General features: G+C 43.1%; 1 protein-coding gene and 1 pseudogene across 7 annotated transcripts; both read right to left on the reverse strand.

Moving 5' to 3' along the window:
- Positions 1-5,688: 5,688 nt before the first annotated feature.
- LOC105047958 (uncharacterized) lies at positions 5,689-29,568 on the reverse strand. 7 transcript variants are annotated; one of them, XM_073260548.1, is made up of 16 exons: positions 29,327-29,568; positions 29,179-29,222; positions 28,904-28,999; positions 22,371-22,631; positions 19,775-19,816; positions 19,515-19,659; positions 16,461-16,690; positions 16,220-16,277; positions 11,228-11,305; positions 10,979-11,067; positions 9,253-9,334; positions 8,910-9,089; positions 8,596-8,836; positions 8,294-8,480; positions 7,376-7,555; positions 7,263-7,279 (listed from the first exon to the last, which is right to left on the reverse strand). In XM_073260548.1, the coding sequence occupies exons 4-13, from the start codon at positions 22,553-22,555 to the stop codon at positions 8,699-8,701; spliced, it is 1,227 nt and encodes a 408-aa protein (XP_073116649.1). In that variant the 5' UTR covers positions 22,556-22,631; positions 28,904-28,999; positions 29,179-29,222; positions 29,327-29,568; the 3' UTR covers positions 7,263-7,279; positions 7,376-7,555; positions 8,294-8,480; positions 8,596-8,698. The 7 variants fall into 7 exon arrangements, with proteins under 7 accessions (XP_073116650.1, XP_073116649.1, XP_073116648.1 ...); XM_073260549.1 differs by lacking the exons at positions 7,263-7,279; positions 7,376-7,555 and adding an exon at positions 5,689-5,937; XM_073260547.1 differs by lacking the exon at positions 7,263-7,279 and having other exon boundaries at positions 7,285-7,555.
- Positions 29,569-54,786: 25,218 nt separating this feature from the next.
- LOC140859097 (beta-galactosidase-like) lies at positions 54,787-62,583 on the reverse strand (annotated as a pseudogene).
- Between the last annotated feature and the right edge of the window lie 9,506 nt (positions 62,584-72,089).

The following is a 72,089-nucleotide window of genomic DNA, read 5'->3' on the forward strand; positions in this document are numbered from 1 at the left end:
TATATGTTGCCAACCACAATAATTCAGTAATTTATCGGGATTCAACCACGTCACTTCCATCACCAATGCAGGATTATTTTTTTCTTATACTCCGACTCCTTTATAGCAAAATTACGATTTAGCTGCCCTAAATTGTGGCAGGTAGTTCAGAACATCCTAATCACATATGGACCTATCTAAAATTCACTTCTAGATTGCTATTTTTTATACTCCCAATCATGACACTTTGATGACATCAATCAGGCCCATGCAGATCCGGCCGTGCTAAGTTTGCACCTCAAGCTATTATAAGCGACTGGTATTGGACGGAAGGATTTGTTAGGTAGAGCAGCAATAGGAACAAAGAGGAGCCTGCTTTTCTAAATAAGAGTGGGGACTGATGCTCTCCCTCCACCCAACTCTAATTCCTCCATGGGTTCCTGGGTCCAAATGTTTCTCACCGGCCGACGCCCAATCCTTTTTGTTTCATTGAGAAGGGAACTCAATTGATGCTTTGAAGATGGAAGGGTGAGCTCGGCAGGCTGGTGGTCATACTCATAACTAATTTTTACTAGCTTTGAGAAATCACATGACATTTTATATGATGCATGTTGTCTGACAAAGCATTGCAGTTTTAAGTGATGCATTTTTTGTCGTTGTCTCCTTCAAGGAGAAAGAATTGAACCCAAGAGTAAAAATTAGGAACATTTACTGGGATGTGGTGGGAACTTCCTCAAAAGTTCATTTGCTGAAGATTTGGCAATGCATTCTTGCCAATTATGCACACATGAAAAGTTCATCAGACCATTAACTATTGATTTGGCAATTTCATATTCCACCAACTTCTCATGTGTGACAACAACACTACTGGTTGCACATTAATTTGAGCCTTACGAGCTACCGAACTGTCGTACTCTGCATTGAAGTAGTGGAAACGAATGAATTAAGAAAAAATTGAGACACCCCTCTACCATATCTATGTAAATAGAAAAGTTCATTCACCCATAATGGTAGAAAAGGTCTTCTATGATCATAGATCGTAAAGATCTATACAAATGTGTGCCCTCGTAGCCCAAAATCTTGATCGTCAGCTCTCTCATGTTACATAGTAAGAGAATTGTTAGTTTGCATATTATGGGAGCCTTGTAATGTTGGTATTTTATTTCCGATCCATAAACCCCATCAAATCCACCTTGCAGCATTCGGGTTTTCTTCTACCCTTTTTTTTTTTTTTTCATAAAAAAATTCCCCTATCCGTAGCCTCCATCAAATCCACCCTATATCAATTCCTCGATCTTAATGTGCATGCTGCTTTTTTTTTTTCAGAAAAGTTTCTATTGCTGCTTTTCACGTTAATAGATAAGTAGCGCACATTTCATCTACTTTAATCCATCATAACATATCAAAATCATTCAACGCCCAGCATCCACTAATCCATACAGAATAGGTAGATGACCCACCAACAGTCCAAGGAGAATCCAGAGCATGTACCTACGCCGTTGATTCCCTCATCATTCAATATCTGATGCCAAAAGGTGAGAGTACCCATAAAGAGCATCCATAAAGGCTATATTTTGTATGCATTCCATTTCATTTCACCCCCCTTAAATAGCATTGCTCCACCTCAAAGAGTAACTGACCTTGTTCCGCTTTCATTTTCTGGAGCTGGCGCCTGTATTTCTTTAGAGACGAGATGCGTGGAGCCTGCACGAACTGCCAAAAAGAGTGGGCTACCAGGACTTGCTCTGCTCTTTTTTTTTTTTTTTTTTTTTTTTTTTTTTTTTTTTTTTTTTTTTTTTTTTTTTTTTTTTTTTTTTTTTTTTTTTTTTTTTTTTTTTTTTTTTTTTTTTTTTAATATAAAATTCATATAAATTTTGAATGAACACAATCGAAAAAAAATCAGAAAGCAACGGATCAAGAAGAGGCCCCGATAAGATCCCTACCTAAGTCTAACGTATCTCTTCAGAGTGCTCTGCTACAAAGGAGGCAATCCAATTAGCAACACTGTTCGTTTTCCAATAGACATACCTGATAATCAACGAAATAGTCTCCTCAATAGATTGGAGATGTCTCGAAAGAGTGGTTGTATAGCATCTGCCTACACATGCCCCTAGATCTAACTGACCACAATTGCAGTATCACCCTCGATAACAAGATGGTTAGCTTCTAATGCCAATCTTGCAAAAACAATGCCTGTCGAGGCATCCCTGCAGCTCTGCCCCTCGTATCATGGTCTCAATTAGATGACTCCTACCAGCGGCCATCAACCTCAAGCTTTGCCCACGAATTCCAAAAAAAAAAAAAAAAAAGTAGGCTATCAGACCCTACTCTTCCATGCCTTCAATTCATCTCTCTCTTCTAGCTCTATCCCATGACATGGGGAAACAAAACAAAAGAAAGAAAACGAATAAATGGTTCCTTTCTTTCCTGTTATAAAATGAGACACTTGCCTAATCCATGTCTCATACGCAAAGAGATTCTTGCACCCTTCTACATTTCTTCGGAATCCACGTCACCTCATCATTCATGGTTATCTAAATCTCGGATATGAATGGACGGAAGAAGAACTGCTACATAGAGTAAGGCCACCATACAGACTTCTTGCAACTGATTTTGTTCTCTACCCACTTATGGTTGCTCATGTCCAACCGATAAGGCTTCCATTGCTCTCATTTTCAAGTATTGCATAGGTCAGCTGACGCTTACCTTTCCATGGGTTTATGAGTTTCAAATCAAGCAATGACCCAAATAATCCTCATTGTCCAATAAACAGGAGACTATCCAATCATATGTTAAATAAGATTAATCGAGAAACCAGAGCAACAGCCGAGCCAATTAAAGACGGCTCTCCAATAGATTAAGAGGTAGGAGTATCTGCCACTTTTCAAACGTCTCCTGCGTTCAAAGCCATGGGTCAACAAAGTTAGGTCATCTCGGTGCACTTCAACTTTACGCCAACACCATAGCAGAGTAGGTAGCTGGGAGAAGCCGGTGAGACGTGTCCTTCAGCCTTTAAATCCAGATGGTGGCATCCAACCATCAACAGTCCCACTGCTGCAGTTGGCTGCAATTAAACCCGAACTCTTTTTTGGCAAATGAAATGGATTAGCTTAGTTTGCTTCCATACCACGGACTAAATCAACCGTGGCCCCAAACTCATGCGGGTCTACTAAGAAAAATCACATGATTTGTATCTGCTTTTTCTCGTATGGACCTTAGGATTTGTAAGGATAAAGATGCATGGTTCATCATAATGATATGGTTGTATGTGGTCCCCAAAACATGGGCCCTCTATTCAACAATTTGGACTACGGCGATAAGTACCGGTAGTCGCCGCCCACATGCAGTGACAAGAACCGAATGACATGGACTTGATGTGGCTTTTAATACGAGGACGGGCATAGCGATCCTTTGCATGCAAAGAACAAGAGCCATATAGGCTAATTGGAAGCTGCCATTCTTATAAGTTTATTATTTCTCTGCTTTGGTAAAGATTTCCTCGAGGATTTCCAAGATGGAAAAACATTAGATTCCTCAGAAATCTTAATGGTTCTTGGACGTCCAGCAAGAGTAACTTAAAACGAGAAAGCACAAGGAGATATATGTTGGATGGACAAAAAAAATGCAGCGTGCATGGGACCTAATGGAAGAAAAAGGCGGTAGCTAGCTTCATGCCCTTATTAGTTACAAGTTAACCCCGCCTACTAAAATCATAAAAAATTAGGTCCAATGGCTTGTGGATTGCCGAACACTCCCATTGGTTTTTCCTTCCTCTTCTTTTTTATATTTTCATGCCATAATCATGCCTCTCAAGGATAAGCCAGTGTGGATGAGCATGACGATTAAGCTGAACCTACAACACCGATTGATATCACGGTCCCATCTCATGCATTTTGACAGGAAAATGGCAGAAGCCTCCACATATGGAGGGCCCATACTGATATTCGCCCAATGTCATACCGAATCCATATCACAGAGTATGAGGCACCGAGAAGATAGGGATTCTATGAGGGAGAGTGGATCTTTTCTTTCTTCTTTTGTTTTTTTTTTTCTTTTTTGATTTTTTGTTCTATCAGAAGAAATAGATACCATTATCTTAGTCACGCAAGAAAGAGGCCTCGCTCCTTATCTTTTTGCTGCAGAACAGCAAGCCACACACGCAGCTTAGTTGAGTGGACCTCATCTTATCTGAGAGAAAAGGATCTTTATGCACCCATCACGTAACTTGAATGTGAGTCGTATTCAAGACGTCAGTCAGCTAATTCAATCCCATAAATATTTTTTTGAAATTGATGGGAATTGATTCTAAAGCTACATTTTGATCGTTTTTTTTTTTTTTCTCCTTACTGTTGACAGGGGTTGTACAACATTTATAGACCAAATCGTGAGACAAGCCGAACATAAACATCAGCAATCGCATAAGCGATAAGAACGACGGATGTTCCAGACAGATGAAGATGTGTATTCCCGCAAGACCAAAAAAGCAAATATGTCTTTCTGAATAATTTATGTTAGTAGATAAAAAAAGATGATGTTATCATAGAGTAGAAAGGCGTCCTTTCTAGGCATAAAAACTTGAGCAGCCAACCGGAAATAAGAAAGGTCGAGTTCACATACTCGTCAACAGATGCACAAATTAGCAGATGACCCACTTGATATGGACAGTACGATTGTTTTCTCTTTTACCTAACTGTTCTTAAAATGCAATACAGCAACGTAACAAACTATAATAAATAGAAAGATTTAATAATCAAATTTTTGTTCCATATTAGATAAATAAAAACTTCCATCATTAACACTGAAGTCATTGATTCTAGCTTCCATATCATAAAACACTAGCTAAGCCTCCATATAAAAACTCCAATCATTAATACCTGCCCGATGCATAAAGAATATTTTAAAATACAATACAATAATATAAAAAATTATAATGAATAAAAGACTTCAATAGCTAAATTTCTATTGTACGTGAAGCAATGAATTTTGATAATGATTGTATCCAGTCAAATCCTAATGAATATAACTGACATAGAGAATTTCTCAGGAAGCTTCCATGTAATTCAATTTGTAGGTCTTATATCAATTGCTGCTGGCCTGCATCCGCACGAAACAGTTAAGGATATTGCCATGTCATAATAAATTTTCCTTGGGCAGCAATCACTAGTTCTTCATTTTTCACTAGGCATTGGTGCTAACAACCTAACCAATGAATAGGTTTTGACTGGATAAAGTTTTATTTTTTAACATTAGTTTGTCCATACAAAATCTGAAGTCCACATCAAAGTGACAGAAAGATGTGCAGCTTCAATACCTGTTTGAGGTCCATCTTGCCTGCCCGGTTATCCACAACTCATGAAGGACCGGTTATTGCAGGGTTTCACTTTCGACGATAAAGGATTTTCCCCCACATATTTGCAGATAAAAGTGAGACACACGGGTGATAGTTAGAAACTCAGCAATCAGCATCAAGTGCACATATATCTTGCGCAATCTAGGTTCCGCCTTTCACACAAATTCCTACAATCTCAAGGACTAAATAAAAATTCTAGCCGTTCGACAAGTCATTAATTATAAAAACATAAAAATTAACAAAAATTGCAAAGATATCCAATCAGCCGCATTTGAAGAACATCTTCCTAATAGATCCATAAGAATCCGAGGAAGAAATCTAACTAGTGATCCAAAAATGTTTGAAACGTAGCAATACAAATTCGCTGATAGGATCTCACACCATGAATAAGAATAAAGATAGTTTTCCAATGTCTATTATGAACAAAAAATAGCAAATTATTTTTCTAAATTATTCTCCTGAGATGTTTCCTCTAAGTTTCCTCCAGCCCTGACCTTCAAGTTAACTTTACCGGTCATTCATAACTTGAAAAATTTATAATTATCCTGAACTGAACATGCACGGTGTTGTACTTCAAGGTATTCAATTCACAAAAAGCTTGCTAGGACCTGCCATCGAAGAACCAAATTGGCATTGAAAAAGGGAACTAAGAATTGTCGATCTAAATCTAAACAAATTAACCAGCAAATAAGGTATTAATGTTAAACTCTTAAGATAATCAGATAAAGGCAACTATAAATAGTAAATACAACTATCCTTTTTAAGGTAAACAAGCATAAAATATCAAAAAAAAAAAAAAAAAACCTACAAAACTAACGTACCTGAGTATTAAGCTATGATAAATAAAAAAAATTCCATCCAGAAATCTTCCCCTAAAAATTTTCCTGAGGCCTTCCGGTTCACTATGCCTAAAATTCCTGCAATTAATGAAAGAGCCACAGCTGGAAGGACTCAAAAGCAGGAAGTCCTATAATAAATGTGACCATTTGATGTGGCACTTCTCTGCAAACCCTCAATAATACGTGAGTCTCACATAGGATAGACTAAGACAATACAAGCAGTTGATGACTTGGAAATGATTAAAGTGCAGAAGCTGAAAGCATCCCCATTGACAATCCAAATCCTTTCCTTTTTTTGGAATTAAGATCTTTTAAACCAATTTTATTGCCAGACAAACTTTAACCTTGTAAAATAGGAGTTCTAGAGTAAAAATTTTACATCTAGATCTCATGAAATTAACAAGAATACCAGGATACCCGGCAACAATGTAAAACAAAATCCTGTGATTGATCTCTATTGTCCAAGTTTATCATCTTGAAGTCTGGAATTTTTTTGCAATTTGACACATTCATACTCCCGATATGAAATATCCGCACATCAATTTTGATCTTTACACGTTAATATTTTCATGATGCTAGCTCTTTCCATTTGGCAACATACTTCCCATATTTAACCTTCCTCTCCTGATTATAATGCCCCAGAAGTGTTACACCAGCTTTCTTCCTATTGTTGCTTTAACTTCATAGTTAAACCCTTATAGTGAAAAAAAATGGCTTGATTTCATATATGCAGAAGCCAGCCATGACCATGCAAGTGGCCACAGGTTACGAAGTTAGCCACAGTAACAAAATGACTATCTTCAGGATTCAAACCACCGGATGGCTATGGAGAATCAAGCTAGGCAGGATTCAAAGGTTTTCTTTCGGAGAACATCATCCCAAATGAGCTTGGAAAAACATTCACAGTTGGACGGAACACTAATGGCATCAAGAAAGAAAAATAGCAAATGTAATCATCAGTCATGTAATAAACAAATATTGATATGAATATTTGGGATGAGAGAGTTTGCCGAGAAAGATATATGTGATGGTTCTGAAGCACTCATCATCAGTAACAGCAATGCCACTGCTTGCATCTGGTATCGCAACATAACTATACTTGTTTGTAAACCTGTGGAGGTAAAATAATTCATTATGAAACTCTTTTATGTTTTATACAATAATGGAATTGTTTGATATTTAGATGTTATTTTTGCTCCATATTTACATCTTATAAAAGCTTCTGTCAACTGTCACCAACTGCATAATCACAATTTTCCCATAGACACAATTGATTTACTTGGTCAAGGAAAATGGCATTGCTGTGCCCCTTATCTTCTCAATATGTGAGTTGTTCAACCAATGAAACAGAGTTTTATGCTTCTTTTCTCATCTTTCTCGACGTTACCTGACAAAAAGATTCATAGAAGAAGAATAAAATTTATAATTTTTGATTATTTCCCTACACAAATTTACTTCAGCTAGGTAACCAATTTTTAGAACTTTCTTATAGTACAATACATTATTAATAGACATAGATAGGTGGCACAGGTTTAGAAAATTTTAACATTTTAATCCATATGGAAGTGATTTGTGTAGTGTAAGCTCAAGAACAACCATTTATGCCTCTTCTATTAATTTTCTATCTAAAGGCGTCATGTAAAACGAGAAAAGCAAAAAAAATTGTTCCACTACTAAAACTATCATTATCAGAAACTTAAAGGGCAAAACAGTAACAATCTCTTTAACCAAGTTAATTAATGACTTGTCTTTCTAATAAGCTTCAAATGTGGACATATTCAAGATGCTTATAAAAGATATTAACATGAAGAAAGTAATAAAATCTATATTATCAAAAAAAAATTTAACATAAGACAAAGGAGTTCCTATGATGAGTTATTTAACCATTTTGGCTTACAAACGAAGACAAGTATTATCTTGCATCTGACGCAAGAATGGCATTATCATTGCTACAAATTAGCGTGTCAAAACTGTCACATATACAAGGGTTGCAAAAAAGCCAAGCCAGGCCAAGTACTAGGCGCTCTGGCTTGGCTTATGATATAATGGGCGCGACCAACCTTGACTTGTATGAGCTATGGGCTGAGATTCTGTTAAATTTTGGAAACATTCTATGTCCACGTACCACTCAAGAACTTGGAGCTTGAGCTTGGCTCATTTCCTAGTTGAGCTGAGAGCAATTAAGCCTATCACCAAGCCGGTCACAAGCTGTTCATGAACATCTTGGACCATTTGCTGCCATATACATGACTTCCCTGACAAACCTCATACCCAAATTTGAATATCCCTCAAAGAACAAGGGAGTAACCATTCTGGAAAGATCAGGAAGAATTATCTCAAAAGATGAACACACATCACTTGTTTACAAAATCAAAAAATGAATTTAAATAAATATCAACAAGTATTAGGCATATTCTAGAAGTGTACCTCTGAAATATCATGGAATGGAAAGGATGTCAAACCCTTAATATCGTGAAGATGTATAGCTATGACACAAAAGATGATGAAAAATGCATGTCATTTGGAATGCCTATAATGATAACCAAGTAGAAGCCGCCAGCAATAGAATCATGGTTCCAAAGCCATATTTTACTAAAGTGTCAGCATTCTCATCTTCCAGTCTTTCTTGAAAATGTCTCAACCATGCATGGAAACTACAGCTCCCCACCTAAACATAAATGTCAAAGTCAACCATTAGCTTCTTTGAAATTCTCCCATCAATAAAACATTTTGAAACTCACCTTCTTGTCCTGACTATATATTTTGTCCTCCTCAGCTTCTCTTTCTAACATCATACGGTCTGCCTCATTATCTTCCAAGACATATGGTACTTTAATTTTAGGTTCAGCTGAGAAGCCAGTGTATGCAGAGTCTGTGTGGATTGTTTTCATGACTGACCCAAAAAAATTTGTTACAGGCACCTGTTCACAGTCATAACATCCAATAGATTAACCTGATGAACTAAAATATAGGTAGTGAAATCCCAAATTATGCCCTCATTCAGCCAGCCCATTACATGTTTATTGTTCTAACTTACAAAAAAACTAAAATAGGATGCATGTATCTTGTCATGTCAACGAATACCTCACTCAGGGGTCGCTGATAGAGATCCATTCGGTAATACGCAGTAGACATCAGCAGACTTGGATTGTATGAATTAAAAAGACTGCAAATATTAAGATGTTCTTTAATGAGCACGGAAATGCGAAATTTAATAACAGATGATGTTGAGCTCAAATAAATAATATATTGTTAAGTGGGGCTGATTGGTAAGATCAAAACATAAAAATAAGCATATCAAAGTCAAACACTTAGATCTATATGGTCGATTAGGTGCCACATCTCTTGATTACGAAATTTTAAGGAAGAAACAGTGGAAGGAAGCAAGTTCAGGTTTGATAAAATTTAACAGGGATATGCATGAGACAGATTTCAACACGTTCATTGAGAAATGTTGGAATCTCTATAAAGAAAAGGTTTTCCATGTCTAGTAAATTCAGGAACAAAAAATGGGCAAAATTTAAGGTTCTACATTGTTATCCTTCCAATTATACTCTTATTAAAATGTTGTTGAACAATTACTCCCAACTTATATGTCAGTGAAATTCATTGATGAAATCAAAAGTAATAGGACTCTAGTTATGATTACAGGCCAAATTTTTAGCCAATTATTGTGGTAAGCGGCACTAGCAGCTGGTGCCTTAAGTAAAAGTGTATTGGTTCATATGGGCATCCATTTGCACTTGTTTGAATACCTACATATCATGTCCATGGGATCCTCACATTAGCCAAAGGTCGCCGTAGAGGGCCAGAGGCAGGTAATGTTTTTAGATCATGAATGCCAGAACCACACAATCCTGCAAGGAATAGGGCCATCAGATTCCTTCTAAAAGGATATTCCAACATCCCTAGTTTTTGGGCTTGATTGCACAATCCCCATCTCCCACGCACACCATTTTCCTCTATCTGTTTCCACAAGTTGGGCCCCTTTGCATGATGCCACACAAACATGGCATGGGCTCTTAGAGGTTTTCCCAATTTCATGATAAAGAATAGGGGATGTACGGCAAACAGAACATTATGTTTGCTCCTTCTTGCTACTTCTCTTTACAGTCTTCTCTTCCTATTCTACATCCTCTACTTCTATTGTTTACTCTCTAGTCTCTTCAGTTATGTTTTTCCTTGTAACTATTACCACATAGTCCTAAAAGGGGTTTATTACTGCTTAATTTCTCATTCACATTCTAACTGCAAGGCATATTTATCTATTCAAAGCATCAAGGGTCTAACTTACGAGCTAAAACAAAGAATTAACATTATAACTACATACAGATTTCTGCACACCATTAAGTGTGAACAACCAACACAAATAATACGCATGGGTTTTCTCACTATTTCACATAAACATCACTCATAAGGTAGTGAATGATAAAGCCAATTCCCAATTGGTCGTATCAAGAACTCAAGGTTAACTATTAATGCTAAAACAAGCTCATGTAGAGCTTTCAGATATTAAACCAAACCATAATGGACTAAGGGAGTAAGGGTGAAGAAAAATGACAGGCATCCTGTAATGTTATGGGATTATGTAATCTGACCTAACATCACTGATCTAGTCTCCAGTGGTAGCATTCTCTCTTTGAAGATTACAAAAGAAATTGTAGACACCTTGACATCTTTCCAGTCCACACTAGAGGCAGCAAATTATAAATATCTCAAGAAGTGACTGGATAGATCATTCTGCCACATGTATAATAAAATCAGAATTCTATATTTTGAAAATCTTAAAAAATAAACAATTCTATTTTACCTGTTCAATGAGGCATTGCTGTACATGTTCAGCTTCTCAAAAAAGGCAAGGGTATAGAATGTGAACCTATCCACAACAGAAACACCAACCTACATGTATAAAGGAAATGTTCATAATATAAGTTAATCAAACTCAAGTGGCAAGGCTATAACTAGTATACACTAACTGCTAGAGCAAACTAAGGTCTGTAATAAGACTAGCATAGCATCCTCATGCAAAGATAAATGGCATTAGAAGATCTATTCTTACATCTGAGTCAAGATGGTGAGAATAGGAATTTTCCCCTTTCATGCTACTTCCAATTGCCAAAACACCAGGAGACTGAAGCTGCAGATTGCAAGGGTGGTGTCAGAAAATCTTAAACTACCTGATGCCAATCCAACCGACAAGATTATATGGTCCAAAATGCAATCTGAGATGTTGATGCAATCTTAATTCGCATTTAACAGATTAACAAAACAAACCTAAGTTTTATAGAAGATAGAAATGTTGATGCATTTGATTGTCAAAGGAAAAACCAATGATGCTCAACTAAATCCCTAGCCTTTTTTAATCACAAATATCAATCAAACCAGCAACTCAACAATTGTAAGGAAAATTCAGCCACAAATTTTAGCATGGAACTCCATAATTTTCGCAGGGAAAAATGAGTACACATTTCTAAATGATTGCGCTCATAATATAACCATAATAGGCATGTAAAATCTCCACAGTGAGCTAGATATGCATGTCTTGGCTCCACTTTTCCATGATGTATTACATATTTTCGTCTTATAAATGCAGGCTTTTTTTAGTGTAATTTTACTGTGCTTGCCAGCAGGTGCGATTCCTTACATGGGATGGATTCACCCCAACTAACTTAGTTGAGACAGATTAAATTATGTAATAAATAGTTTGAAATTTCTTCTGACATCCACTCAACATTTGAGGATTAATATACCCATTTTCATGTGCCTTAGTTCTAGAAAAAATTCGTACAAGATTTCCCAATCAAGGGTCAATTATAAGGTATTATCCACCAACAAACCAGTCAAGCTCCCAGCATTAAAATTTTGTATACAACGCCATCCAACCCTTGTCTTTATCAATCGTATCGACACCCACATATTTCAAGAATCTTGTAGGGGCATTTTGTAGAAATGACCATTCCATTTTCATTTTTTACAGGAATGCCCCTTTTTCTGATTTTGCAACAAGCTGTTCTGGACTCGTCTTGACAAAAATTGCCCCTCGCAATATCATCTTAGAATATGGGTAGGAAGGAACAGGAGTAGGAACAAAACATACAGCATATATGAAAAAAGAAATGACAAACAGTAGATAAAGACAAGAAATGGAGAGAAAAAGAGAATCACTCATGATTATTTTTCTCACCACCCACCACCCATCATCCCACTGCTGCCCACCACCTCCAATGATTCCCACCACCATAACCAATGATCACTGTCTCCATCCACTATTATCATCGATCTCCACCAGAATAAATCCCCCTTATCCTATGTTATCCTAACAATTTTGCTCCAAAGTAAAGGAAATTGGATGGGCAAAAGGGATTTCAAAAATACAGTAATAAATAATATTTCAATACACCCATATAAAAACTATTCTGGTAAATGATAGAATAAAACTATTCAAGTATAGCCCTCCATTCTTGCACCAAATTATTTTATTTACCCACTTAGATAAAACAGGACCTAAATGTAGAGATATCCTAAATTAAAATATAATCAAGCTAAAGACATTACAAAGAAATGGTAATTAAAGACTATTTTCAGATTCTAAGGTTTTCCTTTTTCAGCACACTTTTGAGGTGAGTATAGTATTCAAGCCATGCCAAATTGGGTTACTCATTGAATCAAGCAAAAATGGTGATAGGGCATCATAAATAGAGGTGAGATAGCAAAGTGACATGCGCATCAGTTCTAGTGATGGAGCTAATATTGAGTGGAGATGGATGTTAATGGTGATAATGGAAGACTAGTAGATAACATAGTTGTGTTATGGGTATTGTGGACATTTTGGCATGTCATTGATGGAGGACCAATAGGGGATACGGAAATGGCTGGATGAAATCTCATATAGATCGGATGGCAATATGCAAGCTATTGAAGATGCCTTGTTGAGGGGATGGAGGACCTGCAGAGATTTAATACAGTGACGATGGTGGAGGAACAACGAGGCCAGGGTGAGAGAAATAGTTGTATGCATGCTAATTAGGCCGGTACTAGTTATCATTGTATAACTTAATAGATTTGCCTATTAAATGGAACAGAAAATGTTAGCATGAATATCGTAATTAGTATACTGCTCCAAAATGTTAAATATCACGGTGAGTGGCTGTTCCATGATAAGCTAAAAGGTAAAATCTGAGTTTTAGACAGCGCATATCGAAGTATTTCTTTGTTTAAGGTAAAGATAGGATGATTCTGAGTAAGAATTGTCGCAAGGGTGAAAGGTACGAGGGGCAGGTCAGCTTCAAAATTCAGACAACTTTACTAGGAGTGTTAACAAGCTTTAAAAGGAAACTTTCAGAAAATATAGCCTAAATATGTTTTGGGCCTTTTGGCTGTGAATTGTATCTATTTTACAAATTACAGATGGAATGACAATGGCTATAAATTTCATTTAAATTCTCTCTTCACAGAAAATAGTGCAACTCTCTTAGTGAAATAAAAAATCCAATTTATAACTTCATAACTTGTTTACCTCCATATTTTCATCATTTGTTTTCTTTAGTTCTCATAAATTCTTATAAATTATTACTTCAGGTCCAAGTGACCATACTGGCTTTATCTTTCTCAAAACTTTTGTTGCATGGTTCCTAGAAGCAACAAACAAGAGCAAAAGCATGAGTAAACTGATAATCAATCGTACATATGATGTTGCTTTAGTTTTGAAGGGCATAGGAAATGGACATGAAATAAGCAGAAATAGGATTGAAACCATAATTAAGAACCTCCTATTTACAACACACTGTTATTGGGTCAATATTTGCTAAGGCACTTTCCTGGCACACCTCCAATTCTCAATTCAACATTTGGTAAGGCACCTTCCTGTTGCACCTCCAGTTCTCTGTATGAAAGATGACTGTTATATCATCTTATTTTAGTTGCAGACAATAGCTTTCAGGAGCTTTTTGGTCTTTGAACTAGAGATATACACCTATACTTGCCCAAGCCTGTAAATATATTTGTGTGTCGAGATTTCCCAAATACTTCATTAAAAATAAATAAATAAGAATGATCACTTTTGGGGAAAATCTTCCTCATCATGAGAAGGTTCAACTAACAGTCTGTATGAAGAAACAAAAGATGAGTACAAAGCTACTCACTTTATTAAATAAACTGAGGTTCTTTATAATGGAGACCATCTCTTATTTAAGCCCTCATGAGTTTCTTCGCACATTATGCCAAAAAGGCACACACAAAAAAAGGAAAGAACACGGATCTTCTAAGTACACAACTAAGGGGTCCTAGTGGAGTCGGGAAAGTTTACTAAGAATTTTCCTAAACAGACTATCATTAAAGCCTTCTTTCATTATGTCATTAAAATGTGCTCTGCTTTCAAGCAAAGCTTATAGATCAAGTAGGCTTCATGGAACGAATGAGATGAACTTTACAACTATCAATCTAATGTCAACCTTCAACAAATTAATACAAACTCCTAGCAACATAAGAAATAAGGATAACAGTGACATGAAACCTAGAAGACGAGTTTGTGGATATGAACCTACCGTATTTGTCGCAATTTAAGATCATGCAACCAGGGATCACCGCTCCAAAATTTCTGTAAGACTTTTGGAACAAGTCTAAATAAAGAGAGCAGATAACAGAGTTTGCCAATAAGTAATTACTATCATCTCCAAGATTCAGAAAGTAACAATGAGAACAGTCCAAGAGATCAAAAGACAACAAAGATAGGACTGACAAAATTTCGATCCTGATGAAACGCCATGCATGAGACAGCTAGCACTCTCAGAACATAATTCAAGTGACAGGTAACTTCCATAAATGTACCTAAAATAAAACCATTAGATGCTAATTTCCTGATCTTATTCCAAATAGGACTCCTAAAAATGAAGAAATTCTTTTTGATTATTAAACTGACATAGATCCATGTCCTCCCCATAGACAAATGGCCATCACGGCAGGTGAACAATTCCCTTAGACGGGGGATAGTTTCACAATCTGACCATGTAGCAGTTGAGATCAACTAGTTGGTTCTCTTGGCCTTCCTCATTACTCATTCAAAATGATTTTAGATCCAATCTTGTGCACCTTTAGTCTGATAAGTTGATATGTGACAGAAGCATGGGTTCTTCAAATTCTGCAAAAATTTCACCAAACTAGCAACTTGGGAGGCATTCCGATGCACATGCCATATTGGCATTAGCACAAGGTCAGCATGGCATGTATTAAATCCCTTTTCTGGCTTTTTAACCGAAAAGGTTTATTTAAATTGTAATTCTAATTTTAATATTCTCCATTTCATCATAAGACAGCACAGCACAGGGCATACCAGCTCATATCCATGCCACTTAAACTACTTAGTTACCAGTAAAATCCTTTTGAGTCTGTAAAATTATACAGTAATATCAGTTGCCTTTGTGTAAATTTACTTCTCATATATTCCTTATAACTCCAAACCTTTCTATCTAACTACAAATGTTATATGCAAATTCATGTTGATGCACACTTTGGATTATACACGGACCTTAGATGGCAGAGGGAATCTCATGCCAAAAATATCACCCCTATGTCATCTTCTATATTTTACAGTAACTTTGTTGGCCACATCTACCAATGGTGATATTAAATAATTAAATGAAGTTTAGGAGTAAACATGCGAAAATTATAGTTTTTTTCTAAAAAAGATTGAATAGAAAAAGGCTGACTTTTATTTTTGTTATTTCACAAGCAACGTCTCTCCCATATCAATGTCTTGCATATATAGTGTTCACACTTCACAAGTGTTTATAATCTTTTTGTTATCACATTTCTTCATTCACTATCAAAGAATGGATCATTAAGTCCCTAAACTGCAACACTTCTTGGCCTTTCACAGGAAAATATCTATTCTTTGAGAATCGCTGAATTACATCAGCCTCTCCTTTATGTTACATAAGGTCAAAAAATGGAGTTGTTGCAATTTGTCGAAGATGGAGTTCTCTTTAGTATTTATTTTAAGAAATCACGAAAATGCAATAATAAATGACCACATTATTTGAAATGTAGCACAAACCTGGGAAAAGAGAGTGGCAGCTTGGCAAGTGTCAACCATTATCAGCAGCTCCTTGAATCTGCAAATAAATTTTAAAAAATAAATTAATGACAATGAACACTATACCATCTTTAAATATTTAAGATAGGCCTCTGATTTTTCAAAAGAAACTGAAGTTATCGAAGCTACAAGTACCTCAACTAGAGTTCAAAGAACAAATGAATACCAACAAAAAGGTAAAAACACATGTCAAATGTCCCACCTATGCTTCTCTTTCATTTGCTTCACTGCATCAGCTAAATCATGGCTCTGAAGTTCTTCTGAATCTTGAAATTTCAAAAATTCATCTCCTCCATGCCCAGTCATGTACAAAAGAATGTGGCTTCCTTCATCGCTTAAAAGACGCTTTGACCTTGGGACAGCACTCTCATGTCTCCCAGTCAAAACTCGCAAAAAATTTTCAACAGTTACTTCATAACCTCGATAATCAACCTGAAGGTTCAGGGCAAAGAATGAACAGTCTTAACTAATTTGTAAAAAAGGAAAAAAAAGTTTCTTATGTTTTTTTCCTTTTTAGTTTCCTACTTATCATATTATAATTCCTGCATTATTATTCAGTCTTCTCTTTAATATCAACACTCATCTAGAATAATGTTGTCCTACGTTATTTCAAAGCATGAATGTTTTTTACGTGAGCTTAAACAATGATGAAAAAGATAGTCCTCCTTTCTTGTTAATTAGGCTACCATGTTCCAATGGTAGGCACCTTCTGTTCAAAGTTACAAATCAGAAACCAACTCAATGATGGATTTCAGATGGAGATCCACTTGCAAAATGTCACCATATGTTTTGCTAGATCATATAGGACCAACAAAACAAAACTCAAAATAAATGAGATAAGGTTTGGTATCATAGCATGAAAGGAAAGTAAAAACTTGCATAACATGTCCCAGAAGCAGACAAACCAGGGCTGCAAAACAAATAGATCATGCTAGTGCCAAGTGCAATGTTATGTTATGCCAGGATTTCAGAGCCAGCTGCATAAGATTGGCTGGCACAGTACATGCCATGTGCATTGCCAATAGAAGTGCCATTCTATGCCAAATAAATAAATAAATAAATAAACTTTAAAATCCCTTTCCATTGAAAATATTAAAAAAATATAGGGAAGCAAGAAGGCCATGCCTAGGCTTTCCATGCCTGATTCCCACAATCAAGGATTGGTTGCTAAGTCCTTGAAAATCAGGTTTATCCAATGAGTCAAGTAAAAAGATATACTATTCCGAACTGCCCTTTTAAACCAACATTCTATTCTTTCCTTCTCATTTTTCCTCTTCTAACCCAAACACCCCACCCCTCAACTACCCTCCCGGCAACCGGCACCAGTCAAAGCACAATCCCTCCTCTTCCCTTTCTCTTGTCATCTTCTTCCTCCTTTCTTGTCTCTTTCACTAGGCTAATAGATGCATATCAATAGCAAAAGACTACCACTATCATCAGTAGCTTTTCTATTATTCAGAAAAAAGAAAAGGCAAAACAGAGGTGCTGCAACCGCTATCATAAGTCCATCAAACAGAGTAGAAGAAGTTTAGAGGGAAAAAGGAAAAGGTGATCACTTGCTTCTTGGCCTTCTTTCAAGATCCTAGAAACACAAAATTAACTACCGAAACATCGCCATTGTGATGCCCCCAGATGATGACAACTTTTATCATTTTCATTACCTTATTAAGCAATGCCCGATGCCTGGATGGTCCTTTCATCATTTTCTAAAATAAAATTGACTGAAGGAAAAGACAATTTGAACAAACATGAAGCCAAAAAGAATAGCATCAAAATTAAATCAAGGAAAGAGGAGTGGTTTTTCCATGCCTATCTGGGTAAAGGAGAAGAGATAGGTGGGTATAAGTGATTCGGGTACTAGGAGGTGTGGGACATAGGTACTTCAAGTGACAGGATTGGGTTATTCCCATGCCCAGCTGGAGGGACAGGGAGTCTGATAAGAAAAAGAGGAACAGGGGCAAATGGAGCATGGGACTGCATTAAAGTATTCTTGGAAGTCTAGAGTTTAAACAAATAAAACTGGATGCACTGGCTTCAAGCAGCAGGTAAGTGCAGCATGGGAAACTATCTGTGGCTGCCTAGCTTTTCTGTTAAAAGGATTTAAAAATGTCATGCCGACCAATGCTGGGTATTGGCTAGCACACGGCAACACTAGAAACCATGATTGTAAGACAATACATGTGCAAAAAATACAAGTTAAAGGAAATTAAAGCATTGGTTGTACAAGTAGGCAAGAACAGTTTGTGATTCAATTCCTTTCTTACAAAGCAAGAGAACTTGTCAACTACATGCAACTTGCAAGACTGTATAACGCTCTGAGCAAGCTTCTTTATACAACAATCTTGATGTCTTGCTGCCTCCAGAGAAGGATGATGAGGAATTCCATGTATAAATAACAAAGTTTAAGTATGTGATATCTTTAGGGAGTATTTTGTGGCAGCTGCACTATACATGGAATATTTCATATTTGGACAAGGAAAAATACTTGAAAATTGGGCTAAATATATTGAGTATAGTAGTTTCAGTATTATACCTGTCTCAAAGAACAGAGGGATTTAGTTAACATTTGCAGACAGCCTATGGATTAGTATGGAATACACCAACTTGTGTCAGAAGCATCCAGTGGAAGTTTTCTTGGTTACATCAGTCAGTTACCTCTTTACCTAGTCTGCAGACATACTTGTCAGAGTAATTCTACTGATTTTGGATTCCATTGCTTTCAATTGTTGTGCATCTCCCAATATTAAAAAGTGACCATTTTTTGGTCTAAATATTTCCATGAGAAAGATTAAAGATTGATTATGTAACTTAGCTGATGACCTGATACCAATATCATCATGCATGAGTTCTATACAATATCTATCATCTAATTCTAAATATTCGCAACTGAAGCCTCATAAATTCACCCTGAACAATATCTTGACTATTCCCCACCTGCATTCTAGAGCATCCCACTCTCACTTAGAACTTGATTGTCATAGAAAATCATGTACTAAAAAATGCAAGCAAGGGGAACGTGCTTACTTTTATTAGTCTTGACAGAAATGAGTTCTTTATATCAATTTACAGAGCATAGAAGAATTTAAATCTTGTTTATGGTTTCATTATTAGCTAGTGCTTTTGAAATTTATTCTTAATTAGTGTTAATACAAGTAGATTTTGTGTTGACAGGTTTTGCCAAAAGCATTATTCACATATATTGCCCTCAGTATAAAGCTAAGACCTTCTACATCACCCATATGGTTAAGAAACTTACTTCAACATTATCACCATATAAATTAAGTTGGTGGTTCTCATTGTTGAAAACTTGGGCAGGGTAGTTGTTCCTCGCATTGCAGGCCATATCATCTGCCAACATAAGTATTATCCGCTCATCAGGGATTCCAAGTCGTTTCACTGTCCTGAATGAAGGGAGAAAATATTTCTTCAATTGTAGAAGCTGTAAAACATCAAGAAATAGAGAAGTCAAAAAGAAAAGATAAGAGGAGTTCAAGAGAAGATATCCTCCCCCTTTACCTATACAAGGATAGAGTATTGGCCATGTGTCTGTAATTAAACCTGGTTAAGAATGCAACAACTAATCAACAAACTCGTGCGAAAGGTATTATTTTGAAAAAACAACAAAATCTGTTGACCGAACTATAGAGAAGAAATTCAATCAAAAAAAAAATCTGAAAGGTGGAAATTGCACAATATTTTTAATTAACAGGTAAGGTGACGTATGTGAGAAATTGAGATGTTGATGGCAAAAATAATCTTATGTCTTAACAAGTAGCCGCTGCTTATTCTGCATACATATTCTGATTAGATTGAAAACATATAATGTTCAAATATATTGATCGAGCCAACAATACAATGTTGATGAGGAATATAAAAATAAAATGAGCTTTTTATACACACCTCCAATTGAAAATTTGAGGGCTGATGCCCATGCATGCCCACCTTAAAGATACCCAAGTTTGTATTTCGGATGGCATGGTTGTGGCAGCAAAGGTGTTATAGGGCATCCCTTGAGGCAGGAGTGTTTAAGAATGGGTGCATCTCTTCAATCTTTTGAAGCTAAACATATTTTTCGAGAAGCTAATAGTTCTACAGATTAGATGGCTTCATATGTTGCTGCACATATGGCTTCTACATTGTGGATGTCAATGTCTGATTTCCTTCACAACCGTTAGATATTTTGTTTCTGATCTCCACGGTTGTATTTACACTAGAATGGTTTAATGAATTCCAGTTTACTAAAAAAAAAGGTGTGATAGGGCAGTAATAACTGCACATCTCCTCATGAGAAAAATCTATACAGAAAACTGATAGAGCAAAAGCAAAAAGAGTGTGCCATAAACATGACATGGTAAGCTGTGGAGGATGAGCAACACATATCCATTGTGAAAATGCAGTCCAACTATCTGAAACACTGACTCAAGCAACTTAGTGTTGTTATATTGTCTGCACACCTTTTAAACTTACATGATAGGAGCAGGACGTTCAAGCAAAATTTACAAGGCAATACATGAAAGCCAGTTGTAACCATCAAAATTGAAGACAACATATACCAAATAAGAAAGCAATAAGGACATAATGGAAAACACAAACACTGGCACCAAACCCAAAGTAAGATGATTCAAAGTAGGTAATGTTTATATATGACTTTAGTCTCTGGTAGAGAGTCGTAATGATAGTAGGGTTTTTATTTTTATTTTTTTATTTTATTTATAATGTTACAGCATGACATGATGTAAAGTTATGAATCTGCAAACCAATAGGCAGGGGCTGATGGATGTCAATTATAGACAAACCGCTTGCAGGAACCGATAGAGTAGGAGCATCATATACAAAATTACCTAAAAGAGAATAAATTAAAGATTGAAATGTTTGAAGACTAGCAGAAAAATATAGTAAACACATGGTGATATATAGACAAAAACTGAGAAAACAAATAGAACAGTAACAAACATCAACTCCCTGAGTGAGGCTTGAGCGCTGAAATCATATTACTCCCACCCTAAATCATTCATATTATACTTGTCCTTTGCATTCGAATAAATTTCTGAGAACTGAGTGATCCCTTATTGATTCTGGCCCCACAAGCCTACCTCGCCTCCTTATTACTCTTGTTTGCAGAAAAAAGATTAATAAAAAAATTAACACCCTAGGAATATCCTTTCTTGATATGCAGAAACCAGCAATTTCCTAAATAAGTTATATCTCCCTCAGAAAAACAGTGGTCCCAGGTTTATCTTTTGCCACCATCTCCTGTACTGTCTCACATCTCTTTCCACAAATTCCTCTTGTTCTTAGTTGTCACCAATGAAGAGTAAATGACACTGGCAAAAATATATATCCTGTCAGTTAAGTGAAGACCGCTAATATGCTTTGATCCCCAAAAATCATTGTTACTACAGTTTTTCCAGATTCTTTCATTTAAAATGGGTTGATTATGGGGCGTAACTATAAATCAAAGAGGTTCCATGGATAGATTAAGCATATTTTAACAACTAGCTGTCTAACCAACGTCGACCCTCTAAGAATTTGCAATGCATTTACCGCCAAGGAAATTTTGAGCAAGAACAAACCCACCAAAAATCTAGTATGATGGCTGGCAAACTGGGAACTTATTTTTCACAGTGAACCCGTCGAAAGAAGGAGTAATCTGCCTGAACCTCCCTACATTTGAAAGTTGTCTAGATGAAGGATGGAGATGACAAGATCGCCTCCACTGGAATCGATACCTAATGATATTGCCCATGACTGAGATCAAGATTCCGCCTTCTCTGAACCGCCAAATATCGAGCAGCGCCAAAGACGGCACTGAATAAAAAGACCTAACAAGACTACCCGTTGAAATCAAGATTCAACCCGTGCCCTCCCTTGTAATTCACTAGTATAGAGCTTTCTTCAAAGGAAATCAAAATCTAAGAAGACTGTCTATTGAAATCAAGACTCACGCCTTCGTTGGTAGCCTGCCCCATGCCAAATAATTCGACATTAGTATATAAAGGAAGCATTCAAAATACGAGGAATCTAAAACTACACAACAATCAAGAAAAAAAAAGGGAAAATAAACGAAAAAAAAAAATAATCAAGAAACACCAGATAGATAGAGGTGGGTTACCAGAATCGGGAGGTGCAAACCAAGACGGCCCAGTTGTTGTTGTGCATGGTGGAAGAAGAAGAGCAGCGGACGGAAACCGGAACCGAAAGTAAGAGGGAGAAGAATAGCAGCAGAAGGAGGATCCGACGGAATGCCGCGGGGTTCCGCCGCTCGAGCTGGGGCCTGCGGACCTCGAAAACCATCATGGTTTCACCCTTCTGCTCCAGAAGGGATTCTTGGATGGGTAAGAAGAGACGAGCCACTGTGGAGTTCTTTACCGATCTAATGCAGTTAAAAAAAAAATTATCAAAATGACGCTTCTTTAAATTTATTTATCAAAGCGACGCAAAAGATAAAAATATTATTTAAAATAATAATTTTTTCAATCAAAAAATATCATCCTAAATAATACTTTCTGCACTGTCAATTTATTTTCTTCGTATATATAGCGAGATGATGTGGTCCATAAAAACACCATTCAGAATGATACTTTTAGAAACGTCATTTCGAATGGCGCGGCGCTTTTAAGTGAGCTCCTACAAAATCCCACGCCGTTAGCATCTTCTTCTTCTTCCCACCGTGCTCTCCATCGTCCTCTTTTTCTTTTGATCCGAGACCCACCCCTCCACACCCTTCGGGCCTTTCTCCTTCCCATCCGACGCCCACCCCCCCGGCTTCTTCCGTCTCCATCCCAACCGACGCCCACCCCCCACTCCTCCCAAATTCGATGCCCGCCCACCCCCTCCGCCCCTCCAGACTTCTTTCTTCTTCCTGCCCCCCACCGTCCCCCTTCTTCCCATCCAATCCCCCCCGGTGCCCTCTTCCCATCCAACGCCCCCTGCCCCTCTTTCTTCTCTCTCATCCCCACCCCCTCTCTAACTTTTTTCTCCTTCTCCTCCCCCCATCCCAAAGGCCCTTTTCCATTTTCAGACGACCGATGCAGCTATCCAACGTCACAGCGACATGCCTTGCTATGGTGATCTTATAATTATCTAATTTATCTATAAATATACCATTCGATTGTGTATACTCTATTAATGTAGATGTTTTAACGGGAAAATAGATTTACAGAATACCTAATTAATATATTTATTAAGTTAATGTATCCATTAATATTGTTTGCTATATTCTTGAATAATTAAATTATTAAAATTAGTTATTGAATAATTATTTGCTATATTGCTGTGACATTTAGACGATGGAATTCATAAATGAATATATTAAATGCTGATGATTTTCTCAACATTAATTTATGACAATCTAGATTTATTATTTTTTTATTAAAATAATTATTAATACTAAATATTTTAATTTTGATACTGTCACAAAATTCGTCTACTATTGTACTATGATGGCATAATAGAATATGGCGAAAATGACATGCAATACAGTCAGCATATAAGCCAGATGGTTGAGCTGTCTTCTTCATTATCACATCAAAAATTGTTAGACCATTTATACAGTGGTATTTCTATAAACAGAAAAATATAAAATCAAATTAAGGTGGAGATCTCCTAATATATTGGGAGAGTTAATGCAGAGCAAGTATATCTTGGTTTCAATTGATGACGATGAAGATGTCTAAGAAATATTGACATTTCTTTTAAAATATCTAGAATGTCGATATATTGAATTATATATTAAAAAAGAAAATGTATCTACTAATGAAAATACTACTCAAATGATGGTATTAATGTTTGGATATTTTAGTGGGCTTTTAATCCAAGAGGACAATACTCATGGACCTTCCTTGCCATTCTCAAGTCTTATAGTCTTATATTCTAATGCTGTTAGCCCTAGTTGTCCAATTATTCAAAATCCTATGGTGACTTCTCCTATGGTTGAAGTGTGGGATACAATACTGAAATACCGAAATGGGAGACAATAATTGGATCAACACCGGAATAAATTCTGACAGTCGAGGTTTTGAGTCAGATGAGAATAAGGCTGAAGAAGAATGACTTGATAAGGACAGTGATAATGATGAAGAGAAGATGAAGATGATGATGAAGATGATCAACCTGTAGGAGAATCTGAACCTCGTTTATATGAACCTCCATAATTTTTTAGCAACTTAAATTTAGTTGATGGTGGTGGTGTTAGTGCTGGTCGAATATTGAACTCTGATTATCAATTTTAAAACTCCTCAATGACTGAATTTTCTATAGGTCTGATGTTTGAGAGTAAAGATAAGCTAAAGAGAGCTGTTGATCTTAATCACATTCGGAAGCATCGGACATACAATGTAATTCAGTCACATTCAAAGTTGTGATTCATACAATGTACATCATCAGATAATAAATAAAGATGTAAATGGAAGCTTTGTGCTGCATTGTTGAAAAAGCATGGATCTTTTCAAATCACAAGATATGAGGGTTCTCATATTTGTTTGTTTAATGAGTTGAGTCGAGACCACAAATATATCAGTGAAAGGATGATTGGCATACTAGTCCAACATATTGTTAAGAAAGATTCAGGTGTTAATGTTGAAACTATTATGGCAATCGTTAATTAGCAATTTAAATACAGTGTCATACAAAAAAACATGATGTGAAAAACAGAAGGCATTAGTTGATATTTATGCAGAATGAGAGCCGTCTTATGTAAACTTATCCTATTATAAGGCTGCAATCCAAAATACAAATCCCTGCATTGTTGTTTCATGGGATTTCTTCTCAACTGAGAATTTCAGTGTACGGATTTTAAATTATATTTTTTGAGCTTTCCAACCATCTATCCAAGATTTTAGGCACTGTCGTCTTGTGATCAGTATTGATGGCAAACACTTATATAGAAAGTTTAAAAGTAAGATGCTAATTACAACAGAAATTGATGTAGAGAATGAGATTTTTTTCTTAGTATATGTAATTATGGATGAGGAGACAACTGCTAGTTGGAGTTAGTTTCTTTTAAGACTCAGAACACATATCGTATAAGATAGAAATGGAATATGTTTAATTTCTAACAGACATCCAGATATATTAAATGCCAATACAGATGAGTCTATTGGATGAAGTCCGTCACTTACCTATCATCGATATTGCTTAAGACATGTCCGCAGTAATTTCAACACTCACTTTAAAATTACACAGGTCAAAAAAGCAGTATAGCAAGCAAGGAGCACTCATCAAGTTCGCAAGCTCGAATTTGTCATGGATAGGATCAAAACAGTGAATGCAGAAGTTTGGAGTTGGCTATCTGAGTTGAAAAAAGAGAAGTGGATATTAGCACATGATGTCGACATACACTATGATGTTTTAACTACAAACTTATCAGAGATTTTTAACGATATCTTATGAGGAGCTAGAAATATACCAGTTACAGCTTGTGTTCAAATGACATTTTACCGTCCTGTGAAATAGTTTAATACGAGACGTGTCCAAGTCTTAAGATATGTGCAGGAGAACTCCAATAATTTTTTTTACTCTTCGTGCTATAATTAAGATTGCTGAAGATCAAGTTAAAACTAACCAGCACATAGTAACAATGTTTAACCTCCAAAGAGGCATATATGAGTGCTTACGAGGAGAGCAAGCGTAGGGTTAAGAGGTAGAGATAATTTTCATACTGTGATTTTAAGTTAAAAAAAATGTTCTTATGAAAAATAAAGCATCTATAGATATCTTTGTTCATATATTTTAGCTATGTGCTAAGAAATGTGCATTTTAGTAGATTCGTGGATGATGCATACACAGTTGTGGCATACATGAATGCTTGGAGTGGTGAGTTTTATCCATTACTACATGAAGACTATTAGGGATGCACATATATGTTCACATGTATTCTGGATCATCATCGTTTGAGACCTAAGTAGAAAGGTAGGCTAAAGTCAATAAGGCTTCGAAATAAGAGGATGATAGGCAAACAAGAAGCAAGAATCATTGTGGCATTTGTAAGGAACATGGTCATGATCGTCATCGTTGTCTTAGATTACTTCAACACACATCAACTTCAAGCAGTGGAAAAATTAAAGGCAGCAGAGTGTACTACTCTATGTATTTTCAGAGTTATGTATTGTTCTATGTATTTTCCAGAGTTGAACTATTATGTAGTCTATGTCCAGAATTGTATATTGTTCTATATATTTTCGGAGTTAAACTGTTGTATAGTATATATCCAGAGATAAATACTTATTCTATGTATATTCAGAGTTGTGTATTATTCTATATATTGCATGTCATTGATTGTGGAGCTAATATTTTTTTTTTGTTTTGCTTTTTGAGAATTTCCTAACATCTTTGTATGCCATATTCTTTTGAATGTATTTTGCAGGTTATTTGAGCCATCATGTCTCATTGTATTTTGAATCCAAGGCCCCGAGATCCTAGCGTTCTGACTTTACAAGTATTGCATAGATCAAAGCACATATACGAGGGGGAGGTGATTAACTTTCCATTGAAGTAATTTTGGTTAATTTGATATTAATGATGTTACATTTTTCATATTATTTTTGTTTGATGTTGTTTCAGGAGATGCAGCAAATCAAATGTCGACAGTCAGATCGGTCTTTTTAGATACGCATCCCATCTTTTTCTGATAGAGTCTTATAACTTTTGTAGCAATTGGATTTTTACGGCATTTATCGTATTGGACGGATAAAGATGGATGTAGGTTTGATTACTGCATTGATTGATTGATTGATGAATCCATGTTTTCATGATCTTTAAATTTGCTATATGTGAGCGTTCAACCACATATCCCAAACCTTGACACATGATTTTATCCCTATTTTACCTCCTGTCTACAAATAAGCTTGAAGCACTAACCAATGTAGTGCCTGCTACTACAACTGGTACAGCTATTCACAAAAGCAAAACAGCTAATTAGCCAGCCAAAATAAAGAAAACATCCAGCGAACTTGAACATGAACCATATAACAAATAGCTTAGTCAAAGTAGGGATGGCAAAATTGATCCGACCCGATGGGTATACACCCTATCCGAATCCGGTCAAACCCGAAAAATAGGGTTTGATCGGGTTTGGGTTCGGGTTTGGGTTCGGGTAAAACCCGAAAACTATAGTACGGGTATGGGTAGGGTATGGGTAGTGCTATTTTCTATCCGAACCCGAATCCGAATCCGAACCCGATCCGAACCTATGGATATGGGTAATACCCGAACCCATATCCGAATATATATATACATACATACATACATACATACACATACATACATACATACATACATACATACATACATACATATATACATACATACATATATATATATATATACATACATACATATATATATACATACATATATATATATATACATACATATATATATATATACATATATATATACATATATATACATACATATATATATATATATATATATATATATATACATATCCGAATATACATATACATATACATATACACACACACATATATACACACACATATATATATGATCTCTCTCTCTCTCTATATATATATATATATATAATTATATATATGTATGTATGTATATGTATGCATGCATATATGTGTGCATGCATATATGTGTGTGTGTGTTAGAAGTGTGTATGTGCGTATGTATATATATATATATAATTGGTAATTCTATTTTTGATTGATAATATGCATAAAATTATTTTGCTTTTTTTTGGGGTATAGAATGGACGGGTATGGGTTGGGTATGGGGCAGATATGGGTTGGGTATGGGGCAGATATGGGTTACCCACGGGGATCCCCGAACCCGTTGGGTATGGGGATGGGTATCTCTTTTCTTACCCGATTGAGTATCGGATAGGGTTTGGGTATAAGGTATTAAGTTCGGGTTTGGGGATGGGTAGTATACTACCCAACCCAAACCCTACCCATTGCCATCCCTAAGTCAAAGTGTACTCAATGCTAGTTCACATTTCAGGAAACCAAGTTACCAAACTCCCCCACCACACCCCCCCCCAAAAAAAAAGGAATTTTCAAGCTCAGTTGTACTGCATAATTTAGAGAAAATGGTGAACTAATTTGTATGTACCTAAACCCCTCTTTATTTTAATAATAGTTTTTCCTTGGGCTTTGAATGAGAAACACACTGAACTTAACCGTCCTGCCAATCAACAAAATATGCACTCAAAGAAAAATCCCTCATGGACTAATAACCATATGTATATGGAAGAGTTCATGAATCTGATAATCCAAAGAGATACACACAAAACCTGAAATACCTAGCGTTCTTGCCAACTTTTAATAGGCAAGTCTTTCCATCCTTGCATTTGCAAAAACAGAATTTTTCCACATCTGACTTGCATTTGAAACCCTAAATACACTAAAGATAAAAGGAACCGGAAACCCTGACAAGAATCGCCAAAAAAAAATATAGGGACCGTCAAAAGAATAAAGAAAGCTGTAAACCCTACAGATAATCACCATCAAGAAACATTGATAAGAAAGATAGGCGAGACAGAACATAAATAAGCAAAAGACGAAGATTGGATGCTCAAGAAAACCAAAACTGGAAAAACCCCAGAGAAGAAGCACCAAGAAGAAACCTCGGGAGACGAAAAACATGTTAAGGGATCAAGATTGGGGAGAAAGATCAAACCTGGATCTCCCTCAGCACCTCAACGTGCTTCCTGACCTTCGGCGAGAGGGTCTCCAGCACATCAGAGTGCTTCCCTGCTAGGCTCTGGAGCTTGTTCTGTCTCAAGAACACATCAAGTAACAATTTTTTTTCAAAAAATATGAAAAAAAAAAACCGAGATTTCTTACCCCAAAATCAGAACAAAGACAGAGACAGAGCACAAGCAAGAAAGCACGATCAAAATACCAAAAAAATGAGTTTTTTTTTTTTTTCAAAAGAAAGGAAAAAAAAACAACCTTCAGAGCATTAACGAGGCCGGCCCGGTCCTCCGCGCTCAGAGCTACACATCAACAGACACCAAGACACATAAGGATATAGATCAATTTTTTTTTAAAAAAAAAAAAAAAGAGATATCCAAGGGAAGTAGCGGGGGAGAAGAGAAACCGGGAGTGGTGGTGGGGAGAGCGGAACCGAGATCGGAGAGATTGAGGTTGTCTTGTTGCTTGTCGTCGCGACCTCCACGGAGATGTGAGAGAGAGCAAATCCCTAAAGAGAAGGATCGGAGTGGCGAGGGTAAAGAGAGATTAAGAAGGAGAGGTGAAAGCGGCTTATATAAAGGTGGGGGGGAGTCGTGGGCGTAGGGTTTCTGGCCTCGTTGCTCGCTCCCAAGACGGCGCGCTCGGGCGAGGTCCCCCTTCCCTCCAAATAAGATCCCCGCATGAAAACCCTACTCCATATCGACGCACCGCTACCACGAGGGCGGAACCGAAACGGCCGAGGATCCGCTGTCTCGTTCGGTGTAATAATGGGCAATGTGAGGCGGGGTCCACGCTTCGTTTCACTAATAATCTGTTTGCTGTTTGCTGACGCATGAGCTAACAAGGCTGTTTGCTGTTGAAGCGAAAAAGACAGATCAATCACAAGTCACAACCCACGGAACTTAACCCGCCTTGGGCTTTCAAATTGGTCCGCCTGACCGGGAATCCGAGCGTTCCAAGGGAGACCACATCGCCAGGATTTGCTCTAGCGGGTCGGGCTTTAGGACCCGACCCACTTAGAATTCGGGTGTGAGTTTCTGAAGCTTCGAGATTAAGCTCCGAACTGAGTGGATATTGGATCACCATGGATCCATGCTTGAACCAACTGAAAGCACGTAATATGAGATCGCTTAAGCTGAATTAATACCTGTATTGCAACAAGTCGACACAAAATTGTATAGCCTGAATTGTGTACCTGTATAAATACCTTCATACATGCAGGTGAGAGCTTAAGCTGCTCTTGCTGTAAGATTATAGATAGCAACATCCTCCTCTAACCTCTCATGTTCCGCCTCTAACTTGTGTATCTGCATATATAGACATAGATCTTCTGAGGGGATATAAACTAGAAAGTGCAGTACAAAAAAACATTAGATGTCCAAAACAGGCAATCCATGAATATTTAACTTTGCCTAAGGGTGGTAACAATGACTTATCCCGTTCAGCATCTTTGACATTACAAAAAAGAAGAAGAAGAAGAAGAAGAAGAAACGGACACAGGTTGATGGTATTTCCAAACGGTTGTAAGGGTCATAAGATACAGAATGTTCGCATGAAGAAGAGGGGGGGTGGGGAATAGGCAGATATATAAACAGGGGAAAAAAAATACTGATATAGAGTAAGTTCAGATCAAAGAAGATATATTGATAAGTTGAATCAAAGAAAAAAGATATATTTATAAGCAAAGAACAGAAAACCATGAGAGTAATCAAATCGAGCATGTTTACGATGAGAATATGTGATTATTAGCGTCAACAGTAATGAACTGCAGATAACAAACAGCAATGAAGAACAAAATGTGAAAATGGCGAAGAAAGAATGAAGATGGACCATGTTGTTGATGGATAATAAAATGTGCAAACAATTTGGTTCCGCATGAAGGTTTGAACTTTTTTAACCGAAAGGCAAGATCCTTTTTCTTAAATGAAAAATGTTACTTTTGGAGGAGGCAAGAACCATGGGTGCAATACAGCTGCACCTAACACTTTAATATGCCTCAAAAGAACAATGCTCGTAAGGTAAACAACACATATACACACGACAATAGTAATATCCATGCATCCCAATTTTTTTTATCTTATCTATGCTATTGTTGGGATATACCGACCGACCCCTTTTACGCCAATTCATTCTCGGATCTGTCTAACCGACATCCGACTCTACCGACCGCACCAACCGACGACTGTCAATACTGTCCGACCGAAGGTATATCGGTCGGACGGACCGATTCTGTTCTCGACTAGCCGAACGGCAGAGTCCGACTCTACCGACTCACTGTCAGATGGGGTGGTGGCCGATGTCCGATTTCCGCAATGCATCAGACCAGCCGACGGTGTCCCTGGGTCTTCACCCGACGTCTCGCAACCAAATGCCAACATATGGACGGTCGGCTCCTCCAAACACCATACGACTGCTGTGGGCCGTAGTCCTGACAAGGGCGTGCGGCATAGCCGCCCTGGAGTATTGTCCTGCCAAGGACATAGATTAATCCCAGCGATTTGATAGCCCACGGTGACTTGACAGTCCGCGGCGACTCTGACAGCCTCCGGCGACTTGACAACTCCCCCAGTTGTTTGCACCATTAATGGCGGCACCACGCCGCGCTCTACTATAAAACAGAGAAGGCAACAGTGCTGCAAGGAGGTTATTTCGAAGCCCCTGGACTCTCTCTCTCTCTCTCGCTGAGTTCCCTTGATTCATTTCTACTGTTGCCTAGTCTCCTCTCTCACTTGACTGTCGGAGGGTCCCCATCGGAGGCATCTCCGATCAGTGTGGACTTCTCTTGCAGGTGCTCGTTCCCGGTGACCAGACGACGAGAAGATTGGCCGCAGCAGGTTTAGCGCGTCAGGAAGGGGGGCCGACCTCCACAGAGCTTGAAAAAAATCTTTTCGAAATGACAAGAACCAAGGCTCAGCGATCGAGGGCCACCGGATCGGCGAGGCACTCTTCCCGTCGGAAAGAGGCCTCTCCTCCACCCTCCATGGCGGAGCCCAGCTCTCCGCATCCTGTGGTGACCATGGGGTGCAAATCGCAGCGATTGTGCGGCAGATGACTGTGCTGATGGATGCAGTCAAGAGCCTTCAATAACAACCAACCCGGTTGCCGCACTCGCCGGCGGGGCAACCGGCGGCACATCTGATGCCTTCCAGGAGCAGCCGCCGACGCCCGCGTCGGTCTCCGTCTCTTCCTCAGGAGCAGCTGTCACAGCACTCCCACCGAGAGGAGGAGAGAGGCCACGGCATGATACCCATCGATCCCGACGACTCTCTCCTTCCCAGCTGGAACGAGCGAGGAAGGAGAAGCGGCCGTGAACACCGTCCGCCTCCCCCTCAGATTCGTCAGGAGACTCGACCCCCGGGATCTCCCAGCACCGACGGGCCGATGACTACGAATGCAGGTTCGAAGAAATCGACCATCGGCTTGCCTAGCTTCAGATATACGGACAGAAATCCTCGAACGACGTCAACTTTCAGACCGCCCAACCTCTCTCCCGACTCATCCTCGACGAGCCGATCTTTAGTCGGTTCAAGATGCCTCATGTGGAGCCCTACGACGGCTCCACCGACCCAGTTGACCATCTGGAGAGCTACAAGGCTCTCATGACGATCCAAGGAGCAACCGATGTCCTTCTCTGCATTGGCTTCCCCACCATACTTTGCAAGGCCGCCAGGGCCTGGTACTCCGACCTTCGCTCAGGAAGCATTCACTCCTTCGGACAGCTTGAACATGCCTTCGTAGTCCATTTCAGCATCAGTCGGAAGCCGCCACGAACCTCGAACAGCCTTTTTTCCTTCAAGCAGGGAGAAAATGAGATACTCCGATACTTCATGACGCGATTTAACGCGGTCACGCTTGAAGTTTGAGACCTCAACGAAGATATGGCTATCTCAACCATGAAGAGGGGGCTAAGGGGGTCCCGATTTACATACTCCTTGGACAAGATCCTCCCCCGGACATACGCCGAACTGCTGGAGCGCACGTACAAATACATACGCGCAGACGAAGGAGCTTCCGACCGACGTCTGACTGAGACCAAGGGCCCGAAGGAGAAGTGAAGAAAAGGTCGGGCTCCTGCCGAGCCTAGCAGGCCCCCGACCGACAAATAGGGCTCGCCCCAGCGATGGAGCCCGAGATCACCCCGGCGGTGGAGTTTGAGGCTGATACGTCACAGGTATGACTCCTATACCCCTCTCTCTGCTCTTCGTGCAAAGATTTTGATGGAGATCAAAGGAGAAGAATATCTGTGGCGGCCTCCGCCTTTGAAGGCAAAGGGCCTCGATCGGTGAAAGTACTGTCGATTTCATCGAGGCCACGCCCATAATATCGAGCAGTTCATCCAACTTAATGATGAAATCGAGGTCCTCATACGCCGAGGGTATCTCGAAAAATTTTGAAGAAACCCATCGACTCGATCCGTCACCGACCGATGACCCCAACCGACTGACGAGGCAGCAAACAATCAGCCCACGACCGGGGTCATCAACATGATCTCCAAATGACTGGATCGAAGAACGATTGCTGGAGGGAAATCAACGAAGAAGCTGCGCCAAGACGATGTAATTATTTTTACAGATGAAGATGCTCGAAGAATCCAAACTCCCCATGATGACGCTGTTGTTGTCTTGGCAACAATAGCAAATTATGATGTAAGAAGAATCTATGTTGATAATGGAAGTTCGACTAATATTTTGTTTTACTCGACCTTCTTCCGAATGTGACTGTCGGCTGATCGACTCGAGAGAGTCTCCATGCCCCTGGTGGGTTTCACCGGAGAAGCCGTCACGGTGGAAGGAGAAGTTTCTCTTCCCGTGACAGCTGGAATCGAACCACGACAAAGCACCGTCCACCTAACCTTTGCAGTCGTTCAAGTACCTTCGGCCTATAACGCCATACTTGGAAGACTCGGACTAAACGCGCTCAAAGCTATAGTCTCGACCCACCACCTGCTAGTTCGATTTCCGACCAAAAATGGAGTCGAAGAGATGCGCGGGGATCAACAGCTCGCCCGCCGATGCTTCCAAATCTCTGCTCGAAGTAACGAAGCGAAGGACTCCCTGACGGCTGACAGGTTGGACCAGCGGGGAGAGGAAGAACGGGGCGAACCGATCGAACAACTGGTTTCCATCCCGATAGCGGAGAATCCCGAACGAGTGGTCTGGTTCAGATCTCAATTATCCGACCTTGAGCAACGGCAGCTAGTAGAGCTGCTGAAGGCCAATGCCGACGTATTCGCTTGGTCGGCAGCGGATATGTCCGGCATCCCCCCGGAGACGATGATTCACCGACTCAACATCGACCCTGGAATGAGACCAGTGAGGCAGAAGAAGCGGTCTTTCACTCCTGAAAGACAGAAGGCCATCGACGAGAACGTGGACAAGCTACTCGAGGTGGGCTTCATCAGAGAAACTACGTACCCCGATTGGCTCGGCAATGTTGTCATGGTGAAAAAAGCCAACGGGAGGTGGAGGATCTGCATCGACTATATCGACCTAAATCATGCCTGTCCGAAGGATAGCTTTTCACTTTCGAAAATTGACCAACTGGTAGACGCGACGTCCGGACATCGACTGCTCAGCTTCATAGATACTTTTGCCGGATACAATCAGATCCGGATGGCGCCCGAAGACGAAGAGCACATAGCCTTCGTGACCGCCAAGGGCCTTTACTGCTACAGGATAATGTCCTTCGGATTAAAAAATGTCGGGGCCACCTCCCAGCGACTCGTCAATAAGGTCTTCAAAGATCAAATCGAACGTAACATGGAGGTGTACGTGGACAACATGCTGGTGAAGAGTGCACAGACTTCAGATCATGTCCAAGACCTCGAAGAAACTTTTTGCACTCTTCGACGACATCGGATGAAGTTAAATCCGACTAAGTGTGCCTTCGGGGTGACTTCGGAGAAGTTTCTCGAATTTCTCGTTTCTCAACGAGGAATTGAGGCTAACCCTGAGAAGATAAAGGCAATCATCGATATGCAGCACCCGAGCATCAAAAAAGAGGTACAGCAGCTTAACGAAAGGATCATCGCGCTTAGTCGATTCATCTCTCGATCGGCAAAGAGATGCCTCCCGTTCTTCAAAACCCTAAGGTAGGCGAAGGATTTCTCTTGGCTGGACGAGTGCCGGCGAGCCTTCGAGGATCTGAAAAGATATCTGGTCTCTCCGCCACTGCTTGTAAAGTCGAAAGTCAGAGAAATGCTGTACCTCTACTTGACAACCTCCCTAGAGGCGGTTAGCTCGGTGCTCGTCCGGAAGAACGAGAGCCGAATTCACCAACCCATATATTACACCAGCAAAGTGCTCCATGAAGCTGAAGCTCGGTACTCAAAGACGGAGAAAATGATATTCGCCTTAATCATGTCTGCACAATGACTTCGTCCATATTTCCAAGCGTACGCTATCGTGGTCCTCATCGACCAGCCCCTGAGGGCGATTTTACGTCGCCCCGATACATCGGGATGACTGGCGAAATGGACGGTGAGACTGAGTGAGTTCGACATTCAATACCGACGGCGATCTGCCTTGAAAGTCCAGATCTTGGCCGACTTTATTGTGGAGTGCTCGACAACCGACCAAGGATCGAAAGGTGGGAGCCCCAAAAAGGCTGTAATCTTCGAACCTGACCCTGGGTCTACCTGGGTGTTGCACATCGATGGAGCTTCCAATGCTCGAGGGAGCGGAGCCGGGTTCCTGCTCACCAACTCAAAGGGAGTGGTCACCGAGTAGTCCTTCGGTTCGACTTCAAAGCCTCCAATAATCAAGCCGAGTATGAAGCGCTCCTCGCTGGCTTGAGAGTAGTGAAGGAGCTCGGGATCGACAGCCTCAGAGTCTTCTCCGACTCTCAACTGATCGTGGGGCAAGTTAAAGGCGAATTTGAGGCGCAAGACCCAACCATGGCAAAATATCTCCAGAAGGTGAGAGATCTCGTGACACACCTCAAGTATTTCGAGATCTCCCACATTCTCAGGTCGGACATTTGTGGAGAGTCTCGAGCAGTCGAGCATCGACAGGGCCGAGGAGGTACTGCAATTGGCAGTCGAGCTGAACTAGATGGATCCGATCGTTCAGTATCTGACCGACGGAACCAGCCCTGGAGACCCCGCGAAAGTCAAACGACTCCGATGGGTGGCCTCCCAATACGTAATGATGGATGGCCGACTCTACAAAAGGTCGTTCTCCCTTCCTTTGCTCAGGTGCCTGGGACCGACTGACGCGGACTACACACTCAGAGAAGTACATGAAGGGATCTGCGGAAATCACTTAGGGGGCAAATCCTTGGCCTATAAAGTCCTACGGCAGGGTTACTACTGGCCCACCATGAGAAAGGATGCGGTCAAGTTGGTTCGGAGGTGTGAACCATGTCAGAGGTACGCTAACATATAACACCGACCAGCCAACCAAATCACTCCCATTGTTGCCCCGTGGCCTTTCGCCCAGTGGAGAATCGATATACTCGGTCCTTTCCTTCCGACGTCTGGCCAAAAAAAGTTCATAGTCGTCGCAATCGACTACTTCACTAAGTGGGTAGAAGCCGAATCTCTGGCACAAATCACCGAGCGAAAGATGGAAGACTTCATCCAGAAGTTCATCATCTTCAGGTTCGGACTACCGCATACTATTATTACCGATAATGGATGACAATTTGACAACCGAGACTTCCGGGAGTTCTGTGCGAGATTTCATATCACGCATAGGCTGACCTCGGTCGGGCACCCATAGTCCAACGACGAGGTCGAGATAACCAACCAGACTATTCTGCATGGACTAAAGACCCGACTGAATGAAGCCAAAGGCCTCTGGATCGAGGAATTGAATTTCGTCCTATGGACGTACCGAACGACATCCCGTGTCCCGACCGAAAAATCTCCTTTCAGCTTGGCCTATGGGATGGAGGTGATGATCCTGCTCGAGATCGGGCTACCATCGACTAGAGTCGAGCAGTACCACGAGCCGGGCAACTCCGAGTGTCGGAGAGTCGACTTGGACCTCCTACCCGAACTCCGGTGCGAGGCTCAACTCCGCATGGCTTCCTACCGACAAAGAGTGGCCTGATACTACAACGCTAAGGTTAAGCCGAAGCTTTTCAGGCCTGGGGACCTGGTCTTAAGAAAGGTAAAAGTTTTGAAGCCTCTAGACCAAGAAAAATTGGCTCCGAACTGGAAAGGACCCTACAAGATAGCGGACACCTACAGACCGGGAGCCTACTGACTGGAGACTCTAAAAGGAAGCGCCATTCCCCAGACTTGGAATGCCGACAATCTGAGATTGTATTACCAGTAAACTCTGTGTGTCCTTGTTCGGAATACAAACTCAGCTTCAAAACTTCTGAATCTAGAATCTCAGCTCTCCAACTGTGCATCGACGCTCGCCAGTAGTACGAGCCCCGACGCCATGACTTGGGCCCAACATTCCATTGAGAATCTGCGACCCAATCGCCGACGGTGCATCGGACTCTTATGACGATCGATATATCTACGTTGGTGGAAGGCCGGCGATGGTGATGAAACCCCCCTAAGTTGAAGCCACGCCCCTTCCGCAGCCAGCTCTCGAGCAAGGCGACTGGCTAACTTACCGATTTGGCTCCGACCAAGAAAGGTAAAATGCCAATGCGACTGACATCGCATTCGCAACACACCGACCAAGTCACGATCGATCGAAGGGTACTCGGCTTACCACCGTTTATCACACACCGCGACGCATATGCCTGACAAAGAATCGGGCAATGGATGACCGACTTGTCATCAACCAAACACGTCGGGCATTATTCGACTATCGGACTCTACGAGACAATCGGGTCAAAGAGCTACGCCTGAAGGTCGGTCAACACCCGACTTGGCATATACGCCCGACTCAAGTCTGGGCAATGGATGCTCGACTTAAACTCTCAACTGTCGGATCATACGACAGTCGGGAGGCCAATCTAAAATCGGAGCTCGCTCTGTCTTTACCATGGCGTGCGCTACCGACTGTCCCGACTAGTTATCTGGGATCTTACCGAACATCCTAGCTAGGTACGTCGGGCCTACGACTTATACGCTCGAGGGTGTTTTGGCAAAATATACATTCCAAGATACATTTCAGGACATGTAAAGAAAGAGAGAAAGTTAAAAAATTTTCAATTTTATTCAAGTATGAACCGAATTTACAAAATTGGACCGAAGCTCGACTACAAGTACACCAAGTAAGAACAAAAACAAAAAACAAAGGATGCTCCGACTACTCGTCGGAGTCAGCATCTTCGATCGGGAGAAGTTCGGGGGCGATCAGCGCGGCCGCTCGAGCCGAAGTAGCTTCGGGGTTCAGAGCCGCCTCGCCTTCGGTGACCTGCTCCGAGATGGCTTCCTCCACGGCAGTATGATCTCCCGACGACAGGTCGGCCAACTGTTCCACGGCTTGGCCCTCCAGCCCTGGGGGAATGATACTGCTGAGATCGAGCTCCGGGTACAGGCCCTGGATCGTTTCCCGAACGTCCTCGTATCCCACTCGGTACGAGATGAAACCGCTCTCCAAGAGTTCCTCCCGATATTCGTCGGAGCCGCGGAAGTCCTCCACGGCCCGACCTATAGCCTCTCTCGCCGACTCTGCCTCCGCCCTCGCTATGTTTGCATCAGCTTGAGCGGAGGACAAATTCTCCTCGGCCTTGGCGAGATTTTTCAAACTTATCCGGAGCTGCTCGTGTTCGGCTTTGAGTTCACCGACGTAGTCATCCCGCTCGTGGTGCAGCCGACGAACAGTGCAGGACTTCCGTTTGGCTTCTTCGCGAGCCGATTGCAGCTCGGCCCCCGGGGCGGCCAGGGCACCGGTAAGGCGGGAGACCTCCTCGATAAGGCGAGAGATCTCCTCTTCAAGCCGTGCCTCACGATCGACCAACTGTTTCAGCTGGTCGACCATTATTGCCTTCTCAACCTCGGTGGCCACAGCCTTATCTTTCCAGGCCGTTCGGAGATCACTGAACCTTCGATATCCGACCTCCAGCTCGGATATATTGTAAATCAGCTGCAAACAACAGACCGACCGTCAGAAGACCGAACTGATAGAAAGCAACGACGAAAATGAAAAGTGAAAGAGAGAAGCTTACCCGGATCATGATCGGATAGAAGGAAGAAAGCATGTCAGACACCCGCTGATTCTTCATGATCTCATGGTCGGCCGGAAGGATAGTCGCCTGGCATAACCTCCTGACCAAATCATAGTTGGCCAGGGCCGACACTCCTTCGAGAAGCGGGGCGTCGGATGACGCACCGCAGCCGGCCGACCTTCTGTCGTCGTTTGGCGCCATCGGGGCCTTCCCTCGTTCAGACACCCAAGCCCTGACGTCAGAAAGAGAAGGGAGGCTCGAGCTCGACTGGGTCCCTCTCGAGGCTGCGACGGTCGTCGACGCAGGTTGTTCGAGTTCGCATGTCTCTGCCCGAACCTCTTCAGCCGGTTGTGCAGCCGGCACATCTTCGGCTGCTTCCTCGATCACCCATTCCTCGGATGGGGCCGCTCCCTCGACCGCCCGTTCCTCGGACGGGGCTTCGGGAGACACCGTCGGAGGAACGGGGCTTCGGGAGACACCGTCGGCACCGACGGTGCAATGATCGACTCACGGTCCGACGCTCGTTCGGAGTCGGGCTGCGCTTCCGGCTCGCTCGGCAGTGCTACCTGAGGCCTCTTGGGAGGCCGCGATGGTTCGGCTCCGTACGCCGGCCTCTTCCGCACCGCATGTTGCCGAACGTCAGCTTCCGTCAGCCTCATCCTCGACGGCATGCCTGCAATTTCAATAGAGGATCAGCACCATTCCAAAAAAAAAAATAGACCTAGATGAGGAACCGAGCTCAGACCGACGTTGTACAGAGCTTACTCGGTGACGAGCACCCTCTGCTTCGGCATCGAGATGTCCTTCAAACGGTGAAAATCCTCTCGATCCCTATCCTCCACCCGACTGTTCTCATTCGGCTGAGTCCGGGGGTCCCCCCAGCGGGAAGAAAATCTCCAAGGAAGTGGAGAAGAAGCAAAGAAGAACTGGTTCTTCCATCCATGAATCAACGATGGAAGACCAGTGATGAAGGAAAGACCCTTCCGAGGGTTGAAAAACCACCACCCTCGGGTTTTAAGATGGGGTCGGAGAATAAAGAATGCTCGGAAGAGAAAAATATGAGGATTGGTCGGCAAAAGCCGACACAACAAAATAAAACTGACTATCAGTCGGACTGAGTTCAGCGCCAGTTGCGCCGGACAAAGTCCATAATAGTCCAGTATGTTCCGGATAAACTTCGGAACCGGGAAGTGAAGACCGGTCCGGAGGTCCTTGATGTAGAAAGCCACTGGTCCGGAGGCGGGTTGTTAACCCGACCATCGGCCCCAGGGACGAATAGTCGAAACTGCTCCGGGATACAGTACTGCTCCCTGAGCTGATCGACGTTCGGCCCCGAAAGTGAAGAAACCTCCACCTCTGGAGTCGATCGAGAATCGTCGGTCGGATTCTCCGATCGATTTTCTCATGGGGAGGTTCTGGCCATGACGCTAGAACCAAGGTCGAAGGATGAAGAAGAAGAAGGAAGAAAATTCTAAGGAAGCAAAGAGAAAACGAGAAGACAAAGACAAAGGCTCCTGAAAAACTTTCTAAGGAGGGAGACGGGGACAACTACCTGAGACAAAAGGGGACCACTCGACCAGAGTCTCGGCAACAAGGCTACGAAAAGTGAAGTTTTGGATGCAGGTGGCCCTATATATATAGTGCCCCTCGACGGCTGGAATGAGAGCACGCCCAACGAGGATCTCCCAGATCGTGACACGTAGCGGCATCTGGGCCTTCCCTCGGTCTGACGATTCGACGCATCTACCCCAGATCAGGCCACGTCGCCTCCATCCACCTGAATGGGTTCGGCCCAATGGCCCCCTGGAAAAATCATGGCGGTTTGCATTCTCGAGGAGACGGCGGAAACAGCGGTTTTTGTTTCCGATGGGACGTCTGACATCGATGGGACGCCTGACACCCATAAGACGTTTGGCGTCGGACCGATCATTGGTACGGTCGCTAGAGTCGGAGCATGATGCGATGGATATCCACTCCTTTCGTCCGAAGCCGTCGCCCACACGAAGACGCTGGCCAGCACGACATCCTACTCAGGAGTGGGGGGGCAACTATTGGGATATACCGACTGACCCCTTTCACGCCGACTCATCCTCAGGCCTGTCTGACCGATGTCCGACTCTACCAACCGCACCAACCGACGACTGTCGACACTGTCCGACCGAAGGTATGTCGGTCGGGCAGACCCATTCTGTTCCCGACTAGCCGAACGACGGAGTCCGATTCTACCGACTCACTGTCAGATGGGAGTGGTGGCCGATGTCCGATTTCCGCAATGCGCCAGACCAGCCGACGGTGTTCCTGGGTCTTCACCCGATATTCCGCAACCAAATGCCGACGTATGGACGGTCGGCTCCCCCAAACGCCGTACGACTGCTATGGACCACCGTCCTGACAAGAGCGTGCGGCATAGCCGCCCTAGGGCATTGTCCTGCCAAGGACATAGATTAATCCCAGTGATTTGACAGCCCACGGCGACTTGACAGTCCGCGATGACTCTGACAGCCTCCGACGACTTGACAACTCCCCCAGTTGTCTGCGCCATTAATGGCGGCACCACGCTGCGCTCTACTATAAAACGGGGAAGGCAACAGTGCTGCAGGGAGGTTCTTTCGAAGCCCCTGGACTCACTCTCTCTCTCGCTGAGTCCCCTTGATTCATTTCTATTGTTGCCTAGTCTCCTCTCTGATTTGACCGTCGGAGGGTCTCCGTCAGAGGCATCTCCGGTCAGTGTGGACTTCTCTTGCAGGTGCTCGTTTCCGACGATCAGACGATGAGGGGATTGGCCGCAACACCATCCTTCTATCTAATGAGGAATGGAGCCAACAACCACCTGATTAGCAACAGCTTTGAATATGATCATCAACTTGACCATCTCAATTCCTGTATTTGACAATCAGTTGAACTTAAACACTCCGCCCTAGTCGATAATCCACTGCCTGAACTTGGCATCCTTGATAGTGTGTCCTACACTTCGCTGCCATAAGCTTTCTTGATCATTCTCAATATAGATTTATGCAGAATTAAAACTGCTACAAGCGAATTTCCTGATCTAGTGGTAGTGATGGGACTTGCACTCCTGACTTATTGAATGGAGCCCCTACTAAAGGTGTCACAACCTTGTGGCATCTTATTCTTGGAGGTTTTTTGTTCTCTTTTTTCAATAGATTATATTCACTTTGGAGCAGGACTGGAGACAGGCTTGACCACTTCTTTCCTCCTCTTCTTCTACTTTTATTAGTGTTTTCTCCTTTTAATGATGCTCAATATTTACAAATCTCGGTAGCTCATCTCTAATAAAGATGAATTAAACAATTAGCATTAAAAAAAGACCAACCATTCAGAAGATCTAGACCTACGATCACGATTCAGTTGAACCTATGTTTCTAGAGGCAGATAGAATTCTGCCATTATGACCCCGATCGGTTAAAGTTCTGACACACTCGCAATCTATTTAAAGCTAGCGTTATAGATAAGGTGATAGGATGAGGGACGGTTAGAAGTTAGAACACGTCAATGGGCCTCATATCGACAGTTTGACTGAAAAAAAAAAAAAAAAAAAAAAAAAAAAAAAAAAAAAAAAAAAAAAAAAAAAAAAAAAAAAAAAGAGGAATAGAAGTTCAAGGACAGAAAGGAACAGCAAATATTGGGAGGAAACGGAATGTCGGGCATGTGAAAATTAAGATATACTTTAGGTTGCTTTTAGTATATTACCAGATAATCTTAATATGAATTATCTGATTATCTAGATTATGTGTAATCTGAATAGATTGTCAGTAATATTGATTACTATATTTGGTACATGCAAGTAATATTGCAGTAAAATTACTGAGAATCTTGATTGACATATTTTGTGTGACAATTAGATAGCGGATAATCTAATATCAAATTATCAAAATATCTTTAAATCAAATTATTAATTTAGTATTTTAAATTATTTATTTAAATTTTTTAATAATAAAAATTATTATATGAAAAAAAATATTTTTTAATACTTATTATTCTTTTTTTTATTTTTTTATTTTTTATTTTTTTATTTTTCTCCTTTCTTCTCCTTCTCCAGCACGCCACACCCCAACAACCCCCTCCCCCCCACCCCGGGTGGTCCCCGGCTGCTCCGCACACCCAACCTCCTATGGCACCCCGTCTGTCGTGCTGGTTTTGGTTTTGGAACCAGAGAGAGGCTTCTCTCTCGGGGGAGGGAGAGTGGAGGAAGATGTCGAAAAGGGGAACCCACCGCTCCATTGTCGAACGGTTGGAGGTCACAAGCCCATTAAAATCAACTTGCTAGACTCAAGGGGCAAGAAACGATTGCTCTGCCGGAGGGGCGTTTTGGGTCAACTAGTCTCGGCATCGTGCTTGCCGGAACTAGTTCAACTATGATAGGTGGTTGTACCCGAGTTCAAACAGGTTCCGGCAAAGCAATTACCGAAACATTTGAGCCAACTAGTCTCTGCACTTTAACTCAAGTTGCGGAGCCAAGACTACCTTAACGACGGCTGCTGTTATACTTGCAACTAGTTTGACTTGGGCGCCGGCATCCCGAGCACCGCAACATTCATGGCAAGTAGTACCGGCAATTGGAAGGGACTCGTACAACTTCAGAAGGGGGTTATACTTAGGTTTAAAGGTCAAATCTCGGTAAATAAGTTGCCGGCACTAGTTCAACCACACTTGAGTTTGAAATGCAGGGGGCTAAACACGAGTTTGAAATGGTTTTGGCTCTAGGTCATGAACAGAGTGTCATCCAACCTACCACAATGGAATTATTTGAAGTTTCGTGATAAACGAGCACCCTCTGTCTTCCTTGACTATAATTTGCCTTTGATCCTTTTAATAGTTTCTAGCAGATCCACCACGGGTACTGTTGGGGGAAACCCACCGACCGACCGACCGACTATCGGAGGGCCCGACCGGTCGGCGGCCCGACCGACCGTCTCCGACTGAAAGCCGGGGGTGACCGACTAACGGACGCTACCGACGGCTTTTCAATGGCCCAATCGCCGACTGGAGGTATGTCGGGCGTATCCTTCCCGACCGACCAGACCCAGAGGCCGACTCACATGAAACTCGCCGACTGACGGAGGAACCCGACGCCACTCTGCTGGCCACCGACCAAGGGTCGGCCGTCTCCTCCCATCTCCGTACAGCCGCCAGACCTTGTCAGCTCTGACACGGACATGCGGCACAGTTCCCCAGGGGCATTGTTCCGCCGAGAGCGAGGTCAACCCTGGTGACTAGACGGCCACACGGCGACATGACATTTCCACGGCGGCTCTGACAGTCTACAGTGAGTTGACAGTTCCTCACTTGTCCGCGCCATTAATGACGGCGCCATACCGTGCTCCACTATATATACCGGGGAAGGCAACAGTGCAAAGGGTCGATCCGCCCGTCTCTCCCACATACGCAGGCTCGCTCCTCTCTCTCTCCCTCTCTCTTTCTCAGAGCTCCCTGTCTGCATTTCACTGTTGCCCAGTCACCTCTCTGACTTGACCGTCGGAGGGTCCCCGCCGGAGCCGCCTCCGGTCGGTGCGGACTTCCTTTTGCAGGTGCACGCTTCCCGGCGATCGGGCGACGAGGCGATTGGCCGCAACAGATTGGCGCGCCAGGTAGGGGGACAGCATGACAAAGACAAGAGCTCAACGATCGAGAGTCACTGGGTCGGCAAGGCGTTCTTCCCGCCGGGAAGAAGCCTCCCCGCCCCCATCGGCGGCGGAGCCTAGCTCTCCGCGCCCTGCAGTGACCACGGAGGCCCAGATTGCGGCCATCGTACGGCAGATGACCGTACTGACCGACGCAGTCAAAAGCCTCCAGCAACAACCGGCGGCCCGACCTATGCCTTCCAGGAGCAGCCGCCGACGGCCGCGCCGACCCCTGTCGCCTCCAAGCGAGAGCTCTCAACAGCGCTCCCACGGAGAGGAGGAGGGGCGACCACGGCGCGACGACCGACGGTCTCAGCGGCCCTCTCCTTCCCCGTTGGAACGGGCGAGGAAGGAAAAGCGGCCGCGCACACCGTCGGCCTCTCCTTCAGAGTCCTCCGGAGGCTCCACTCCCGGGGTCTCCCAGCATCGACGAGCGGACGACTACGAGCGACGGTTCGAGGAGATCGACCGTCGGCTCGCCCAACTGCAGATGGACGGCCAGAAGTCTTCGAACGACGTCGACTTCCAGACCGCCCAGCCTCTCTCTCGACTGGTCCTCGATGAGCCGATTCCCAGTCGGTTCAAAATGCCGAACGTGGAGCCATACGATGGCTCCACCGACCCGGTCGACCACCTCGAGAGCTATAAAGCTCTCATGACGATCCAAGGGGCAACCGACGCTCTTTTTTGCATCGGCTTCCCCGCCACACTTCGCAAGGCTGCCAGGGCTTGGTACTCCGGTCTTCGATCGGGCAGCATCCATTCCTTCGCGCAGCTCGAGCACTCGTTCGTGGCCCATTTCAGCACCAGCCGAAAGCCGCCGCGAACGTCGGATAGCCTTTTCTCCCTCAAGCAGGGGGAAAACGAGACGCTCCGACACTTCGTGGCGCGATTCAACGCGGCCACGCTCGAGGTCCGGGACCTCAACGAAGACACGACGGTTTCAGCCATGAAGCGGAGCCTGAGGTCTTCCCGATTTACTTATTCTCTGGACAAGACCCTCCCCCGAACGTACGCCGAGCTACTGGAGCGCGCATACAAGTATATGCGCGCGGACGAAGGAGCGTCCGACCGATGCCTGGTCGAGCCCAGGGGTCCGAAGGAGAAGCGAAGAAAAGGTCGGGAGCCCGCCGAACCAAGCAGGCCCCCGGCCGGTAGTCGGCTTTCTCCACCTCGACAGATCCAAAAATCACCCCGCCGACAGACTCCGAGTTCGGTGCGTCCCAGGTATGACTCCTACACTCCTCTCTCCGCTCCTCGTGCGCAGATCTTGATGGAGATCGAAGGGAAAGAATACCTGCGACGGCCTCCGCCTCTGAAGGCAAAGGGCCTCGACCATCGGAAGTACTGCCGGTTCCATCGGAGCCACGGCCACGACACCGAGCGATGCATCCAGTTGAAGGATGAGATCGAAAATCTCATCCGCCGAGGGTATCTCGGCAAGTTTCGAAAGGGTCCGCCGACCCGACCGACTGCCGATCGACGCCCCCAGCCGACTGAAGAGGCGCCGACTAACCAGCCGACGGCTGGAGTCATCAATATGATCTCCAAGCGGCTGGGATCGGGGACGTCTACAGGGGGAGAGCCGACGAAAAGGCCGCGCCCGGACGACGTGATTACCTTCTCGGAAGACGACGATCGGGGCATCCAGACTCCCCACGACGACGCTGTTGTTGTGTCGGCGACAATAGCCAATTATGATGTAAAACGAATTTTTGTTGATAATGAAAGTTCGACGAATGTTTTGTTTTACTCGACCTTCTCCCGAATGCGACTACCGACTGATCGACTTAGTAGGGTCTCCACGCCCTTGATCGGCTTTGCCGGAGACACCGTCACGACAGAAGGAGAAATCACCCTGCCCGTGACGGTCGGTACCGAACCACGGCAAAGCACAGTCTCCCTCATTTTCGCGGTCGTCCAAGTTCCTTCGGCCTACAACGCCATACTCGGGCGACCCGGATTGAACGCCCTCAGGGCGGTCGTCTCGACGTACCATCTCCTTGTTCGATTCCCGACCAAAAATGGGGTCGGAGAGATGCGCGGAGATCAACAGCTCGCCCGACGATGCTTCCAAATCTCCGCCCAAAGCGACGAGACAAAGGATTCCCTGACAATCGACAAACTGGATCAACGGGAGGAGGAAGAGCGGGGTTCGCCGGCCGAGCAGCTCGAGGCGATCCCGATAGGAGAAAATCCCGACAGAAAAGTTTGGATCGGGTCTCAATTGCCCGACGCCGAACGCCACCGACTGGCGGAGCTCCTGACGGCTAACGCCGACATATTCGCATGGTCGGCAGCAGATATGTCGGGCATCCCTCCGGAAACAATGACTCACCGACTCAACATCGATCCGACGATGAAACCGGTGAGGCAGAAGAAAAGGTCCTTCGCCCCAGAAAGGCAGAAGGCCATTGACGAAGAAGTGGACAAGCTGCTCGAAGCGGGCTTTATTCGGGAATCCACGTATCCCGATTGGCTCGCCAATGTCGTCATGGTCAAGAAAGCCAACGGGAAGTGGAGGATCTGCATCGACTACACCGACCTCAACCGAGCATGCCCGAAGGATAGCTTTCCACTCCCAAAGATCGACCAGCTGGTGGATGCGACGTCCGGATTTCGGCTGCTCAGCTTCATGGACGCCTTCGCCGGGTACAATCAGATCCGGATGGCGCCTGAAGACGAGGAGCACACCGCGTTCGTGACCCCCAAGGGCCTCTACTGCTACAGGGTGATGCCCTTTGGATTGAAGAATGCCGGCGCCACCTACCAGCGACTCGTCAATAAGGTCTTCAAAGACCAGATCGGGCGTAACATGGAGGTATACGTGGACGACATGCTGGTAAAGAGCACGCAGATCCCAGACCATGTTCAGGATCTCGAGGAGACCTTCCGCACCCTTCGACGACACCGAATGAAGCTCAACCCGACCAAATGTGCCTTCGGGGTGACCTCGGGGAAGTTCCTCGGATTCCTCGTTTCTCAGAGAGGGATCGAGGCCAACCCTGAGAAGATAAAGGCGATCCTCGACATGCGTCATCCGAACACCAAGAAGGAGGTCCAGCAGCTGAACGGGAGAATCGTCGCTCTTAGCCGATTCATTTCCCGATCAGCTGAAAGGTGCCTCCCGTTCTTCAAGACCCTGCGCCAGGCGAACGGTTTCTCTTGGTCGGATGAGTGCGAACAGGCCTTCGAAGACCTGAAAAAGTACCTGGCTTCCCCGCCGCTGCTCGTAAAGCCGCAGGTCGGGGAGACCTTGTATCTCTACTTGGCCACATCTTCTGAGGCGATCAGTTCGGTGCTTGTTCGGAAAAACGAGTGCCAAACCCATCAGCCCATCTACTACACCAGCAAAGTGCTCCACGGCGCCGAAGCAAGATATTCGGAGACGGAAAAGATGGTTTTCGCCCTGACCGTCTCCGCGCAACGGCTCCGACCATACTTCTAGGCCCACGCCATCGTGGTACTCACCAACCGGCCCCTGAGGGCCGTACTGCGCCGACCCGACACATCCGGACGACTCGCTAAGTGGGCAATGAAGCTTAGCGAGTTCGACATTCAGTACCGACCAAGGCCTGCCTTGAAGGCTCAGGTCTTGGCCGACTTCATCGCCGAATGCCCGACGACCGACAAAAGGTCGGGAGCTGAAGGCCCGGGACGAGATTCGGTCTCTGAGCGGGACCCGATCTCCACCTGGGTACTTCACATCGACGGAGCCTCCAACGCTCAAGGAAGCGGGGCCGGGCTCCTGCTCACGAACTCGGATGGGGTAGTCACCGAATACGCCCTCCGGTTCGACTTCAAGGCCTCCAACAATCAAGCCGAATACGAGGCACTCCTCGCGGGCTTGAGGATGGCGAAGGAACTGGGCGTCGACAGCCTTCGGGCATTCTCCGACTCTCAGCTGATCGTGGGGCAGGTCAAGGGCGACTTCGAGGCGCGAGATCCGACCATGATCAAGTATCTTCAGAAGGTAAAGGGTCTCGTGGCCCGCCTCGAGCATTTCGAGATCTCCCACATCCCTAGGATGGAGAACGCCCGTGCCGACGCTCTCTCCAGATTGGCAACGTCGGCCTATGATTCTTTGGGTCGGACGTTTGTTGAAAACCTCCAGCAGCCGAGCATCGATCGGGTCGAAGAAGTGCAGCAGCTAACGTCCGAACCAAGTTGGATGGACCCGATCGTCCGGTACTTGTCCGACGGGACCAGTCCCAAAGATCCCGCGGAGGCCAAGCGACTCCGATGGTCGGCGTCACAATATGTGATCATGGACGGCCGACTCTACAAGAGGTCGTTCTCCCTCCCTCTGCTCAGGTGTTTGGGACCAACCGACGCCGACTACGCTCTCCGAGAGGTTCACGAAGGAATTTGTGGGAATCACTTGGGGGGCAAGTCCTTAGCCTTCAAGGTCTTACGACAGGGCTACTACTGGCCGACCATGAGAAGGGATGCGGCAGAGTTGGTCCGAAGGTGCGAGCCATGCCAGAAGTATGCCAATATTCAGCGCCAACCGGCCAGCCAAATCGCTCCCATTGTCGCTCCATGGCCCTTCGCTCAGTGGAGAGTCGATATTCTCGGCCCCTTCCCACCGGCGTCGGGCCAAAGGAAGTTCATCGTTGTCGCCATCGACTACTTCACGAAGTGGGTCGAGGCCGAGCCCTTGGCGCAGATCACCGAGCGAAAGATGGAGGACTTCGTCCAAAAGTCCATCATCTTCAGGTTCGGATTGCCGCACACCATCATCACCGACAACGGACGGCAATTCGACAACCGAGACTTCAAGGACTTCTGCGCCAGGTTCCACATCCGTCATCGACTAACTTCAGTCGGGCACCCACAGTCCAACGGTGAGGTTGAGGTGACGAACCGAACCTTGCTCCATGGACTTAAGACCCGACTGAACGAAGCCAAAGGTCTCTGGGTCGACGAGCTGGGCTCCGTCCTATGGGCTTACCGAACGACCCCCCGTGTCCCGACCGGAGAGTCGCCGTTCACTTTGGCCTACGGGACAGAAGCTGTGATCCCGCTCGAGATTGGCCTGCCGTCTTCAAGGGTCGAGCGGTACCACGAGCCGGACAACTCCGAAAGTCGGAGGGCCGACCTAGACCTTCTCTCCGAGCTGCGAAATGAGGCTCAGATCCGAATGGCCTCATATCGACAGAGGGTCGCCCGGTACTACAACGCCAAGGTCAGACCAAAGCTCTTCAGGCCTGGCGACCTAGTCTTGAGGAAGGCGGAGGTATCGAAGCCCTTGGACCAAGGGAAGTTGGCTCCCAACTGGGAAGGACCCTACAGGGTTGCTGACACCTTCGGGCCGAGAGCCTATCGGCTGGAAACCCTTGAGGGAAAAACCATTCCCCGGACTTGGAACGCCGACAACTTGAAGCTGTATTGCCAGTGAATTCTGTAATTCAATTGTCGGAATACATGTCCAGTTTGAAAAATTGGAGTTCTAACTCTTCCACTACCGGTCGGCGCTCAGCCCCGACGCGCCAACGCGGATCTGGCACCGACGACACATCGGCCCCTTACGCGGACCGATGCATCTACAACGACGGGAGTCAATACTCCTTCGACGACTTGTCGGACCTCCACAAAGGGCCGATGGACTCTTATGAACGGGAGTTCATGCTCCCTCTACGGTCGAATTTTCGGGCAGAATCCGTCGGCCGACAGGCCGATCAGGCCCCGACCGAAGAAAGGCAAAAAGCCCACGCGACTATTGTCGCGACTTCCGACCGAGCTACGGCCGGTCGAGGGATGTTTGGCTTACCACCGTCTATCGCACGATGCGACCTTTGTCGCACCTACGACTTGCCGACCGACCAACGGCCGGCTGAATGACATTCGGCTTACCACCGGACGTCGGAAAACATCGAACCCGACGCAGGGGTATGGGGACCCGACTTACTATCGTCTCCCCGACAATACGCCGGACGTCGGACGCCGACAATACCCTCGGAGCTGAACAAGTTGCTGAAGCCCTACCGACTTATGCGAGTTGGTGACTTGACTAAGTCAGCGACTAACGTTCGACATTGCAGACGTGTTTGGCATCGCAAACAGGGGGAAAAGGCAAAAGAAGAATTCATTCAAGACTAAAAATTTTTTCCATAAACAAAGGAAAGTCCACAAGGTAAAGGCCGGAGCCCAATTACAATCCAAAGCAAAGTAGAAGACAAAATAAAACCGACTAATTATCGGAGTCGACGTCCTCCACTGGACGACGATGCGAGTTGGTCGGAAGATCCGCTCCGACTTCAGCCATCGGAGCCGACTGGTCTTCGGCAACCGGCTCTGCGACGCCTTCAGCTTCCGCCCTGGTGGAGAGACCATCCGACGCTGGTCCGGCCGTCTCCTCCGCAGCTGGGGCCTCCGACCCTGGCAGAACCACATTGCTGAGGTCAAGTTCGGGGTACAAGCTCCGAACGGCTTCCCGGGCGTCCTCGTACCCGACTTGGTACGAGAGGTAGCCGCTCTCGAGGAGCTCTTCGCGGTACTCCTCTGAGTCCCGGAAGACCTCGACCGCCCGACCCAAAGCCAACTTTGCCGACTCTGATTCGGCTTTGGCAATGTCTGCGTCGGCCTGAGGGGCGGCATGACCCTCTTCAGCCTTGGCGAGGTTCTCGAGACTCGCCCGAAGTTGCTCGCGCTCGCCCTCCAACTCTTTGCCGACGCTGTCTCGCTCGTGTCGGAGCCGACGGATGGTCCGGGACTTCTTGGCCGCGTCATCCTTCGCCGATTTGAGCTCCGACTCCAGCGACGCCTTGGCCTCCTTGAGTCCGGAGATCTCCTCCGAAAATCGGGAGACCTCCCCCTCGAGTCGGTTCTCCCGGTCGACCGACTGTTGAAATTGGTCGAGAAGGATGGCCTTCTCGGCTTCGAGGCCCGCGACCTTATCTCTCCAGGCCGCGCGCATGTCCCCAAACTTTCGATATCCGGCCTCCAGCTCGGATATGTTGAAGACCAGCTGCACAAAAAAAGGAGCCGACTGTTAGTAAGCCGGACTTGCGATGCTACGATTAAAAGCAGAGGGAAAGGGAGCTTACCCGGATCATCATCGGATAGAAGGACGACAGCATGTCGGAGACACGCTGGTTCTTCATCGCTTCGATGTCGGCAGGAAGGAGGAGTGCTTGGCATAGTCTCCTGGCCAAGTCGTGGTTGGCCAGGCCCGACGCACCCTCGGGAAGCGGAAAGTCGGCCGACCCACCCGCCGATCGACCTTCGTCACTCGACGCCATTGGGGCCTTACCTCGGCTTGCCGTCCAGGCCCTGACGTCGGAGATAGACGGCAAGCTTGAGCCCGACCGAGTCTCGGCAGACGGCGCGGCGGTGGCATGCGTCGGCAGCCCCGGTTCGCGGACTTCCTCCCGAACCTCCGGAATCTGCTGGGCGGTCGGCGTGCCCCCGGCAGAGTCGGCCGCTCGACGGTCGGGCGAAGCAGCAACCCCGACTGACGGTCCCTCGGGCGGGACATCAACAAGCACTGTCGGCACCGACAGTGCGATCACCGGCTCCGCCTCCGACCTGGGTGGCTCGCTCGGCGGAACCACGCGGGGCCTCTTGGGAGGCTGTGACGGTCCGGCACCGGCCGCCGGCCTCTTCCTCACGGCGTGCTGACGTATGTCGGCTGCCGACAGTCGCGTCCTCGGCGGCATATCTGAAAAAAACGACGAAAGGTTAGAGCTAAAGAAGAAGACAGAAAAGAAAATGAAGACGTCGGGAGAATGCAAACCGACCTAAACGGGGGACCGGGCTAAGGCCGGCGTCGTACAAGGCCTGCTCGGTGACGAGCTCGCTCTGCTTCGGCACCGAGATATCCTTTAGCCGATGGAAGTCCTCCCGATCGTCGACCTCCACCCGACTGTTCTCATTTGGATCGGTTCGGGGGTTCCCCCAACGGACTGGAAACCCCCAAGGGGCAGAAGACGACGTGAAGAAGAACTGGTTCTTCCATCCGTGAATGGATGTTGGAAGACCAGTAATGAAAGAGAGCCCTTTCCGAGGAATGAAATACCACCACCCTCGGGCTTTAGGGTGAGGGCGGAGGACAAAGAAGACTCGGAAAAGAGAGATCCGAGGTTCGGTCGGCAAAAGCCGACACAGGAGGGCGAAGCTGACTATCAGCCGAACCGAGTTCGGCGCAAGTTGTGCCGGGCATAACCCGTAATAGTCCAGAACGTTCCGGACGAACTCCGGAATCGGGAATCGAAGGCCGGCCCGGAGATCCTCCAGATAGAAGGCCACCTGACCCTCGGGCGGGCTATTAACCCGACCATCGACGCCAGGGGCGAACAGCCGAATCTGCTCCGGGACGTAGTACTGCTCCCGGAGCCGATCGACGTTCAGCCCCGAAAGTGAAGAAGCCTCCACCTCCGGGGACGACCGAGTGTCTTCGGTCGGCTCTCCCGACCGACTACCTCGTGGGGACGTCCTAGCCATGAGCTCAAAGAAATGGCAAGGAAGAAAGGAAAAAGAAAGAGGAAGGCTACTCTAGCCCTTGGAAGGAAAGAGTCGCAAAGGGGAGACAGAGCGGAGAAGTACCTGGAGCGGAGGCTCAAGCGGGCAGAGTCTCGACTGTAAAAATGAGAGGGGTAAAAAACCATGTGGGGGTAACTTTGTATATATAGTGCTCCCCAACGGTCGAGATGAAGGCACGCACAGCAAAGACTCCCCGGATTTCGCCGCGTGGCGTCATCAGGGCCGTCAAACGGTCCGACGGTTCGACGCACCCCCCTTCAGATTGCGCCACGTCGCCTCCATCCGCTCCACCGAACGCGAACCGATGGCCACGCGCCACGTGTCGCGATGGGACACGACGGTTCCACTTCCCGATGGGACACGACGGTTCCACTTCCCGATGGGACACGACGGTTCCACTTCCCGATGGGACTCGACGGTTCCACTTCCCGATGGGACATGACACCTGGCACCGGTTTTATCGCTGACACCAGCGGGACATCCGGCACGGCGGACGTCCGGCGCCGACCGACACCTGATGCTGATGGGACGAGACGCCTGGCGCCGACTGGATGTCGGGCGCCAGTAAACCTCTCGATATGTACAGGGCGCCGGACACCGTATCAATCGGCGGTACGGTCGGATCCTCGCGCACGACAAATCCACTCCTAGTCGCCAGCTCATCACCCGACTTAGGAGTGGAGGGGGGCAACTGTTGGGGGAAACCCACCGACCGACCGACCGACTATCGGAGGGCCCGACCGGTCGGCGGCCCGACCGACCGTCTCCGACTGAAAGCCGGGGGTGACCAACTAACGGACGCTACCGACGGCTTTTCAATGGCCCAATCGCCGACTGGAGGTATGTCGGGCGTATCCTTCCCGACCGACCAGACCCAGAGGCCGACTCACATGAAACTCGCCGACTGACGGAGGAACCCGACGCCACTCTGCTGGCCACCGACCAAGGGTCGGCCGTCTCCTCCCATCTCCGTACAGCCGCCAGACCTTGTCAGCTCTGACACGGACATGCGGCACAGTTCCCCAGGGGCATTGTCCCGCCGAGAGCGAGGTCAACCATGGTGACTAGACGGCCACACGGCGACATGACATTTCCACGGCGGCTCTGACAGTCTACAGTGAGTTGACAGTTCCTCACTTGTCCGCGCCATTAATGACGGCGCCATACCGTGCTCCACTATATATACCGGGGAAGGCAACAGTGCAAAGGGTCGATCCGCCCGTCTCTCCCACATACGCAGGCTCGCTCCTCTCTCTCTCCCTCTCTCTTTCTCAGAGCTCCCTGTCTGCATTTCACTGTTGCCTAGTCACCTCTCTGACTTGACCGTCGGAGGGTCCCCGCCGGAGCCGCCTCCGGTCGGTGCGGACTTCCTTTTGCAGGTGCACGCTTCCCGGCGATCGGGCGACGAGGCGATTGGCCGCAACAGGTACCTTCCTCTCTAAATATTATGTGCATATAGCTTCCTTTCAGATTAGCATGCCCTGTTGCCCCTTCATTTCAAGCATGAAAACTTGCATAATATTCAAGGATCTACAGCATACATGTTAGGTGAACTTTTGTAATTAATCAATTCATGTCCAGATTGAGACCCTCTTTGACCTTTCACATTAGCACCTGGAGACCCAATAATGTTATTCAAAGTAGTGAGATAAAAAGAAAATGGAACAACCACAATTTTTATTATGAATCAAAATGCTTACAGACTTCAACAATTTGAAGCATAACACGATCATTTGTTCTTGGAAGAATAAAAGACACCAGTCCAGCCAAGCACTTTGAGCTGGCTTATTGCTCAGATAATGATGATCCAATCCCTTGCAAACAACAGTCTGACCTTTAGCTTTAATCGCTTCAGCATGCAGATGGACTCAATATACGCAGAGTCACATGTGCACTCGAAGCTTTAGCGCCTCCAATCTTTTTCTATATTGTTGACAAACCATATCTAACACCTCGCCTATGTACATGAATATTTTCTTCTCCAACTTAATTAGGCAGTCCCTTGCTGGTCAGTGCTGCAGTTCCTGCAACTCCGCCAATAACCAAAGGTAACAGCCTCCAGATTTTAACTGTCCACACTTGCAATGAAACTCTATTAATTCTGTATGTAAGGTATATATATAACAAAGAAGAATATGGCCTCATCTCCTTTGTTTTAACTTAATCGATACTTCTGTGGGCAATTATTCAAAGACAGCCTCGACCGCAAGCTTCTTCATAGTGCCGGGGCATGGGTCTCCTCCAAACATTTCTGGAGAGACAGTGACTGAGCACCATTGCTGGCCAACACAGTTCTGCAATAGACTCTCTTTTGTTAAGTCTAGAAATTCAGACAATAATGCAAGGATAAATCATGCAAATGCATCAAAGTACATAACTCAGAAACAGTACAACATTGAATTTTTCGGGGTGCAGGATGCATAGGAGGACAGAGAGATTCACCTTCTTGAAAGCATCATATGAATGGGAGGCATGACAGGTGCCTTCTGAGAAACTTCCGTGCACTCCTTGTGGAGTGCCAAAGCTAGCAAAATTTATGTTTGTCATCTTCTGTCCAGGAGGACAAGATAATTGTGCTTTTGGTCTACCATAGGCTTTGGTATTCCAGTTATTAAGTGAAGGCTGCTATTCAGAAAGTTCCGCACCAACACTTCCAACTTTTCTTTTTACCATAGAAATTCCAGTTGGGTCACCACCCCACTCTTCAAACACAACCAACAGGTTTCCAGTTGGGTTTGGCCAGGAGCGAGGGACATGATACCTAAGATTGATAAGGTCAGTCTTTCAGTTTTATTTCATAAGCACTGCAACTTTAGCATACCTATTGTGGTATTGGTATCCAGACTGGTCACTTACCATCTTTGAGAGGACTCCCCACAATTGGTTTGACATTTTTTCTCGTTGTATGTTCCACGGTAATCACAACCACCACAAGAACCATATGCCTTGTAGCCTGGCCAGTATCGACCGATGCTCTCTCCGTTAATCCATATTTAACCTTTTCCCATGCTATTCATATCTAAAGCCAATGGCTCATTCCCAGCTGGTGCATTGAAGACAGTCTGGAAGGTAAAAACATTGCAACAATGTCAACACGAGATTTTTATCAGCCTTTGACACAAATGAAAGATAAATTTCTTTCTTTTTCTCTTGCTAACAAGGAAAGATAAATTTCATCTGAAACAAACATCAGTTGAGTTATCTGCAGCCCTAATCTTGTACCATGTTAAGGGCTGCCTTTTAGATCCCTCTCCCCATTCAACAGAAGAACTTCTACTAAGTGAGTGAAGGCTCAGAGCTTCTCCTTTCAAACCAACCTGCATAAAATTATGAAAGTTAGTGTTGAATATATAGCACCATTGAAGGGGCTAAAGTAAGTTGGCTGACCTGGTAAGTCCATTTCTGCCTTGAAAGATCTCTCTTTCCCTCATTAAGACCGTCCAGGGTTACCGGACCAAGAACACCAGCATTCCATGTCTCAAAATGGTTCCCAACATTCTAAAAGGAATCAAGAAAGGAAAAAGAATAAAGTCGCCAAATTTCTAGCAATTTATTTTGGGTTTTAAGTAGAATCAGATAGAATGTAACAACTTACAGGGAGCCCAACAGCGACACTTAGAATGGAGATCTTGTTGCTGCCTGCCCATAACTTAACATTTCCACTATATGTCAGTTTTGGATTGTCTAGACCACCATAAACATTCCCTGCCAAAAGAAAAGGTTTCTTTCTAAGTAAAATGAATGGACTTCAGAAAAGAATAGGTTTATTTTTCAATGACGCGCAGCTGTGCGAATATTCTCTATAGACCAGAGCTATCTACCTGCTGGTTGTCCACTGATGAAAATATGCATAGCATGACCAGCTGATAGCACAGTAAGGACCGGATCCTTGCCATTTTTCAGAAATTGTTCATCTTGCCCTATGTTGACACTGAAATAAGAAGACAGTTAAGTTAAGCAGAAAAAGGCATTACCCTAGTTCTAACAGAATAAGAGCTATTCATGAAGGTTTCAGAGAAGACCACTACAAATTAGCTACTCACTATGTCGTGTACCACAGATAGTCTGAACGATCCCATGTCATACTTATCTGCTCAACCAATCCATCTTTTGTGAATGCATCTGAATCAAGGGAGTTGGTCTCTTCATTGTATGACTTCCAAGAAAACCCTCCCACCCTTTCCATTTCCATCTGCGAGGATTGAGCTCCAAATTTCTAACTGAATTTGTAAATCATGACGATCATGTAGCACCATGTTGTAAATCACGAGTCCAAATTTCTAACTGAATTTGTAAGCAGAATCTAGAACTAGTTTTCAAACCAAAATTGACAAGTAGCAGACCAAAATGCTTTGCTATACAACCACGCAAATGTTGCATAATATGAATTCTCTCAGGACAAAATGGTGGAGAACTGTGTGAAAGAGATGTGAATGCCCAATGTGCAGCTAGAAGAATTTGAACATAAACATGATGACTCAATCACTTGTATGTCTCTCACCCTTGCAGTGTTGAAAACAGTGGTTTTGCAGTTAGGGAGTATGCTGATTGTCACGCCTCCGACCCGAGATTTTGAATCGAGGGTCATGGCAACCGCCGCATACTCATAGAAAACTCTTCCTATAAGCATGCAAGGCATCTTATCATACTATCCTAAAACAACAGCGGAATAATTAGTCAATAATTTAAATCTAAAATATAACGACCTAAATTTTTTCTTTAATATCTCAATAAATTCAACAACGATTCAAAGGCTTTGCATCAAATTCAATAAGCCTTTCAACCTAAAATAAAAGTATGAAGATTCTACTTCTGATCACTCTTTCATTCATATCTTGTATCATCTTAATTTTTCAACATCTGTAAAAATAGTAGAATAGGAGATAATGAGCTAGACAGCCCAGTAAGCAATGATCACTTTTCAACAGATTTCATCAGGCATTTAAGTAAATCATCATTTATAAAAAATAAGCATATAGAGTTCATCAATTCGAAATCAATTTCAATTATGCAATATAATTCATGCCAAATTCATTTCTTTTTTGAAAATTCAAGTTTCTTTCCAAATTTTAATTTCTTTTGTTCTTCAATTTCTTTTCGTCAACCATGAGCTATGACCACATTTTCTCTGTGACAGGGTCATAATACCGCGTATCTGCTTGCGGTAGGCTGCGAATCATCTGGCAGCCATGTCCTTTGGAACCGCTGGTCTCTCTGACGGTTTGTCGCTGGTCTCTCTGGCGACATGTCGCTGGTCTCGCTGGCGACATAAACCCTCAGGACAATCAATTGCCAACGTATATGTCCCCATTGGCAGGGTCCTTTACATAGTCAGGTTGTCAATTCTTATTGTTTCTTATATCATAATTCTTCATAAATCATGTTTCATATTCTAATTTCGATAATAAAATATATAATCATGTAGTATCGAAATCAATCAATATAATGCATCATGAAATCAATATGTTCAATCATGCTTCATCATAACATTTCAAATAAGATATTTTCATAACAAAATACCATTCATCCAATTCATGCATCGTTTCACAAATCATGTCAGAAGAATACATTATAATTTATCGATAAATCTAAAAAAAGTGAAACATTACTTACCTCGAATGCATTCTAATAAATCCACATAATTCTATAAATTTTCTTCGAAAAATTTTGTTCGTAGATCATATCACGATATCCCATGATCAAACATCCACAATCATATATAGAATCAATTTCAATAATTAGAAAGAATACGAATACCATATTTCAACGGTTTAGATCGGGTCCGATCATCTAATTTCATCTAATCAAAATCTAATTATGACCTAAACGATCCAAAGTTTGACTATCAGATCAAATTGGATTCGAAGTGATAGGACCGAGGTTTCTTCATCGATTTCATAAAATCAAGTAGAGAGAGAAAATCAGAGGAGAGAGAATTCATGAGGTACAATTCGAATTGATCAGGTGACACAATCCAACATTACGATTGATCCAATATCTCGATTAGTGAAATCAACGTGATCAAATCAAGTCATGGCTAGATCGGAATCATGGATGATCAAATCTAAAGATTCATGGTCTGATCAGGATGGGTGCCAGTACACTGTCTGACAACCATGGATCAGGTTCTTCATTAGAATCAGATCAAGACTATTAAAAGAAATTTCTTCATTCACTAACCTTTTTAGAGAGAGAATCAATCAAGAGAGAGAATATTTTAGAGAGAAAAAATTCTAGAGAGAGAAAATTTTAGAGAGAGAAAACTCATCTTGAATTCTTCAGACAATATGATTCAACAAATTCGATCAATCGGATCAAATCATGCTGAAATTATCATGTGGATAATTCAATAAAATCATGAGAAATAAAATCTAAAAATACCTGATCTGATCAAAGTGGATGTCGGTGTACCGTCCGACGATCACAGATCAAAAATCCATCACGAGGATCATTTAAATTCATCATCATTCTTCTCAAAATTCTAAAAATCTTAGGAGAGAGAAATAATCTAGAGGAAAGACTCTAGAGAGAGAAAGTACTAGTTCAGGATGAAGGGAGAGAGGGAAGAGAGAGAAACTCTCTTTCTCGTATTTTATTATTTATCTCATTATTTATTAATTAATTTTATTTTTCTCTTTCTTCTTTTCTTTCTTTCTTTCTTTTTTTTCTTTTTCTTCACGGAAGAGAGAGGAGAGAAAATCCTATTTATTATATTATTATATTATTATAATTTTATTTTTCTTCTTTATTTTTTTTTCCTTTTCCTTTTTTTTTCTTTTCTTTTTCTTCTTTTTCTTTTCTTTTTTCTTTTCTTTTCCTTCTTCTTTTCTTTTTCCTTTTCTTTTCCTTCTTCTTCTTTTCTTCTTCTCCCGTGGGTTCCTTTGGGCCAAAACAGGGGACCCTGAGGTCCCCTCGTTGGGTGGCCGGCCGGCGGCGCAGCCGGCATGGGGCGGCCGTCGGCAGGAGGGGGTGACTCGCCGATAAGAAGAGGGCCAAACCGGTGGTCGGCGGTGACCACCGGCAACGGCAAAACGGCAAAAAAAAAAAATTCTTCCGCAACAAAATCCGGCGACTCCGGTCGCCGGTGAGCGTGCACATCGGCACGGAAAGGAAGGGGGAGAAGAGAGGAAGAGGAGGAGGCTTACCTCCGTCGCCGGCGAAGCTTTTCCGGCGAGAAATTGGACGGCACAGCGACGGGTCTCCGTGAGGAATTTCCGACGATTGCCGCCGTTTTGCCCCGGGATTTCTCGATGAGAGGAGAGAGGAGGGTTCTCCTCCTTAAATAGGGCCGGAGGGAACCCATTTCCAACTCCGATTAGAAGCCGGTGAACGGAGGAAGAAGACTTCCTTCGGAAGTTCTTCTCCTCTGTTTTCCTTCTTTTTTTTTTTTTTTTTATTTTGGGCTTTGGATTCGTTGCTTGGGCCGGGCCTCATACTAATGGACCAAGGGGGAAGATCATAGTGCATTCCATTGAAAGTTATCCTTCCATATGAACTTCGGTTGTAATTGACAAGGAAGGCATCACAAGCTCCTGACTTTGACCGGAAAACATGTACCTGGAGAAAAACAATAATGGAGTTGGCTCCAAACCACTTTAATAGTTCTGTGAGTTTGTGCAGGACAGAGATAGTTTTGTGAGTTGGTGCAGAAGGACATAGGAAAGAAACCTCTTGATTACTTCCAAGTGATGTCACTGTGGGATCACCCGAAACCAAAGCCGGTTCGCATAATTTGATAGCTTTATGCAAGTCTCTCCAATGGCCCCATTTTGGCTCTCTTAAAAGACCTGAGAAAGAGAGGCAAAGTAAATAGCAGCCAAGGAAGATAATCAGTATAATTGGACCTGAACCAGAGCATAAGTAAACATATGCAGTGGTAAAGACACCCTCAGATTAATCCTGATTGACTGAGACATCATTATGGTCTCTGGGTAACTTCAAGGAAGCTTGTCTATAGATATAAATGAAATGTCTGTCAGAGTAATTAGATACACTAGCTATATGCAGATAGAGTTGCCTCCGGAAGTATAGAAATATATTGCTATTTTTCAACAAAGACCAATTCAAGGGTTGTAGGTGTCGCATCTTATTGAAGTAAGATGTTGCACACTTAACCAGAAAGTTTCCACGAAAAGAAAATAAAAATATATACTCAGCATGGAAAGTATGAAATTTATGTAACAGCTTGCAACTCATATTTATGTTCCACCTAACGCACCTAGAAAAACAAAAGTCTCCTATGTGTATCAGAAAGTTTTGGTACCAGTATGGTACAGTATGCCCGCTGCAGTATGGTACCAACCAGTATAGTGAATCTTTGCACGTATAACAGGAAAGCAAGTTCTGCATACCATATTCATCAATTGGAGCATCATAGTCATAGCTAGTTGCGATGAACGGGCCACCAGCTGTCCGGCCAAAGTTCGTTCCTCCATGATACTGGAGACGATGGAAACATATAAATTATTTTGTTTCAGCACATAAGGTGATCCAATTTGACCAACGGTTTTGAAAACATTAATCATTACCATATAGTAGTTGATGAAAGATCCACCTTTCTGGATAAATCGTGCAACAGCAAAGGCCACGTCCTCGACAGGTCGGTGGGGAACTGGACCTCCAAAAGCTGTGAACCTGCAATCTCACAAACAAATTCGAAGAAGTGCCAATAGATTAAGCAAGGCTTCTGAAAGACCGATGCTATACAAATTACAGATAAAGCAAAAACTCAAAACATGGCACGGCAAGGAAAATTTTCCCTTGAAAAAAGTTGAGGAGAATTTGTTAGCAGCAAGAGGAAATACCAGCCAGTCCAATTTTCTGTCCACATCATGGGTTTGTACGGCTTGTTTGGAGAAAAGGAATCACAATAAAAGCCATTGCAAGTATTTATCTGCCAAGACAAGTTCCAACAACTGGTTAAAGTCGGAAATAGGTGGGGAAGAGAATTAAGAAACCACAAAACATTGACTTGTAAATTAGAAGATACAAAATGATATCCACAAACTTCACAGTCTCAGCCTCATGTTTGGTTGTCGGAGTTACCGATACAATTAATATAACACCATAGAAATCCAATAGCATCACTTCAGCTGGTATGATGGCCGATATAAACCAGATAAAGTGATGTGCATATAAAACAGAGTAATCGAGGGAACGCCGAAATTTGAGTTATACGGTATGGGATAAAACTAGGAAAAGGTGCAGTGCATGGAAGTGAAAGGCATGTGTGTTGGGGTCTTAATATGGGTGCGGTTGCTGATATTTCCATAAGGGTGTCACAGATGTGGGAATCCAAAATTGAGGAAGAAACGATGGACAAAAGCTTACAACTGGATCAGGGGCATCATCTTGTTTGCACATGACCCATGGCACACCAGTTTTGAGACCGACAGCCATTTGAGCAGCCCAGTTCGTATAAGACTTTGCAGGAGCTCCCCCATAATATTCCTGTTGAGATCACGGGCACCGGATTGGATCGACCTAGGCTTTTGATGTAATGTCTAATCTCTTTGAGACAATTCGCCAAACACATTGCAGGCATAAATAAACAAAGACAAAATACCAAGATTTACGTGGTTCGGCACAAGAGACCTACATCCATGGGGAGGAGGAGCAATCCACTATAAATCCGTTCCGAAAAATAGGTACAATATGAGGTATAAAATACCTAAAACCAAAATCAACAAGAAGGCAACAGAGTATCGAATAGAAGGCAACAAAGATCCAATCAGATCTACCAATCTCAGCCTCGGGAATAGATCAAAGGTAAGAGAATACCTGAGGTGAAGATACCTTTCTCAATTCTCGGCAAAAAATCAAGATGAATACCTCCTTACCAACCGAAGAAGCGTTTGGCCATCAGCACAGGGCATCTGTGAAACCGAGAAGGAAGAAGAAAGGTAGAACACCGACCAAAAGCCTTCATCCACCAGGAACTCAAGAAGAAAGAGAGACGACACACCAGGGAGAACACCAACAGAACACCAGCGGAAGAACGCCAGGAAGAACACCAGCGGGAGAAAGCCAGGAACCAAGCCTGCGCAAGAACACCAGGAACCATCGCGCTCACACACAAAAAAAAGGATGTCGTGGCCTCCTTTTAAAGAAGAAAAAAAAAAAAACAAACTCCGCAAAATAAAGGTTCACCCGAAGAGGAATTCTAAGCTGTCACGGGAGATAAACAAGGAAAGAATATATATATAAAACCATTTTGCAGAAAACCCTCTGATCTCTTTATAATTTTGGAGCAATATATAACAATCCTCCTCCTTGCGACAAATATTGTACCTTTTATATCAGATGTGGATTAAAAAAAAAAAAATTATAACCTCCTCACCACAAGCCCCGCAGGGCATTACCAAATGCTTATACCAATCAAGTTCAGAAAATTTCTGAACTTAATTGCAGGGATTGGTTTAGTGAACATGTCAGCCGGATTATGGGCAGTGTAAATTTTCTGAAGCCTAACATCACCTTTCTCTACCAGATCTCTGATGAAGTGATATCTGACATCTACATGCTTTATTCGTTCGTGATACATCTGGTCTCTGGCAAGGTGCAAAGCACTCTGACTGTCACAATGAATGTCCAAACAATCCTGTTCGAGATCCAAATCCTGTACCAACCCTTTTAGCGAAATAGCTTCCTTTGCTGCCTCTGTCAATGCCATATATTCTGCTTCAGTGGTAGATAAAGCAACTGTAGACTGCAAAGTAGCCTTCCAATTGACTGCACATCCAGAAAGAGTAAATACATATCCGATCAAAGATCTTCTCCTGTCTAAGTCACAAGCATAATCTGAATCACAAAATCCTGTAACTATGCAATTACTCTGTGCAGTAAATATCAATCCCAATTTAGAAGTGCCTTTTAGATATCTAAGTATCCATTTCACAGCTGACCAGTGAGCCTTTCCAGGCTTATCCATGTATTTGCTTACAACGTTTACTGCTTGTGAAATATCAGATCGAGTGCAGACCATCGCATACATGATGCTGCCAACTGCGCTCGTATATGGCACTCTAGACATATATCTCTCCTCATCCTCAGTCTGAGGAGAGTCTCTGGCAGAAAGTCTAAAATGACTGGCAAAGGGAGTAGTGACAGGCTTAACTGTAGACATACCAAATCTGTCCAAGACTTTTTTAATATAACTATGCTGAGTAAGGAAAAATCTATCTGACTGCCTGTCACGAATAATCTCCATCCCAAGTATTTTCTTTGTCGGTCCAAGGTCCTTCATATCAAATGCAGTACTGAGCTCGACTTTCAGTTTCTGGATGATTGACATGTCCTTGGCTGCAATTAACATATCATCCACATATAATAACAAATAACAAAAGGACCCATCTAAAAGCTGCTGGTGATACACACAATTGTCATATGGAGATCTACTGTATCCATGGTCGACCATAAATCTGTCAAATTTGTGGTACCACTGTCTTGGAGACTGCTTGAGACCATATAATGATCTCTTGAGTAAGCATACATGATCTTCTTTATTTGGAACCTCAAAACCAGGTGGTTGTTGCATATAGATCTGTTCTTCTAAATCACCGTGAAGAAAAGTTGTCTTAACATCTAGTTGTTCCAGCTCCAAATTTTGAGAAACAACAAAAGCAAGTAACACACGGATAGAAGAGTGTTTGACTACAGAAGAAAATACCTCCTTGTAATCAATACCCTCCCGTTGACTGTATCCCTTTGCTACTAACATGGCCTTATATCTAAAATCTTGAGGAGTGGCTCCTTTTCTTTTGAAGATTCATTTGCAGCCAATTGCCTTCTCACCTTTTGATAATTTGACTAACTCTCAAGTCTGATTCTTTTCTAGAGACTGAAGTTCTTCAACCATAGCCATGTTCCATTTTATCAGCCCGTGAACTACTAATAGCCTTCTGATATGTGGTCGGCTCATCACCAATGGAGTCTGCAACACTTAGAGCATAATAGACTAACTCAGCACAAACAAAATCCTCAAAGCCATACCTTTGAGGTGCTCTGATCTGACGCCTAGGTCTTCAAGTGGCAATACTATCAATCTGATCCTGATCTTGTAATGTTACCTCCTCCTGAGTCTGAACCTCTGCATCTATTTGTTGTTGTTGCTTATTATAAGTATCTTCACTTGACTGCTGCTGTTGTGATTTAACAGTCTGATCAATATCTACAACAGTCCTATCCTGCTGACCCCGATCCTGATCTCTCTGAGAAGAATTAGGCTGTAGCTGCCTTGAAGCAGTGGCTGTCTCATGAAATGTCACATCCCTGCTGACTAGAAATCCTTGAGATCCAGGCTCTATGCACCATAATCTATAGCCCTTTACCCCATATGCATATCCAATAAATATGCACTTTTTAGCCTGGGGGTCCAACTTTCCATCTCTTACATGTGCATAAGCTGGACACCCAAAGATTCTGAGTACTGAATAGTCTGCAGGTCTTCTTGTCCCCATCTCTTCCGGAGTCTTCATGCTTAATGCTGATGCTAGAGATCGGTTTATAATATAGCAGGCTGTGTGAGCGATCTCTGTCCAAAAATCTCTACTTAATCCAGAACTAGATAGCATAGATCTGACTCTCTCTAATAGTGTGCGGTTCATGCGTTCTGCCACACCATTCTGTTGAGGTGTACCCACTGTTGTTCTATGTCTAATAATGCCTTCTGATTTGCAAAAGTTATCAAATTCTGTAGAATAAAATTCTAAATCATTATCAGTCCGAAAAGTTTTCACCTTCCTTTCAGTTTGCCTCTCGACCATAGACTTCCACTTTTTGAATGTTTCAAATACATCACTCTTATTTTTAATGGTGTATATTCAGACTTTTCGAGAGTAATCATCAATAAAAGTAAGTATATATCTTGATCCACCCTTGGATGTAATTGGGGCAGGTCCTCATAGGTCAGAATGAATATAGTCTAATATACCAGTTGTCCTATCACACCTGTAGTGAAGCTGACTCTATGTTATTTTTCAAATATGCAGTGCTCACAGAATCCAAGTGCACCAATCTTCTGACCACTCAGCAGACCACGTCTGCTCAGCTCCTGTAGACCTATGTCTGAAATGTGTCCTAGTCTCTGGTGCCATAAATATGTCAACTGCTCAATAGAAGATTGTACTGTTGATGCCTAACCAACAACTGTACTGCCATTCAGGTAGTAAAGAGTGCCACTTAATTTACCTCTCAATAAAGTTAATACCCCTTTATTGATAGTTATAGATCCTCTACCCCATTTGCCCTCATATCCTACTCTGTCAAAGGCATGTATTGAGAGAAGGTTCCTTTTTAATTTAGGAACATATCTGACATCATCCAATATCACCACGGTATTTGAATTAGATTTAATTTGTATCGTTCCAATACCTTCTATATTACAGATACCATCATCTCCAAGAAGAACAGTACCACTTTCACAAGATCTAAAGGAAGAGAACCATTCCTTGTGAGGTGTCATGTAGAAGGATGCTCCAGAATCCACGATCCAAGTGTCAGCATGACTAACACTGCAGGCAGCTGTAAACACTGCATCATCTGGTATACTGCTATGACTTCCTGACAAAACTGCAATTGATGCTGTATCAGAGATTGTTCCTTTATCTTTTTGTTCCTTCTCCCTTTTAGATTGTAGAAGTCTACATTCAGATTTTCAGTGGCCTGGCTTTTTGCAATAGTGACAAATACCTGGTCTTTTGGGCCTAGACTTTGATCTATTTTTGGACTTACTTCTACCCTATCCCCCCTTTTTCTGCTCATCTCAACCTCTAACAGTAAGACCTTGAGCTGGAGTCTGAGCCTGATGCTGAAGCTGTACTTTTAATCTAAGTTCATTGGATAACAAGGTAGCTTCTACTTCTTCAAGACTTATTGTTTCTCTTCTATAAAGCATGGTAGTGGTAATATGCTCAAAGGACTTAGGCAAAGAGTAAATTAGAATCAAAGCCTTATCTTATTCATCTACATCGACACCAACATTTACTAGATCAAGCAGGAGCTTATTATACTCATCCAAGTGATCTTTAAGTGAAGTTCCTTCTGTCATGCGAAATGTGTGTAATTTTCTCCTCAAATATAATCTATTAGTCAGGGATTTTGCCATATATAAACTGTCTAGTTTTTTTCATACACTTTTGGCTATATCTAGTTCCACAACATTGCGTAGGACTTTATCACTTAAACCTGAAAACAAGGTTCCTAGGGCTCTCTCATTAATTTCTTCTTTAGCAGCCTCATTATCTTCCGGGATTGAATCCGTACCCTTAAGGGCTTTTGCTACACCTTCTTTAACCAACAAATATTTCATCCTTACCTTCCATAATGAAAAATCTCCCGTGCCATCAAAGACGGCCACTTCATGCCTGATGGTGGTGGAGTGAGAGACAGACGCCGGATCATTAGCTATTGAAAAACTTTGTTTCTTGTCACCAGCCATTCAAGTGCTCTGATACCAATTGTTGAGATCACGCGCACCGGATTGGATCGACCTAGGCATTTGATCTAATGTCTAATCTCTTTGAGACAATTCGCCAAACACATTGCAGGCATAAATAAACAAAGACAAAGAAATCAAGATTTACGTGGTTCGGCACAAGGGGCCTACATCCACGGGGAGGAGGAGCAATCCACTATAAATCCATCCCGAAAAATAGGTACAATATGAGGTATAAAATATCCAAAATCGAAATCAACAAGAAGGCAACAGAGTATCGAATAGAAGGCAACAAAGATCCAATCGGATCTACCAATCTCAGCCTCGGCAATAGATCAAAGGTAAGAGAATACCTGAGGCGAAGATACCTTTCTCAATCCTCGGCAAAAAATCAAGATGAATACCTTCTTACCAATCGAAGAAGCGTTCGGTCATCAGCACAGGACATCCGTGAAACCGAGAAGGAAGAAGAAAGGTAGAACACCAACCAAAAGCCTTCATCCACCAGGAACTCAAGAAGAAAGAGAGACGACACACCAGGGAGAACACCAACAGAACACCAGCAGAAGAACGCCAGGAAGAACACCAGCGGGAGAAAGTCAGGAACCAAGCCCGCGCAAGAACACCAGGAACCACTGCGCTCACACACAAAAAAAAGGATGCCGAGGCCTCCTTTTAAAGAAGGAAAAAAAAATAAACTCCGTGAAATAGAGGTTCACCCGAAGAGGAATTCTAAGCTGTCACGGGAGATAAACAAAGAAATAATATATATAAAAAATTATTATTGTCATGCCCCGAACCCAATACTCAGGTCAGATACGTGATGGCCGCACACTCTTTAGAGTAAGCCCTAAAGAATATGCAAGGCCAAATTAAATCGTTACAACCTTAACATCCATAACAATTTATTTCAACAATAATTCATAAAACCTTGCATAACTACAATTTAAATTTCTTCAATTCTCTGATCAGATACTATGACATTCTATTTATCCTTCTGCTCATCCGTAAATCCAAGCCATAGCCAATCATAAGCGTCATGTAACTCTGAGAAGAAAAAAATGAAGGGTGTGAGCTTTACAGCCCAATAAGAATTCCCATATCACACTGATATAATAATATAATCCAAAAATAAGGATAAGCAATAAAATATAAAATCTCATGTTGAATATTCAGAATACAGCAAACGTTCATAAATTTTCTGTCTTGTTAAAATAGATGCATCATCATATGTTAATAGGTGAAACACTTTTATTCAACAATTATTTCATATCTTATCTTTCATTTCTCTTTTCATAATCACATGATTTTTTAACCTTTTCTTTCTGGCTCTAGACTATCCAAGTCTATACCTCAGTCATCATCCGAATCAATTTTCACATAAAAGCCTTTCAAGGCTGTCCCAGGATGAGCTCCTGGCCAGCTGTCCCACGTACGAAAGTCCGTGAGAAGCTGTCCCAGACATAAGCTCCTGGAGGACTGTCCCAGGCATGAGCTCCTGGCCGGCTGATCCACCTGTAAACTAGTGGGGGCTGTCCCAAGCATAAGCTCCTGACATGCTATTCCACATGACAAAGCCAGTCCAAACCATATTTCTCTTTCTTTTCATTTTCATGAAATTATAATATTTGACTTCATTAATCAATTCAAATTTTGCAGTGTAATTAATATGTCGTACCCATATAATCATGCCATCAATCGCTGATACATATGTATTGATATAACATACTCATGCTCAAAATCACATAAATAAATAACAGTGTCTCAGTTATAACAAATTCTTCGATCTCAAATCCAACGATGTAAAATCAATGAGATAAAAACCAACGGTAAAATAACATATATAATGATGATCATGTACAGGGATTCTTACCTTTACCGGTGACTGATCCAAGCACAGAAATCAATGTTCTTCTTTGATTTATGAATTTTTTTAACAAAATATTCCACTCGATATCATATGCAGACAATCATCTCTTCATGACTCTGATCAATATAAAAATCACATATAGAGAAATTACCAATAATCGATCCTAATAATACAAATCGAGGACCTCTCTTAGGATTAATCAAAATTAAGATTTATCTAAGTATCTGGATCCTTCACTGATCCATAAGACTTCTAGAGAGAGAAAATCCATGAAGAGAAAAAAATTCTAGAGAGAGAAAGTAGAAAGAAAAAATAGAGAGAGAATCTTCATATCCTTTCGATGAGGCAATTATGGTCGAGATCATCAGAGGTCATATTAGGATGATTCAATATGGATTAACCATGATTGATGTTATCAATTTCGAATAAAGATCGGATCGGAATCTAATCTACTTCATGAATTTCGGAGTAATCTTATAGATCATCTTATTTTCATCTTAAATTTATCCTAGGGTCTGTGATGAAATTAAAGAGAGAGAGAAAGACTCTAGAGAGACAAAATCCATAAAAAGAGAAAAAGATCTAGAGAAAGAAAATAGAGAAAGAATCTAGAGAGAGAAAATATAGAGAGAGGAGAGAGAAAATAGAGAGAAAGAGAGAGAGGAGAGAGAAAATCTTCTCTCTCATTTTTTTTCTTTTTTTTTCCTTTCTTTTCTTTTTCTTTTCTTTTTTTTCTTTTTCTTTTTTTTTTTCTTTTTTTTTTCTTTTCTTTTCCTTCTTCTTCTTCTTTTTTTTTTCTTTTCTCTTTTTCTTTTCTTCTTCGGGCTCTTTCCTGGCCGAAATAGGGGACCGGCAAGTCCCCTCCTTTTGACCGACCGTTCGGGCCACGGCCGACACGATGAAGGCCGGCGACAAGGAGGGTAACCCTCATGGGTTTAGAGAGGCCAAACCGGTGGTCGGTAATGACCATCAGCGTCGGAAAATCGAAGAAAAATGAGCAAAAATAGAGGTTCTTCCGCAACAAAATCCGACGACTTCGGTCATCGGCGAGCGTGCACACCAGTACGGGAAGGAAAGGAGAGAAGAGAGGAAGGAGGAGGAGGCTCACCTTCGATGCCGGCGAGACTTTCCGACGAGAAACTGGGACGGGCACAATAAGGATATCCGCAGTATTTTTCTCGATGATCGCCGTCGATTGACCCGAGATTCTCCGATGAGAGGGAGAGAGGAGGGTTCTCCTTCTTAAATAGAGCCGGAGGGGGCTCTTTCCGACTCCGATGGGGAGCCGGTGAACGAAGGAAGAAGACTCCCTTCGGGAGTCTTCTCCTATGTTTTTTTTTGTATGGACTGTGAGCTGATTCTGGGCCCAATTGGATCGGGTGTTACATTCTCTCCCTCTTTAAATAATTTCATCCTCGAAATTAAGTTATGTTGTTCGAGATACATACTTCAAAGTATATATTTTTCATGTCATTCTCAAGCTTATGATAATATCTTATATATTATTTATTTCTCATGATATTGTTATAACAAAATTTATTTGAAATTTCAAATTCATCTCCTCTTATTGATTTCTCAATTTTTTGAAGAGCTGTAACATTTTGGACTTGTATTAATATACCACCGTTATTTACCTAATACATTCCACTCGAAATTCATAATTATCTCAGACTACCCCTGATAGAAAAATAAATAAAGGTCAAACATCGGGCACTCTTCACAATCATCGATTTCTTTCTTCTCTTGACTTTCCAACAAATTTTATATGTAGACTCTCATCTTAAGAAAACCTCAATCTTCTATATCAGTCCAAGTAACAATATTAAATTTTTTAAAAAAATATGAGATCTATGTCAGGACATTTTAAGTTTGAACTAATATCAAAACTATCAAGCTGTTAATAAACTCGAGATATCTAGAATTTTTTAGTATTATCTACAATGAAGCAACCTACTGACAAAAATTATCCGGCTATGATCAGATTAGATCAAAATTTATAGCATCCTTTCATTATCAATAAAATTATTTTTTATTTGCAACTAATGTATTTCATCATAATATCTTTTGATTTAAAAGATTAATATTTCTAATCAATTTAATCACCATGCTTTTACTGCGCACTCTGATCTTAATTTATCAAATTATATAAGTCTATCAAAGATAAAAATATCCTTATATGTTAGATCAATCCAGGATAGATCCAACCTTTAAATTTCATATAAGACTTAGAGCAAAATTTTAAGTTTCTTTATCTTTACTACCTTTGGGTATAGCATATAAAAATTAAATCTTAATCCACTTCCTATGTTTAAAATCATTGCATAAGTTTTATCACTCTTCAAGAATCAAACATGTCTAGAATCGATTGGAGTTAATCTTAGATTTACCTTACAATCATTTAGATAATTTCTAAATCAATCTTTCTTTTTAAAAGAATTAATTCTAACTTGACAAACTAGAAGCCATATCCTTAAGTAGAATCAACTTGATTATTTCTTATAGAGCTCCCTTCATCACAACCCTTAATATTAATCAATAAATCCATACAAAATCTTGTCCCTTGTATAAGTCATTTAAAATTTAACACTAGCAAGATGTCTTAGTTCAATTTAAAAAAAAAAATCCAAACTTTGATTTAAATAATTAATACACTTCACTA

Source organism: Elaeis guineensis, chromosome 7 (genome assembly GCF_000442705.2).
Source record: "Elaeis guineensis isolate ETL-2024a chromosome 7, EG11, whole genome shotgun sequence".
NCBI lineage: Eukaryota > Viridiplantae > Streptophyta > Magnoliopsida > Arecales > Arecaceae > Elaeis > Elaeis guineensis.

What these genes read in the sequence shown, in the direction of transcription:
- LOC105047958 (XM_073260549.1), bottom strand. Translation starts at nt 22,555, where the DNA reads ATGATGGTTTTCGAGGTCCGCAGGCCCCAGCTCGAGCGGCGGAACCCC. An exon ending in GTTTGCACCTCCCGATTCTG is followed by an intron (nt 19,817 to 22,370) that starts GTAACCCACCTC and finishes ATTCTTAACCAG; the next exon opens with GTTTAATTACAGACACATGG. An exon ending in TATATGGTGATAATGTTGAA is followed by an intron (nt 16,691 to 19,514) that starts GTAAGTTTCTTA and finishes CTGAACCTTCAG; the next exon opens with GTTGATTATCGAGGTTATGA.